The 72,089-nt window shown below is 46.6% G+C and overlaps 1 long non-coding RNA gene across 1 annotated transcript; it reads left to right on the top strand.

Annotated features, from left to right (window-relative positions):
- Positions 1-22,003: 22,003 nt before the first annotated feature.
- On the top strand, positions 22,004-65,477 carry LOC144824987 (uncharacterized). Its single transcript, XR_013609225.1, has 2 exons — positions 22,004-22,989; positions 64,556-65,477. It is a non-coding gene; the product is annotated as an uncharacterized LOC144824987 (long non-coding RNA).
- Positions 65,478-72,089: the final 6,612 nt, after the last annotated feature.

Here is a 72,089-nt window from a genome sequence, read left to right as displayed (position 1 = left end):
CCTGGAGTAGCCCTCACTAACTGGACCCCGTTGATGATCATCATACCGCCGAGGTTCCCACTTTGGTCCTGAAGAATGCCTAGCCAATAGCACCATATAGGCAGAAACATGTTGACCACATACAGTGAGACATAGCTGATTAATCTATCCAGCTCACTCAATGCTCACTCTGTTTTTAACCCATGTCTGGTTGGCCAACAAATAAACTTATTTTTGGACACAATCAAGAAATTTTTAACCCACCACATAATCACCTTCACTTGTCACTCTCACTAACCAGCTCCGCAGTAATTCTGGCATTGAAGCACACCAGGGAGGCACTCGGCCTTTCTGGTGGGGCCCGATGATGAAGCATGTCACCAACCAGGTTGGTGAGTGAGGGCTTTCTAAAGAATCAAGTGTGATTCTCCATGCTAGCTCTTCTCCTGAGAAGCCACACTCTTCTGTTGTTTGGATTGTCTGAATTGGGGGACCAAGAGTGCTCCTTAGATTCCCACTCTCTCTTGTTGTTGTTCAATACCATGGCAAGCCAGCCTCTCAATGCTGGGTTCAGTTTTGTTTAGATTGTAAGCAAAATATTGCCAATTTTATGCAGCAGCATGTTATTATCCACCTTTGTTTTGTTTTATTTGATCTTGCATATTCTTTTTGAGTTTATGTGTGTTTTTCAATGTGGCTGGATATGTTGGTGAATGCAAGAATGAGTTAGTGTGTGGATAAATGGATGCACAAGTGCAAGACTGAGTTCAAGAGTACATGTATGACGACCTATTTAGGGACTAAACACAATAGTGTCTCAAGAGGCACTTTTAGATATAAGCCAGAACTACTGACATTGCCAATGCTTGTTATTTGGTCCAAACCCATCTGGTTGTGAAAAGACTTCTTGGGGACATTCTGAAAGCTTCCCTGGGAATGCATTCCCCCCATTGCTTACCATTGACCTTGTGGATTGTAACTCACATTTCCTTGCTTTCTACATGTTGGCTGTCCAGCATGTCTTTGTCCCTCCTGTGGAGCATAGCCTGTTTATCACCTCACTGACTTGCTCCTTGTATTCTTCTATGAGTGCTCTCTTTCTGTAGGCAGGCATTTTTTAGTTTTTGTCTTGCCACATTTCCTGTGCATTCAAAGACAGAGATCAAATGTCAGACTGTCTTTGGAGGGAGCTTGGTGTTTAGTTTTCTTTCTCTGACATCAAAGTGAGAGGATTTATATGATAATATTGCTGGATACTAGGGGTGGGAAAGGAAAGGCATTTTTCTAGCACACAACACAATTTAAATCTTTAAGTGAACTGTGCAAATATTTCAGAATATATTAGAATTAGGAAAGCTAAATGAAGAATATTTTTTGTAATTTTGAAGTGAGGTGGAAACAAATATTTGAATAGAATCAAAACAAATCAATACACTAGCTGATGCCATTTCCACACATTTTCATGTGTGCATTGAATAGTTTTATTAGTAAAGCTGTATGTGCAAATGTCATAGTTATTCAATTGATAATGTTTGTTGTCTGTAATGGCACTGCTATACCACACCATGCTTACTCCACTTTACACCACTCCACTCTACTCCACTCCTCTCTTTGACCCACCACTCTACCCACTCCACTCTATGCCACTCCACTCTACAACACCTTATGACACTCCACTCCACTCGACTCTATCCCCCTCCACTCAACTCTACTGCACTCCACTCTACTCCATTCCACTCTATGCCACTTCACTCTTGGCCACTCTATTCCACTCTACCCCACTCCACTTTAGGACACGCCACTCTAATGACACTCCAAAAAACTTTATGCCACTCCACTTTACAACACTTCACTCTCTGACAGTCCACTCTAAAACAGTCCACTCTACGACACTCTATGCCACTCCAAGACACTCTACACTACTTCACACTGTGGCACTCCATGCCACTTTATTCAACTCTATGCCGCTCCACTCTATGACACTTTACCCCATTCTACACTGCGCCCCTCCATTCCAGCCCACTCAAAGGCACTCCACATTATGCCAATCTCCTTTACTTCATTCTACAACACTTTGATCCACTTTATGGTATGCCACTCTTCGCTACTCCACTCTACACCCCTCCACTCTATTGTACTCCAGTCTATGACACTTTACTCTATGTCACGCTACAACTCCACTCCACTGCATGACACTCCACTCTACGACACTCTATGACACTCCACTCTCCGCCACTTTACTCCACACCACAACACTCTCCGACACTTTACTCCACTGTATTCTATTCTATTCTGTGATCCTCCACTCAACTCGACACTGCACTTCACAACACTATATGCCACGCTATATCCCTCCACTCTACGACCCTCCACTCTACCACACTCTACTCTACAATACTCTACTCCATTCTATGGCACTCTACTCCAAAGCTGCGCCCCTCAACTCTATGACCCCCCTCCACTCTATGACTATCCAATTCAACTTATGACACTCCACTCCATGAAACTCCACTCCACTTCACTCCACCATACACCCCTCCACTCTACAACACTATACTCTAAGAAACTCTCCTCCATTCTCTGCTATTAATGACACTACTCCACGCTGCACCACTTCACTCTACAACTACATGCTAGGACACTCTACTTCACTCTAGTCCACTACTCCAATCTACACCACTCCAGTGTACATCACGCAATGCCACTCCACTCTACAACACTCTATGTCACTCCACTCTGTGACACACTACTCCACTCAATGCCCCTCCACTCTACGGCCCTCCACTCTATGACACTCCACTCACTACAATCCACCCCCCAACATTCCACTCTACTAAACTACACTCTATAACACTCCACTCTACAACACTCTACAGCACTCTATGCCTCTCCACTTTATGACACTCTACTCCACTCTGTGACTCTACTCCACTCCATGACCCTCCACTTTACTGTACTCTATGACACTCCACTGTACTCTACGACACTCCACTCTGTGCCACTTTACTCCATGCTATGCCACTCCACGACACACCACTCTATGCCACTTTACTCCACTGTACGTCCTTCCACCAACTTACCTTCCACTCAACTGTTCAATACTACACTCCACAACAGTATACGCCACTCTAAGCCCCTTCACTTTATGACCCTACATTCTACCACACCCTACTCTATAACACTCTACTCCACTCTATGCCACTCTATGACAATCTACTCCACTCTATGCCCCTTCACTCTACGACACTCCACTGCACAACACTCTATGCCATTCTATGCCACTCCACTCTACTCTACAAAACTCTCCTTCACTCTATACCACTCTACGACACTCAACTGCACTCTATGACACTACTCCACTCTACTCAATTCCCTCTTTGCCACACCACAACAATTTACTCCACTCTACACCACTACACTATACTCCACTCTATGCTATTCCACTCTACAACATTCTATGTCACTCCACTCTACTCTACTCTATGCCTCTTCACTCCATGCCCCTCCACTCTATGCCCCTCCCCCAATGACACTCCACTCTACAATATTACAATCTACTATAATACACTCTACGACACTCCATTCCACTACACTTTACACCACTCTATGCAACTCCACTCTTTGACACTCTACTCCACTCTACACCACTCCACTGTATGCCACTCTATGCCACTACATTCTACAACACTAAACTCTACTCTAAGCCCCTACACTCTACTTCCCTCCACTCTATGCCCCTCCACTCTACACCTCTACAGTCTATCAATCAATCAATCAATCAGGGAATTGTGAAGCACGCTACTCTCCCATGAGGGTCTCAAGGTGCTGGGGGGAGCAGCTCCGGTCAGTCGAAGAGCCAAGTCTTGAGGATCATCCTGAAGATGTGCAGAGTGGGTGCGTGTCTGATGTTGATCGGGAGGTCGTTCCAGGTCTTTGCTGCAACGTAGGAGAAAGCTCTTCCACCTGTTCTGTCTCTGCGGATGCGTGGGGTTTCGGCGAGGCCGGCGGATCGGAGGTTTCTCTTGGGTACGTGGAAGGCGAATCTCTTTTGGAAATATTGGAGTCCGATGTTGTTGAAGCATTTGTATGCATGGGTGAGTATCTTGAAAGTTACTCTCTTCTCAACGGGAAGTCAGTGGAGGTCTCACAGGTGTGAGGTGATGTGTTTGTGTCGGGGGGCGCTGAGGTCGAGTCTGGCTGCGGTTTTCTGTATGGTCTGGAGCTTGGGGAGCAGGGATTTGTTGATCCTGGTGCAGAAGGTGTTTCCGTAGTCTAATGTGCTGGTTATGAGTGCGTAGGTGATGGCCTTTCTTGATTCGGGGGATCCATTTGAAAGTCTTGTGAATGATGCAGAGCGTGTTTAAGCAGGTAGAGGCAACTGCATCGATCTGTCAGGTCATGGAGAGGGAGGAGTCGAGCATGATGCTGAGGTTCCGGGCATTGTCCATGGATGCGGGAGGGGTGTCGAGGGCAGTGGGCCACCAGGTGTTGTCCCATGCAGAAGGGGAGGGACCGAGGACTTCTGTCTTCTCCGAGTTGAGCTTCAGGCAGCTGCTGCTCTTCCAGGTTGCGACGTCCTTCATTCCTTCCTGGAAGCTGAGTCTAGAGGTGAGGGGGTCTTTCTCTATGACACTTTACTCCACTCTATGTCCCTTCATTCAGACATCAGCTGCTACCTGGCACTCACTGCTGCTGTTTAGCTACTACTCAACACCACTCCACTGGGTTCAAGCAAAGGACTGTGAGTCCAGGGAAAAAATGTCCATCCATTGGTGACTGCTCCCAAAATCAGCAGGTGACATTTTGCCCGCAGAGCCTGAGAGGCCACGTTCTTGTACAATCTATCCTAGCCCTCCCATTTCTGTGGGAGGAAAGGAAGGGCTCATTCCATCTCAATTCAGTGGTGCCAATCAGTGCCCGAAAGCATTTGGTTCCTGGAGCTGGACTCTGTGAAAAAACAAAAAAAATAGCAGGGGCTCTCAGCATGCTCAGGCCCCTTCCCTGGCAGGTTCTGGTCCAGGGAAAACGGGGTGGCGCTCATAGGAAGTCCCCGAGAACCCTCAGCTCTCTGGGGAGAAAATCTCCATAAGATGAGTGGACGCCACGGACACTTCACCACGTGAAAGGGGTACTAGTGAACTTGAATAGGAGCACAGAAGCAACAGGCAGCAAGTACTAGGCAGCAGGCACCATGCGGAGCATGGAGGCTGCTGGTGTTAGACCGGTGGAGTTAGTACGGGATTTCAGTGCCCATTCTGCCCTTGCCTGGCCAGCTGCGATCTTGCCCTGGCCGCATCCTGGCCATCCCCACGAGCTACGAACAACTGGAAAAACACAGCAACCACACACAAGCATCGCATCTCAAATAGATGTATAAACAAAACACAAAATCATAACCAAAGGCATCCCCTAATATCCAGTAGACTAGACTTGCTCTGGAAAAAAGGCCATAAAAGCACATGATTATAATCCAAGGAGTTTTCCAACACCCAGCACACTAGACCCACTCTGGAAAAAGCCTATTGAAGCCCATATAATTAGTATTCGGTAGTCTACAAGTGCTTTGAGGTGGTCAACATATGGTCTGGATGAAAAAGATCACTGCAACCGTTGGCACAGAGAAAGAAGAAGCTGCAAACCCTATCGGATGCAAAAAGCACCAAGTCAAAATCTGCCTATGAGATTCAGTCTCTAATCTCGCCAGTGGCCCGCATGTTTGAAAAATCAACAAAGGTGCTTTCATAAGTCGACTTCTTAAAGGACTCAGTTGGGGCTATTTTTCTGCATAAGGCGATATGGGAGCCCTTCCAACACCAATCTCTCTGACCACAAGCACAAACAGCTCCCTTCATGATGCAGTCCAAAACACTGAGCCTCATAAGACTGATGCAGGCATTGAAGGAATGCCCGAGAGCGACAAAGAGATGGGCTGAGACCTGATAATTGACTTGGAGTTTCTCTCATTCAGGTCCTTATCTCCTCAATCGCCCCCAGACTATTACTAAGAAATGGAGCCCCATTACCAATTGAGGTCAGGGAAATAATGGTCATGGGCCAGAACAGCCTGGAAAATCAACTACATTTGGACGTATAAGACGTACCGCACCATGGAGTATATGGGCCAATGAGACTATTGAGTCTGAGATCCATACTGGGCTCACCCCAACCCGACCCTGTCCCAGACATGGCCCACAGACAATGCATGGGTGAGTCACATCTGTAAAGCCTAACTCCACTAAGGAGAGATCAGTGGCTTGACAATATGAACCCACCAGAGGAGGGGTTAAACCAACACCGGGACATTCTGCACTCAGTCAATGATTCTAGTGTGACATCCTATGGCATAAGGATCACAGTACACTTGCGGACACAAACAGGGCAAGCTACAGAACATAAGAGCAAGGAAAAAATACCCCTCAGACTCTCCAGTACCAAGGGCCCATTGCTTCAACAGGGCCAGGGGATGGATGGGACATATTGTTCAAAACCTCACAGTTGATACTAGACGCCCTGTACTATAAGTCAAATAAAATGGACATGCATGTAGACTTGCTAAATACCCTGCCTGTATTTCTCTCCGGAATTGACCACAAGCTAGCTGACTTAAACAAACTGATACAAACTCATTTTTGGTCAAGATGGGCGACCGAGAAGGAGCTCTGTGAAGAGCTCCACGAGCTAGGGATCACATTGGCGTAAATACCCAACAAAACCCCTCCATCGAGCCACCATCCATTAGGAATTGAGGGAAGCAATATTGCGATCTTGCATGGTCGATGACAGGGTCCAGGACAATTAGCAGGGCGACACAACACAGACCGTGGCAAAAACCATGCAACAACAATAGAGGATCCCGGGAAGGTTTCTCGTGCTGAGAGCCTGCAGACGGCTGCCACTTCTGCTGTCCCTGTACAGTCAGTTGCCTCTCAGAGGATTGGAAAATTGAGCCTGGACTAACTGCACAGACTCACGGATACTGTCTCTCCTGATCTCCTGCGCATCTACGACTTGCCGGAGCGAGGAATGGAGACAGTGGGGCAACCATGTCGCTGTGAAGAGAGCCCACCACAGTTCACCGCCCACTTATGCTGTCAACCTCCCCCGGAAGGTGGAGCTCGACCAGACCCCAGTGCTGTGAACCTATCATGGTGACTCCCCCACAACTGTGAAGGGCTGTAGCACTACCAGGAAGGAGGGATGTCCTGTTTGGTGCATGCAGACAACAAACAGCCTGACTAGTGGGGACCAGGTACTCACACTCTGCCGGAGCCCTGCTTGCAGGTCGGGTGGTGGGCTGCGGGTAGCTGCAGGAACACAAGGCCGCTTCCTGGGACAAATGCTGCCTCCTCTGATCCCCTACCAACGTGCAGTGAGTTGGACCCGTACAGCCACATCCCTGTCTGCAGGATGACAAATGGCCCTCTTCTGATGCCTGGCCCAGCAGAAAGTGGAAAAGCAAGTTGTGAGCCCACCATGGCCCCCCTGCTCGCACAAATGGCACCTGTCTGCAGGCCAGCAATCAAACACGTACCTGCTGCAGGGACAGGAAGACGGTCTCCCCTCGAGTCAACCCCTCTCCAAGTGCGTGGCTTGGTGGACTCGGGGTCTGAGAAACTGGGTAACTGTGGCATCTATGTGTTTGGGAGGGCAAAAATGGTAACACCAACAAGAGGGAGCCAGCTGCCATTGCTCCCAGCTCTCAACCTGCCGTGGCTTGCTCAACTGATCTCTCATGCTGCCCGATTCAGGGCCGAACTGGCCATAGCGGGCACCGGCAATCCCCCGGTGCACCGCACGGGTGGGAGCCGCTTTTGGGCCCCTGGGGGCCGTTTTTGTTACAGAGCCGTGGTGGCAGCATAGCTGCAAAATCGGCCCTGTAACAAATCGGCCAAAAACCGGCCCCGGGAAAGAGCTCGGCGGCCCCCCCAACCCCCCGAGTGGGGATGGAGGGGGAGGGGGGCGGCCGAGCACTTTGCCGGGGATGGTTGTGGTTCCCAGTCCGGCCCTGGCCCGAATCCTTCAGGCACGGGAAGCCCTGTCCCTAAAGACTGCTGGTCAAGGGACTGCCATGTGTCTGGGATCACTATGTGTTTGGGAGCGCGAAAATGGGCAACAACAACAGGAGGTTAGCCTGCAATTGCCCCCTGCTCCCTACCTTGTGAAGCTCGTTCGACTGACCCCCAGTGCCGCCTGCATTTTGCAGACATGTGAAGCACATGCCCATACTGTCACCCTGCGCGTAGTTTGTGACCTCAAGTCTACACTGAGGGGAATATTCCCTAGCCCCTTTAGCCACAGGAACGTCACTTTTGTTGACGATCCCGTGGCGATAGGGCCAGTGCCCTATTCTCAAGGCAGCATTAACCCACTTAACGTGGCTTAAGTGGCTTGACGCTGCCTTGAGAATAGGGCCCCATTCACGCTAAACTTAGCGTGAAATGGGGCGTGCACAGGGTGTTGCGGTGGGCGTACCACTGCAACACCCATTGAATTTGACGCTGCCACCTATTATCAAGGCCGGCGATAATAGGTGGCAGCGTCGAACTTAAGACCAGACAAATCTGGCAAAACGAGGAGAAATGCTTAATTTCTCCTTGTTTTTGCTATTTCCACGTGTACTGCCTTGTGCAGCACACATGGAAATAGCAAAATGCCATGGTTTGTTTATGTACAGGAAGGTGTCTCTTCCTGTACATAAACAAACCTTGTAAAAAATGCCATTTTGTACCTTACATGTGTGCTGCATGAAGTAGCATACATGTAAGTTACTAAACGGCACTTTAGGCTTGTTTCTATGTGGATTCTCTGTGTTTATTTATATATGTGCAGGAAGTGACACCTTCCTGTACATAAACAAACCTACCTGCTCGCAGGTACCCTTGCACTCTGGTGCAAGGGTGCCGGCGTTGGTGTTAAGTCGTGAGACTTAGCGCCGTCGCAGGGGGAAACATCAAGCTGCACCACATTCTTGAGAATAGGGTGCAGCCTGGAGTTTCCGAAGTGGCGATGGGAGGCGTTAAGCCAAGGCGGCTAACGCCTCTCACCGCCACTTCATCGTGAATATGCCCCTGAGAATTTACACTGATAGTTCACACTGATAGTCTTTACTGTTATACTATGCCTATATGCTCTTATGATCATTGTACGCCAGCACTGATCTACACTGTTACTAATTTTCTATATTTTATTCTACACCTATATGCCTTTTTACTCATTCTGCATTAACACTGTTAGCTTATACTTACACTGTTACCTTAAGTCGACACCCCGTACCGTAACTACCTCAGAACTATATTGCCCACATTTCCTACTGTTCATCATATACTTCTTATTTAAACTGTTGCCTTGTATCTGTGCTTTCTGTGCTTACACCATGTAATTGCATTTACTCCATACGTAACTCATGCAACTGCTGCTGTTTATTGTATATTTTTTGAGTATACTGTTGCTATTGTATCTATGCTAATTGCATGTAACTGTATTTACCCCACAGCAATTTGTGTAACTGTTTCTTTGCCAGCTATGTAAAGTGCTTGTGCTTGCATCATGTAATTGGTTCTATTCCATATGTAACGCATGCAACTTTTACTGTTTATCATTTATCGTTTACTTCTTGTGTATACTGTTGCTATGTATCTGTGTTTACCCCGTGTAATGGTATTTACCCTCTATGTAACTCATGTGAACTGTTACTTTAACAACTATGTAAAACACGCTAATACCTTCGGGTTGAGTTCATGGTATACAAAACTCTATAAACAAAAAAAAATAAACCCGGGCCCAAAGCTATGCAGCAGCAATATATGCAGATTGTACTTACGCACCAGTGAGTACCCTAACAAAAGATCTAAAACTCAACCTTGATATCTCCAAAAGAGACCTAATTCCATCAGAGCAACCTACCTGGCAGTGTGACTCTTGTAAAGCAAACACAAGACCAACAGGAAAAACGGATAACAGTCCACTTACAATGCCAACGAAGAAGGAAGGCCAGCAACCCTGTCAAAAATAAGGTCAACCCAAGGGGGGGGGGGGTACACAGGATTCAATCATCTGCCTAGGTACTATCAGAGAACATCATGACAAAAAACAGGGTTAAAAGCAATGCAAGGCTTGAAACAAAACAAAAAGTAGTCCAGTAATCCTACCCTGTATAAGCACAAATCAATCTGTAGTACACAGAACTTTGTCCAATGAAGAACCTATACAATTGGGATGGCAAGCTAGTAAGAAATCACCACAAAAGTCTTACCCAGTATTTGATAAAAGTAGGAAAATACTACATTCCTCAGTACTACCCTGAGGACCACAATACTGCCATAGGCAAGAAAGTATCCTCAAACCAAGTACTGATAACACCTAGCCCAGCTCATACATCAACCTCTTTGGAAAACAATCTAACGGAGGAGGCCCTACTCTATCATAAGCCTATGATTCATAAATATAAAACTATAGGACCCTCAATAATCAGCCCAGAAAAGGCTCTCTCAAAGCTTCCCCCCCAAATAAGAAAAAACTGACCAGATGTCCACGAAAAATGATTTGCTGGTTTACCAGCATACCCAAGCTGCAGCTGGCGCCCTTAGCACAATGGATGATCTCCTCTTGGTCCACGACCAAAGTGCTAAGGATCACGCAAACCAAGGGTAAGTGTGTGTGGCACAAATATCCAGAAATGTAATGCACAGCCACCAAACAGTCTTCACCCAAGAATATCAGTCCAAGAGCAGACATGACATTTTAAGAAGCAGCAATATTTTAAAACTATTATATAGGCTGTGCCAACTCTCCAGAAGACGTCTTCGACAATTATTGAATCCATTAAATGTCTAGCCCCCATGGAAGTTTGTGAGAAAAATCCTAGGCAGTCTAACCAGTAGGCAAACAATTAATCTGACCCAATAGCAGAAGGAACATACAAAAAATAAATGTATAAAACAAACATACTTTTAATTGACATAGTAAAAATCATGTAGAGACCTGACTATATGATAGAATCTAACAATAATCAAAACATATACATATAATAATCAGATCATATACAATACATTAAAAAAAATGTAAAAAAAGGATTTTAACAATAAAATCAGAAGACACCCTAAATCATAAATGGTGTCTAAAGTGCAATGGCGAATAAGAACTCGACGCGCGTTTCGGCGGAAAACGCCTTCCTCAGGAGTCACAGTTGGTTATCTGGAAGTATATATAAAAAGCATATATAAGGTACATTTCTTATATATTGTAAACATACAAGTCAAAAATACATTCTCTAGTAAGACGTAAGTAACCAAAGCATAACATTGTCACAGTTGGTTACCTGGAAGTATATGTAAAAAGCATATATAAGGTACATTTCTTATATATTGTAAACATACAAGTTAAAAATACATTCTCTAGTAAGACGTAAGTAACCAAAGCATAACATTGTGCATCTCTAACAAGAATATCTTTTGCGCTATTCGGTTCAGACTTACTGATTTGTTGCCTATGTCACAAGATGGACATGTCTTTTCATTTGATTGTGTCGTACTCAACTGTCAAAAATTTCTCATGTACAGAGCAACATGCATCAAATGAGTAAAAGTTGCTCTGATAACAAAGATTATAGTTACCATAATACAATGAATTCTCCAGAATAAATACATATATTAGTGAGGACTTACATTAGGGTACTGATGACAAACAGATGATATCTTCATTCAAGATAAAAAACAACATCAGGCAATTGATGTTCCTGGGCAATAAAGACAAAAAATGTCATCATGTTTTTTACTAATAATGAACCAGAGAGTTTCATAGAGTCCAATGAGCACATGATGTCACATGAATGCACTAAAAGATGGAAGACTGTGCTAGGTATTGGAACAATTCAGGGAAAATATACCCTCTAAACGAAGGGGAAATGTAGTCCCAGGCAGAGACAAGAGTATAATAAACTGGGGATAATATTGGTAGATACGAGTTATATTAACTCATATTCACACATCGAGTTAACAAATTATAAGCAAATTACCTGTAAAAAACGAAAATGATGGTGCTAAGATGAAATCAGTCACTGGTCGTCAAAGGTAATGGAGCAGTTCTTTAAAAGGATACGATCTATCTGGGGGAAGGACAGGGCGAATGAAATGCCAGGAAAAACGGGGGGGATCACATATCTAAGTGCATTCAAAATTCCTTATTGGAGCATAACAAGATGTAATACTAATGTGTACTTCAAATGTAGAAGCTCCACATAAAAAGATATATTGCTGCGGGCTAAGACAGGAGCTATTATCATTTTAAACTTCCCGTATTGAGAACGATAACTGTTAGGCAAACATATACATATGTGTGTCTCAATCACATCATGATAAAATAGCCCCCATGGAAGGCAAGCCACCGGAGTTCACCCTTGTGACTTGCGTCTCAAACCTCATGGCCAGGAAAGTTTTCCTGGAGAAAGATCTTTTTCATGGCTGAAGAATTAGGTCCAGCATGCGCCACCCAGCCGCCTATCCGACCCGTTCGCTCACGAAAAGAAGCCTACCCCTGCACAAGTCTCAAAAAATGAAAAGGTAGTCTACTCCATCCTTAAAAATCCTATTGACAAATTAAAAAATAGCTAATCATCACCCTCAAATAATAGCAAGCATTCTCCAATAGATGCATGCAGATCCACACAACTAGACCGTGGCTGTTTATCAGAAGCCCTTAATGGAGGCAAGCAGTCCTAACATGTTGACATCCCAAAAAATAAGGCAAACCAGGCGCTCAAATCTATAAAACTATGCTCATAGAATATAAATGTTTTTCACAACAAAAGTCACAATAAGAACTTGATAAACCGCCTGAGGGATTTCAAAATTATACTGCTACAAGAAACATGGTTGGCACAGCCATTTTCCATTGATGGATTTGCAGGCAATTTTAGCCCAGTACACAAAACAAGTACGCAAAAGGGAGCCTGGCACTTGTGTGGAAGTCTCTCTTAAGATAGAAAACTAACTGGTAGAATCAGCTGACGAAAACATCCTAATGGTGAAGCTGACAGAGTAGCATGCAAAAATTGAGACACCCACCCTCTATTAATCAATCTAAATATTCACCCGGATCCAGGAAAGTCATGTCCTATAAATTATCAAACATCTTATTAGACAGTTTGCAAGACTCAATGTCACATGAAATTGTGCCAACAGGAGATTTTAATATGAACCTGATGTGGCATGTTGCCCGAGATGACCAAATGACACAGCAGGACCATCTCTGGCTTGTTCCCAAACAATCTGCAAGAACCACAAGCAATAGAAAAAGGGATTTAAAGGCGGAATCACTGGTAAAAATCTTGAATCCCTTGGGCTAAGAGTGTTACATGGCTGAAACCGACAATATACTTCACCAGGGTGGACTTATTATTCATCTGACTCACACTACACAATTGACTTTACAGCAGACACTCTCCCCTACTTTGCTTAATTACATCATTCCAGATTTAAAAAAACAGACGAAAGTGACAACGGACAACAAATCATAGAGCGTGATGTTAAATGCACCCTCCATCAATAGGCAAGCACTCTGCCTGGAGAAATGGATACAATAAATTACAAGAGATTGCGGTGTCTGGTGACACTATAGTGCCCACTGGGGAAGCTGCAGTAGCCCTTATTAGGTATTGCTTTACTAATGAACACCTAACGCCGATTACCAAATGGGCGCTGTTCACAAGCAATTTAATAAACAACTATTTGTCAAAAAAACACCAAAACACACACCAAGTTTTAAAGTGCTCACAAGATTTAACAAGCATTGGCATAGCCAATAGGTCTCGCCTTTGGGACCTTATAGCTATTTAGCCATGCAGCACATTAGCCTGGGTGCTGCAACACCTACTGTTACTTCACGTGCCACTGGTGAACGGTCACACACACGCAAGGATGGGCTTCCTTCTGTGCTAATTCATGAAAATTTGATAAAGTCTCTTCAAATTTCAAAAAAGTGTATTTATTTAACATGGAAGCTTTGACACCAATAGGCATAGCACCCTAGAGCAACCGTAAATCTGATAATTAGGGGCAAGTAAAGAAGTGAGAACCAGCCTGGGTCTCAAAGGATCAGGCACTGAACTACTAAGAGTAGCAATTGGCAGGAAAATCCAGTGGCACCTTCAACATCTCCTCAGAAGCGCCAAACCAGCTTAAAACTCACCAACAGAATACAGATACCCCCAGTTGCCCAACAACTTGATCAGAGAGTACCCATGCAACACCAACAACCCCATCCTTGCCATGATTGTTGCCTATTTATCTTACGCAACTAACACCAATTGACAAGGCCAATAAACCTGGCTTCTTGTAGGTGTAACGTTACTTGTTGTATTATATATCTGGATGCAATGGCAGAAACAGCAAATTCCAGTCAGAGGGCACACTATATTCAGCACAGATTTTTAGCTTAAGTGATTTAAGCTACGCCCTTAATTACATCGGTCACGCCCTTTGAGAGAGCCACCCCCCTCCTAGTTTTTTCATCCCACATAAAGCCCTGACAGGAGGCATGTTTCAAACATACAGAAGTCAAGTTTCAGAGTCCGTTTTGTAAAGTTGGGCTCGCTTTGCACTTCCGCACAGAAAGAATGTCCCTAGGGTGTTATATTTGACATTTTTCACTCTATTATTCTAGTAAACCGGCTGGGATTTTGTACAAGATGCTATAACGGGGTAAAGTTATTATTTAAAACGATTAATCGAACATGGGTATTATGAATGGGGTCTAAGGAAAGCAGATATATATGGCGCACGTTGTTCGTAGTGGACTCATAAGCTGCGGAATGCACCTTGTGACTTCCTACGGGTGCATGTGGGCTAATTAGAATAAAATGCACCAGAATGAAGTCAGAGAGCTCCACATATATTCAAAATATCCTTTATTGTGCTTGAAGTAAAAACATTGGACATCAGTCAACGCGTTTCGTTCCACAACTGGAACTTCGTCAGGGCTGAAAGAACATATAAATAAAACACTCTTACGCTTGCCTCTTTATGGGGTGGTTTGAGAGGGAGCATGCTTGGGGTAAAGGTGCCTACCCCTGGACCATTTACATTGTGTAGTGGGGGAGGTACATTGATGACATTTGTCTATGGTCCGGTTCTGAGGAACAACTAAATCAATACCATACTTTCTTGAATAATAATAATTACAATGTAAAATTGACAATGGTTTTTGACAGGGAACGTATTAATTTCCTTGACATACAATTCTACATCAAACAGGGTCAAATACAGAGTACTCTCTTTAGAAAAGAGACAGCGTGAAATTCGGTTTTGCACGTGACTAGTGCACATCCCAGCTCTGTCATAAACATCAATCATCCCCTTTGGGCAGATGACAAGAATTAGGCGAAACTGTAGCGAGGAGGAAACATTCAAAACACATTATTGTAGCTTCCAAAAACAGATTTACCTAAAGAAGATATACAAATAGAATACTGGATAAAGCTGAATCAAGAGTATACAAATTGGATCGGGATGTTACACTGAAGGACAAGCCAATGGTGGGTAAGACCAACAAAAACACCAGATTCATAACACAGTATACAACCCAGAGCAGCGCCATCTTTAACATCTTTCCTAAACATTGGCATCTACACACAGATATTCCGGGTCTCAGGGATGTCATTGAGGGCAGACCATCTATCACATATAGGAGGGGAGTGACTTTAAGAAACTCCCTCTGTCCCAGCTAGGTGGTAACACCTATGATGGCACAAACCTGGTCACCACCAAAACCAAAGCTTTTTTACAGCTGTGGGATGTGTAGTATATGTCCTAACAGTAAAAATAAGACTTTAACGTTTTGCTATAACAATTCCCAACGGTTTACAATAGGCCATTTTTTGAACTGCAATACCACACATGTGGTCTATGTCTTTGGCTGCAGGTGTGGAATTATCTATGTGGGCAGTACCATTCGCTGCGTTAAGGTGAGGACTCAAGAACACCGCCGGTCAATAAAAACAAGAGACAATAGATACCCCATTATGAATCATTACTACAGTGAACATCCAGATGATTCTGGTTTCATGATAGAGATCATGTACCTGTGGGAACTAGAGGAGGTAATAGGGAGCACCTATTTAGACAGATGGAGACCAGATGGATCTGTCACCTTAGGGCAACCCTCTTGGGGACAACACTGATGGGAAAATGCATTTTGGTCTGTGAAAAAAAAGATGAGTAAGAATGACAAGACAAGAACATTCCCATGTTGTGTTTTGTTATGTGGATGACATTTCTTTTATGTGGATGACATTTTAGATGAATGATCTGTAATGATTGTATTATGCTGGTTCCGCTCTCTCCTGTCGCACAATCATGTCTGTACCCTGTCTGCTCTGTTTATTCTCTATCTAGTTGAGCTATATAACTCACAGCCTTCACTCAGATATAGAATCTATGGTATTATAGGGCAGATAGGATTCATGCAAATTATGTTTTTTTTGCAGGAGTACCCTCCTGTCGCACCCTCACGTCTGTTCCCTGTCTGCTCTGTTCGTTTTCTGTCTAGTTGAGCTATATAACTCACAACTTTCACTTAGATATAGAATCTATGGTATTATAGGGCAGATAGGATTCATGCAATTAATGGGGGGTTTTGCAGGAGTGCTGCACTTTTATGACCTGTGCCAGATAAGGATCCATGCAAATTGGAGTCTTTCTGTATGATTATTGCATTATTATGAACAGTGTCTAAAATATTGAAATGCCAGTTCCATAAGGTAATCACCTGGTGAGAATGTTTGTCAGGTATACTGATAGGCAGTATTCAGTCTGGTATTTTATTGATAAATACATGCACATGCTTGGGGGCATTGTACTCGGTTAAAACAGGACATCTCTACATACATAGTCCTAACTTTTCATGTAAACACGAGTTGGAATATACCTTTCCAAGATGGCGCGTGTTTATATTTGGCTGTGACTGTTAAACATGTGACCCAAAACAACCTTTACCATAGGGTTGACAACCTGGGAAGTGCCAGCTCTGTTATTACAGGCTGTGTAACTGTATATTAATTTGTTGTTTTTGTTTTTGTTCCGGTGTATATGCACTTTGTCGCCAAAACCTCGTACCTAGTACAGATTTCTATAAATTGATGAGTTAGACGATATTTAACCAACCGTCATCGCACACTCACAACTTTTATGATTATCAAATCCAAGTTGGGAATATATTGTAATGTGGAAATGGGACCTCTATACGTCCTGAGATATATCTCGACCTAGCATTAAAGACGGAAGTACTACATTCAAGATGGCGCCGGCGTGTGGCTGCCCGTAATGGGCACATGCGCGATCCATTACATAGGCCAGCCCGTCTTTGATGAGGTTGAGCATGCGCACAAATGCATATCTCGTATTTAACACCGGCAGAATATGGCGCCAATCTTAGCAAGTCCACACGCGGTACCTACGTTTCTGGCACAGATAGTGACCGGGTTAGTGTACCTTGTGATGCCGGGGCGTTTTAGAAGCCAGTCTGCGATTTTGAGCGACCCTATTTTTAGATTAATAATGGTGTTGCATATCAGTGGGTTTTTTGGCCATACTCACACTGTATGTGCTTTGTTTATGTACTGCACTATGTTAATGTAAGGCAGCCTCATAGTGGTGTGGGCTACTTATTTAATGTGTTCTAACGAATACTGCCCCACTTGCTGTTACATTTGGGTAAGGAATACATACAGGCTAATAGGATACTAAATATATGTCATTTTTTGTACTAGGACAATTGGCTGCCACTTTGGCCACCTGCAATACAGGCCACAGAGAAATCGTATTCATTGCGTTATTGCGCTTGTTTGGATGTGGAGGTAAGATGACCTCAAATTAAATTAAAATTATAGTGGGTGATATGTGAAAATCCCCTTTGAATAATTGGCAATTTTACCTTGTATTTGTTTACATTCGGGTAGCATAAATATAGACACAAATGTTAGAAAGGATTGCGATATAGGTGCCATACTCTAAACCTCATGTTTTATTCTGTTTTAAGCAATACTTCTCCACTTACTTTTAGATCAAAGGGTAGATTTAGTTCTCACTGTGCCCAACTTTGGATTATATAATCAAGCTTCCCAGGACCGGTTTCTGGCATTACAGCCGTCTTCAGCCGGGCTTGCTTGACTCCAGTGGCAAAGTGAGCAAGGGACTCACGTCTGAGCATACCCTGCCAACTTAGGGCCAACAAAGAAAAACCAATGGTGGTGATGGACGGAGCGTTGACATTACAAACACTCACCCCCAGTCAACTGATCTGGGTTTAATCCATCACCGTTCTTCAGCTCACTCCGCCACCCCAGTTCAGACATGGCCATATGCAAATCAGTCTGACCCTGTGCCTCATGGGAACAGTCCAGCCCGAACTGCCAAGCCATGTCTTCCCTGGACCGGAATCAAGCTTCCCAGGACCGGTTTCTGGCATTACAGCCGTCTTCAGCCGGGCCCTTTTGTACCGCTTTGGCCGCCATAAGTGTGGCAGGGTATGCTCAGACTTGAGTCCCTTGCTCACTTTGCCACTGGATTCAAGCAAGCCGGGCTGAAGAAGGCTGTAATGCCAGAAACCGGTTCTCGGAAGCTTGTTTCCGGTCCAGGGAAGACATGGCTTGGCAGTTCGGGCTGGACTATTCCCATGAGGCACAGGGTCAGACTGATTTGCATATAGCCATGTCTGAACTGGGGTGGCAGAGTGGGCTAAAGAACGGTGATGGATTAAACCCAGATATTTTGACTGGGTGTGAGTGTTTGATTGGTTCAGATGCTCCGTCCATCACCACCCCCTTTTGTACCGCTTTGGCCGCCATACGTGTGGCAGGGTATGCTCAGACGTGAGTCCCTTGCTCACTTTGCCACTGGATTCAAGCAAGCCGGGCTGAAGAAGGCTGTAATGCCAGAAACCGGTTCTCGGAAGCTTGTTTGCGGTCCAGGAAAGACATGGCTTGCCAGTTCGGGCTGGACTGTTCCCATGAGGCACAGGGTCAGACTGATTTGCATATAGCCACGTCTGAACTGGAGTGGCAGGGTGGGCTAAAGAACGGTGATGGATTAAACCCAGATCTTTTGACTGGGGGTGAGTGTTTGATTGGTTCAGATGCTCCGTCCATCACCACCCCCTTTGTACCGCTTTGGCCACCATAAGTGTGGCAGGGTATGCTCAGACATGAGTCCCTTGCTCACTTTGCCACTGGATTCAAGCAAGCCGGGCTGAAGAAGGCTGTAATGCCAGAAACCGGTTCTCGGAAGCTTGTTTCCGGTCCAGGGAAGACATGGCTTGGCAGTTCGGGCTGGACTGTTCCCATGAGGCACAGGGTCAGACTGATTTGCATATAGCCATGTCTGAACTGGGGTGGCAGAGTGGGCTAAAGAACGGTGATGGATTAAACCCAGATCTTTTGACTGGGTGTGAGTGTTTGATTGGTTCAGATGCTCCGTCCATCACCACCCCCTTTAGTACCGATTATATGACTGAGTCATATGATACCATGGAAGCACTCCTTCCTGTTGAAACTTTGAGAGGAGTCTGCTAGTTTGCTTTCACCGGCGCTGATAATGCCAAGACGAGCCCTATCTTGCAGGAACTTTCACTTGGTGTGGTGTCGTATCCACCGTTGGGGAACCTGTGCAGGGGGGTGCAGCCGCTGCAGCGCGGTGACATGGGCACCACGCGCCACTCCCTGTGCACCGTGGTAAATGAGCAACCACACGTTTATGGCCTAGACAGGTGGCGATGGGCTCGCGCGAGTGCCGTGAGGTGTCCGACCGGTTTTACAACACCGGGGATCCCTGGGAGGGTGGCTGCACGTCAGAGGCCACAGTGCGGGTGTATGGGTGGTGAAAGCTAAAGAAAGGTGCCATGGATGTCAATGAAGGCGGGGGCACTTACTTTAACATGATAACCCTGTGTTTAGATCCTCCCCACTTCCCGACTCCTTGCAATGGATTGGATTTTTAAACAAGCAAAAGTGAAAGCACGGCACGTTGCGTGTAACCTGACCCACCAGGAATGCAGCTGTCACCCTGCGCGCCGCTGCTCGCTCCCGAGAGCAAAATGCTGTTGGAGTGACACATTCGAAAGGAGGTGTGACATGCACCCGCCTTTGGCCATTTGCGTGCTTTCATTATTGAAAGACACACGCAAAGGCCAATCCAATGTGTGGGAAGAGTCAGACTCACACAGAGAAGTTTAGAGTGCTTAAAAGAAGCCTCCCATAGTGCAGCGCATGTGTGCTGTGCTTGGCTCTACCTAAAAAGGAGTCAAATATCTGCAATGCAAAGACAGTTTTGGCCACTATTTACTCTAGGGTCGGCAGGGCAGGGGGATGGGTAGGGTTGTAAATGAAAAAAACCAACAACAAAAAACCACTTACCTTCAGGCCGGTCACCGGGCCGGCTGCCGCATCTTGGTCCACTCGCCGCCTCTCGCTCCTGGAAGCAGGAATAGGAAGCACCCAGACTCCTGACCCCCCTAGCCAACACAACGCTGCAATGCAACTCTGTAATTGGCCTGAGCGCCGTGAATCAGCGCTCAGGCAGGGAATGGGAGCCTGAGGCATGTTCTGCATCCAGGCTGTAATGCAGCCTTGGTGCAGAAAATGCAAAGTGTGCATGATGGTTTGGCCGGCCCGAGTGGAAAAGAAAGGAAAACAAAAGTGATAATAAGCTAGTTATTACTCTTTTAGTTTTCTTTAACTACTGCTCACAGAGCAGTGGGAGCAACACTCCTCCGCCGTAGCGGAGGAGCCACCACTGTGCAAAGACAAATCGTAGCAAAATCCTGAAAATGGCTCGAAGGCAGCAATGGAGCCCTCTGATACAAGCCAACCTGAAGTCTATAAATAAAACTTATTGGAAGATGGTTTGACAGGAAAAATTAACAGAAAGGCAATTTTGAGGGGCAAAATCCCTGTATCTCAGTAAGAAGAAAAACTCAAGGGATTTCTGGAGGATGGTGAGCAGCTTAAACAGGGCCCCAAATGCCGTAATTAACTCAAACTTAACAGAAACAAGATGGGTCAATTTTTTAACAAAACACGTCAATCAAGCCTCAGAGGAAATAACTTCCTTTAAGCATGAGACAAATAACACAAGTTCAATAATGATCATGCATCTAGATGGCAGAATGCTCAGCTTCTCTGAAGATCAGAAATGTAAATCCATTCAGAAGTGCAGACGTGATGGAGCCCCGGGCCCAAATGGAATACCCCAAGCATTGTATGATACCAATCTAACGTTGTGGGCAGGCAGTGTGATGGTGGTCTTCAACAGTGCTTTGCAGCTAGAAAGAATCTGCGACTCATGCAAAGGTTCCATAATTAATCCGACCTTCAAAGAGGTGACTGCCAACAGCCTAAAATGCCTCATCACACTGCTGGATGCAAATGCAAAGCACTTTGGAGGCCTTCTACTAACTGAATTTTCACTTTGGGCTGAAGAAAAAACATCATCCCACCTTATTAAACTGGGTTAACACAAGGTGGTGAACGGCAATTAACATCTTACCACTTTCTGTAATAATGGATACATTAAAGTTAAACAAGCAAGCAACCAATCTTTGCTTTGTGGACTTCAAGGTCGCATTTGACTGTGTGCAGTGTAATCTCTTCTGGCAGAAATTGGCATGCTGGGGCATTCATGAACACCTTTTAAAAGCAAAAGATGCTATGCAGGGGCACCTGGGCAAGAGTAAGAATATGAGATGGCTCTTATCTTTCCTGGAAAATAGACACTTCCCAGGGTTTAAAGCAAGGATGCGTATTGGCGCCATATTTATTAAACCTATTTTTAGCAGATCTGACCTTTGCCCTGGATGAGGTAAATGTTCATACCCAAAAGCTAGGAGACTTGCATATCTCTAATCTACTGTACGCAGATGATGTGATTCACTTCAGTCAGACTAAAGTCGATCCACAATGCCTCTTGACAGATTATCTAATTAATCATTAACCAAAGGCATGTCAATAAATCAAAAGAAAACCAAAGCCATGGAAGTTGGTAACAGGACACAGAAAAGGCATAAATGGTATCTACAGGGACAACAACTGGAATCGGGGAAAACCTCCAGATACCTCTGAGTGCTATTTGATGACAAAGACCCCTACCTCTAAGAGCAGGAGCTACAAAGGAAGGACACCACAATAATTCTGCCATTTCGAACGCTACAGAAATCCTTGGACAGTCCAAACTTTCTACCATTGCTTAATGTGAGAACAGTAAAATTAACTCTTGCGTTACGACGCAAAGATGCTATGACTTTAAACTGTACTATGAAAACATTCAGATCGCTTTTTCCGTCTTCCATCTAACGCTTCTCCGGCCCAGATAAGGCTTGAGTTTGACTTAGTAAATCAATCGATTGGCAGAAAAGGTGCATACATCAAAGTATGGAAAAGAGTAAAGTCCTCATCAGCCAACCAACAGAGCAAAGCCCTGTGGCACGAAGTTAAAAGAAACAACACTGTGCTTGCTCACCGGTATCTAGACTCAGCATTGACAACCTGGGCGTTCGACCATTATAGGAAACAACCCTTCCCCAAGGGTCATTGGAATAGACGATAAATGGTGTAACGAAAAAAATTAAACGGCTAATGATAAAGAGCACTTTCAGCCAGATCTCATGCCTGGATGGTCCTAAACAACTATAAAGCCCCCAAACCACAGCCCTACCATGAGGCAGAGAGGTCAAAACAACTAAAAGAGCACTTTATTAGATCCTGCTGATCCTTCTCCCAGGACGCCCCCATACAGTGCCCTACCTCCGGGAAGCAGAAATATCAAAATACAGACTGTACAAATCAGGGAAGGAAAATATTGCCCATCTAACTTGTGTTTGCCCTGGTCTTATGAATGAAAGGAGGGCATCGATCAGAGACCACTTTTTAACCAATGTGGGATTCGAACTTGCAGACAAGCCTTGATTACATACTTCAAGGCAACGGACATCATCTTGATTCTCACTAAACTAAACTAAATTTTTAAGGTAAGAGTTCAAGTTTCAAGTTTATTTTTATTAGCATTGTCACTTAAAACCATTGCTACAAAATGTATCAATAAAAAGTTTCATTTAAGTTACATTACAAGGATTTAAAAAAAGAGTTTGAATTAAACAGAAAATAGTCAATTTCAAGAGCAGTTTATAATTAAAAGTAATTTCATGAAAAACGTTTAGCTGCCGTGCATTTGGGTGGGGATGTTGCTCTGCCGAATGTAATGCTAGTGCTGGGACGTTTCTCTCGCAATTATAACATTTTCTTCCCCACCAGCCTCAGGAACTTCACCAGGCGACAGTTCAGCTGCGGGTCCTCTGAATCGAAACAGGGCAACAGAGCTTGTCTTCGAGTGCGAATACCTCTCCGGTTAAAAAATGGTCTTAAAAGTTGTTTTCGTTCAAGTGTCAGTTCTTTACAAGTGCAAAGTAAGTGTAGCATATCCTCCTGTGCTGTGCCACACAAGCGGCAGGTGGAGTTGAAATGGGCCTTCAGCCAGTGCAGAAAGTGCTTTGTGCATGGAAGAAGGCCAAGTTGATACGTTAAAAAAATGGATTTTAGTTGATTTAGCATACCCCAAGGCTAAGTATTTTTGAGCAGCAGGAGTGGAGTAGGTGCTCAGAGTCATCCAGCCGTGTGACCTTTCATATAAGGCTGCTTTATCCTCGATCCATGATAGATGTTTTACTGTTTTCCAAACTATTTTTGGGAAGAGGCAGTGATTTATGGTAATTTCACAAAGGCCGTTTAGCCCTAGGGTGGTCTGGCTTGTTTGTAAATATTTTGCAGCCAGCAATGATGTTTTGTGTTGTAGCTCTACCCAAGGCGCCAGTTAAGACTTCCTGGTCCAGATTTTCGTACCTTGTCCCAAAAGATGACGCATGATCCTTGTATTGCCAGGGTCTGCTTTTGAACACCAAACTCAAGCCTGATCTTCACAGGAGAGACATATTTTGGCAAACCGAAGATTATTCTGTGTGCTGTTGCAACCATCCTATCTTGTAGCTTGCAGTCCCTGCCCCTCTGTGCCTCACTCCCATAAGCTATTGTTGGTGAGAGTTTTGCCTGAATTACTTTGGCTAGTGGGAGGAGTGATGGGTCATTCAACTTGGAGTTGAGTGTTCTTAATGAAACTGCCAGGGCTGTTCCCTTCCTCCTGATTGATTCCTTTTGGGCAGTGAAGTGACCTCCTTTGTAGATGATCACGCCTAGGTATTTACATTCTAGTACAGAGTCTATGCGGGTGTGCCCCCAGAACCAGACCAATGATTTCTTTACGTTCTTTTTGATTGTCATGGTCTTAGTTTTCTCCAGATTGATGACCAGGCTGTTAGCTTCAGAATATTCAAATGTGGTAGTAAGGAGGTGCTGTAGACCCACATTTGTCTGGCTGATTATGACTAAGTTGTCTGCATAGAGTAAACACTGTAACGCTAGATTCCCTAACCTTGGGGTGTGTGAATTACTAGCATTTAGTAATGGGACAAGGTCTGCCAGGAACAGATTAAATAGGGTCGGTGCCAGCACACAGCCTTACTTAAGACCTTTCGTTGTTGGTAGGGCTGACCCGTCGCCCAATTTTATTTGAATCCAGGTGTCAGTGTGCAAGTTGATTAGCAGGTTAAGTAATGGCTGTGGAATGCCCCATTTGGACAATTTTGCCCATAATTTGTTTCAATTTACATGGTCAAAGGCAGCCCGGTAGTCAATGTAACATAGGTGCAATTCCATTTTGGTATTCTCTGCCTTGTCGATAAGCAGAGCCATGGTCGTGATATTTGTTACAGTTCCAACAGACTTAGAGAAGCCGGTCTGATTAAGAGGTATAATCGAGTTATCTTCGGCCCATTGCTGGAGTTCGTCCAGGAGGATTCCTGCAAACATTTTTGCCTCATTATCCAAAAGAGCAATTAAACTGTAATTCTTTGGCAGGGCTTTATCTTCTGATTTGTAGATTGGCAAGATTATCGATGTCCTTCAGGACAGGGTAGTAGGCCTGTCTGCCTTATTTTGGTAAAGAGAGGGCTAATTGCTTTTGACCAATAGTCTGCGTCTTGTTTGTATAGCACTGGCGGGATTCCATTGGGGCCCGGTGATCCTTCTCTCTTCCCTTCCCTATTTGTCGTTTAATTGCTTGAAGAGGGTCACTTGGTGGTGTAGATCCAAGCAGTGTGCCTTCGCCCCTTCCAGTACCATTGCTCTTCCATCATCGGATTGGTGCACAAGTGTGGTTTTTCTCAAGGATGCGGCCAACCTACTTCTTATCAGCAGTGTGGTCTTGTCTTGATGGAAGTGATTTCCAAGTTAGTCTACCCAATCCTTTTCTGATATGTTGGATGATAGTCCCTCATGCGCAGGGCAAATGAATCGGTTTATTGTCTCTCAAAATCTTGGGCTATTGCTCTGTTTAATATCGGCGTGCAGCTTCGCCCATTCCGCGTCCTCTGAGGATCTCTTAGCCACTCATGTTGCTTGCTTTAGTTGGGTTTTCTGAAGCCATAGTGTGACTAAGTTCATGAGGTCAGTTGGGTTTCGTCGGAGGTGCCGCAGCGTATGATTGATTGTTTTTATGGATCCTATCTTGATTTTTTGCAGTTTTGTCAAATTTGTTGTGCTACTATAGCTCGACTGTGCTCTTGGTTTGATTGGGGCTGCAAAGGGCTCCGCCATTGAAGTTGTGAAGTTCACCCATTTCTCTTTTTCAATGTCCCCTTCCCGTGCTTCAATACATTTATTGCAGTTTGCAGGAAGCTCCCTTGCGATGCTTCGGCAAATTTTATTTTCCTATGATTAATTGTGAAGCTTGTTCCTTGTAGACCATTCGATTTTGAGAATTTAGGTATGTTTCTGTGGAGTGTCAGTTCCTTGGACCGGTGGTCGCTGTCCGTTTTGTCGCCCATGCTAAACGTGGCAAATTCATTGATTATCATTAGGGATACAGAGGTATAATCTAATGTCGAGTTTTTGGTTGATGAGTAATGAGTGACTGCAGGTGGATTGTCACCGGTACTCATACTGTTTACTGCTCTAAAATTGAGGTGCTCGAAATCCTCTATAAGGCACTGGCTGGCTTTTGCTGGCAGTTCTGATAAACTCTTCCCCTGTAGCGGGATTTTCCATAATCGGTTATGTATATACACTTCCTCCGCTATCGACGAGCCAATTAGGTGTAAGCTTAAGTCCCCTGTAAGTATCATGTCTGGTGTGCTGACCTCACTTATACATAGCTCTAGGAAGTCAATCAGTTGTTTTGCAGGCTTGATTTTCCTGTTCGGGTGTATGTAAGCGTTTATTGTTGCAATATCCTTGTGTCCGTTCCGTGGTAGCCCTCTCGGGCAGATATTTTTACTGCAATCTTTTCTGGTGCTGTCGGGCCAACTAAACGGGTAGAGGCTGTGCTCATGTTGTTCACATAAATTGCAAAGCCTCCCTGGAGGTGTCCATATCTTGCTCCTTTGACTGCTGGTTCGAAAAAGCATAGATATCCTTGAAAGTCTTCTGCAGTGCGATGATGTGAAATGACCTTTAATATTTGATAAAGTCCAAATCGGTCATCTTGCTGGACAGCCCATGATCATATCCATAGTGGGTTGATTTCTCCTGTTAATGGTTGTTGATGGCTGGTTTGTCAATTATTACTTGCTTGGTTGTTGATTGACCTAATGGACCACCTTAGGTCTTCAAGTCGAGTTACTTGGTGTGTTGGTTCTGGGCATATTCTGTGTTTTTCCTGTGGATGACTGTTTGTAAGAGGCGAGCACCCTCTTCCCCCTTTTAATAGAGATCTTCTGGTGTTTTTCCGAGCTGTCAGTGCTTTATCTGAGTGCACCGGGACCAGCGGAGCTGGATAACCAGGTGCACTAGTGGGGGTGATCTTTATCCCCCAGCTTTTGAAAGTTGAGCTTTCCAGGAGAATTTTTTGTATAATATTTGTCTGCCTCTATGTGGTCAATGTATCCTCTCCCCCTTGAGGGTCATTGCGATTAATTAATTCTACTGAGTCCAAGTCTGTAGTAGTTACATCTACCAATGTTGGTATATGCGACATTAGGCGGAGGATGTTCCCTGGATTTAGTATGTCATGTGGTCCTCTTGATCAATATTCTGGGGTAAACTTGAAGGTATTCTCGTACTCGTTGTGGTTACCTTCTAGGCTGGCTGCTCCCTAGTTGACAATAAACCGAATATCGTTGCTTCCTGGTTTATCCGGAGGTGGTGGTCCTTCAACCCTGCACTGGACATTCTGGGTTTTGTTTAAGGCCGATCCAGTGCTGGAGAGGTGCTCCTTGTTTTCTGCGGGAGTGACACAAAATCTTGGCCAGGCTGGCTTTGAATAGAATTTCTGGTTGCTCGTCCCTTATTGAAGTTGGTCAGGCATTGAAGTTCCATTTCTGGCTGGAGTTTGGGCTGGCTAGTAGAAATGATCAAGCAAGCCTGGGAAGTCTTAGCCTCTTGATAAACTGACAATGCTGTTGTTGGGGTAGGTGAGTGGCAGTGTGATGTATTAGCTTCTGTCTTTATTCTGCCCGAAGTTAAGCCATGTGTTTCTGTCTCCTTTCTGAGATTGTTGTGGTTGAATGGGTATTTATCTTCATCTCCAGCCTGCATTGATTGCCCTGTTGCCCCTGGGATAGTGGGCTCTTCGTTGGATTTGGGGGCTTCCCCCTTCCCAGCAAGTGTGCGGTTTGTGCTCCATGCGCCCATTACCACTGGAGTTGATTGGTTTGTGGGTACAGACATCCGTGATTAGAGATAGGTTTTTAGTTCTGTCCCTTCCTCCTTTGGGCACGTCGTTGTTTTGCATTTAAATTGTCATTTGATTTTGTTCCTTAACCATCTGGATCTGTCTCAGGTTCCTGAGCGTGGCCGGTTGCCGGTGCCTGTACTATTGCTTTACTGCATCCGTCACTTTTGACTTCGCCTCTTGTTATTGATTTGAAAGGGTGGGGTTTCTGTTCTGATTTCTCCGCACCGTATGTACTCATACTGGTTTGTGCCTTTGCAAGGGAAGGCTCCTTTGAGCAGGGATTGATGGGTGTCCGAGCAGTGTATTTTATTTGTGCACACAGGTTGCTCAGCATTGAGGAGAGGGATGCTACTTTGTCAACCAGAGGCCCACACCCACAGCTTAATTCCCTGTCTTGAGTATTACCCTGTGTGTTCAGGAGGAACGTGTTTAGAGTTCCTAATGTCCCTTCAATTGCTACTACAAACACAGCCAATGTGTTTAATAGGGTGAGCTGAGTGTCCATTTTATCATACAGGTACTGGAGGGCTTCCACCAGGAGTTGCACCATTTTGAGTAAACTTGGCCAAGCACTTTCAGGATTTAATTTTTTCTGATACTTAGGGGTTTATAGTGATGTAGGGCGGATCGCCACCGCCCGTATGGTGGTGGCGATCCACCCTACATCATCCCCTGCCCGCTTCCCATTTCCCCCGCTATATAATGATGGCGGGGGGACCGCAGCGGACGGCAAGACCGTCCGCCGCTTTTACGCCCGGTCGACGGGTCGACTGGGCGGAAAAGGGTTGCATATGGTGCCGGTGTCTGCTAGACACCGCCAGCCATATTAGGATCCCAGTGGGAAGCAGCCTTTCCGTGGTGGCAAGGCATGCAGATTCCTGGGTTGGGGGCCTGTTGCGGGCTCCCTGGATGTTGGCGGGTGGGGGGGCACAATCCTGCATTTGCATGGACGACGTGGCAGGCACTGCGGCCACGTTGTTCATGCAAATGCACACAGTGCAGCCACAGCATTGTGGTGGGCGGTGCTGTGTGCACCGCCTGCCACAATGTTGTGGATGGGGGATGCCACCGCCACAGTGGCGGTGGCATCCTAATGGCCGGTGCGGGACCGCTGCACCATTGGCGGCCAGTGCCAGCACCACTAGGGTGGCGGGCAGACAGAAGTCCGTCCGCCATCCTAATAGGCCTCTTAGTTGGGCTTTCAAGATCAATCCTTGCTGCTAGGTCCTCCATCCCCTGGTTCCCTTCGATCTCCAAATGCTTCAAAGCATTGGGTTTTTGAGGATCCGTTTGGGGCTCCGCTGGTGGCTGTTGTGTGTAGGTAGCCAGCAGTTCCTCCCATTCCCTTGCATCAATGTATGAGTGCTGCTCACAGTTTCCATACTCATATCCTGGTACAGGTTCTGATCCAGGCGATGTTGAAATGGGTGGTTGACCAAGCTCAGCGCAGGATTCTTCTGATGCGGAAGTCGGTTTGGGCTTTGTTTCATTGAAGGAGTTGGGTGGGGTGTCTAGATCTGTAATGGACAGGTCTTTATCTGTGATGCAGTTATTTCTCGTTATTCTATTGCAAGCCCCTGCCTCCAACAGCTCTGTCCTCTTTGGTCTTTGTTCACTGGATGCTGTTATTTCTGCTGTAGTTAGCTTAGCAGGACAAAGGGAGACTTGTGGCGGCGGATTGCTTGACTTTGTGTATCTGATGTTGAAAGGACCGCAGTTAGGTAATTTGACGTCAGGCCCAGGTTTTATCTCTGGGTTGGGTGGTATGCTTGATCCATGCACCATGCCTTTGAAGCTGCATCCATAACGTAGAGTTTGGAGTGGCATAAGCGGTGTGCGTAGGCCCTGGGCTGTTATTGTGCTTTAAAGGAGGGCATCCCCCCGTTCTTCAGAAACTGAAATTTGGTATAGATCTTACGCTGTGACAATGGAGGGCAGCTGTAGAAGGTTCTCCCCTCTTGTTGTTTGCTCCAAGGATGGGGTCCTTCCCAGATATGTTGTCGCATGGTGTGTTTTCAGGGTGGGGTCAGCCATGTTGCCCTGTGGTGACAGGGATATTATTTTGCTTTTGTTTTAGTCTTTGGCAGAGGACAGCCTCTCACCTTACCTGATCTCATTTCCTTTTGGGCGGGTTTCCCTTGTCGCCTTAATGCTCCTAATTTTGCTGTTGGCTCCTCTGACCCCCCCCCTCTCTCTGTGCTGCCCTACCCTATCCTATCCAGTACCTAGTCGCAGATCACAGATTGCACGCTCCGGTAAAAGTATAAGTGACTGGTGTAGCTGGAGCTGCCAGCCAGACGGGGGCAAGCTGGGGCAGGCTTTGATGATGAAATCGTCCTCCCCGCTGCTTCTTCGGGCCCCCGGGCTATCTATTGTCTACCTTTAACACTCCAAGAGTGTTATCTCAGTGCGGGGAAAGTCCTGGTCCTAGGAGCCCCTATGTCCCTGTATGTCAGGATCCGTCTTCCGTTTTCCTCAAGATTTCGCCGATGCTATAAGGGTTCCACCTCTCGACGGCCCCAGAGTCTGAAGTAATTTACATAGACTACCAGGATAGTCCAGAGAGGGAAGGAAAGGAAGGGGACAGCAGGGAGGGAGACCTGAAATGAGAACAATATGGTATTCAAGACAACAATACAGTATAACCCTGCTCAATACGTTCTGTTTTCTTCTCCCCCTTTCCTACACCACCTAGAATCCCTCACTCCTACCTGTAAAGGAAAATACGATTGTTCCAATATATGGAGAGAGCATGGGTGGAACCCGGACTTTGGCTGACTAAGATAGAGAAACAAGGAGAGTGGGTTTGAGTAAAGCATACATCACTACTAATGCTATCCTATGTTCTCTGAGCTCTCACAAAGATCGTCGTCATGCGTAACCAAACCCACTGACAGTAACCCCTTAGCTTCACTCTCCTATATAAACAGGATAGATAAAAGTTGTGTAGAAAAACAAACAGGCACAACAGACGGTTAATACTCCTTAACTACGTCTGACTTCCACGGTGGTTGCAATGCCAGGTTATAATCCCACTCAGATCCGTGGGTACCACAATGAGGAATTCAACACACAACACACCCTGGAAGGTTCGGGGGGAATTGACAATGTCAATGGCATCTAAACAGCAGTCCCACCAAGACACGTCTCTTTACACACCAGGAAAAGCCTAATACAGGCCACAGTTCAGGATTCTAACTCTCCCCGCATCGGGACGGCGGAATGCTCGACCCGGCCAACGGGGAGAGACAATTACCCAAGATAGGCTTACGCGCCTTAAGTTTTCCAACAGATTACCAGGACTCTTAACCACAGAGTTCGGGACTGGTGCTTTACTCGCAGTTTAGCGCGGGAAACATTGCCTAAAACCAGCATCCAAATCCAAAGCGGGACGCATATCCAAAGACCATGAAAACAAGAACAGTCTTACTGGTTCCATACGTGCTCCACAAAGTGCTCACGGACTCAGAATAATCGGTAGCGTTTGTTTCCACAGGTGAGCTTTTGTTTCCGGGTATTGAGTGAGCGCGGCGCCTGATGACGTCACACGCCGCCCAAGCATGCCGGGAACTGTAGTTTCTCTGGCCGTTCAGAGGCTCCGTAATGCGCTGAGCAGGCAGCGCCTTTCCGGATCCTCTTCCTGAAACAGCTCACAGGAAGCAAATCGTGACAGTACATCCCCCTTCACGAGGGGCGCTGACCAGCAGCAGGCCGGTCAGGGTACAACCGGTGGAACTTAGCCACCAAACAAGGAGCGTGCACCGCCCTGGCAGGCTCCCATGAGTCCTCCTCAGGACCATAGCCCTTCCACGCCAACAGATATTGCAGCCTCCCCCTCACAATCCTGGAATCCAGCACCTCCCTCACCTCGTACTCGCGGTCCTGTTGGACCCATACAGGCAGGGGGCTCTCCTCACCGGGCAAAGAGAGGGTTTCAGGAGGGATACATGAAAAACCGGGTGAATTCGGAAATGCGCGGGTAAGCGCACCTTAACAGCCACAGGATTGATGTGTTTCACTACACGATAAGGACCTATGAACCTGGGGTTGAACACACTGTATTTCCGAAACGTAATGTTCTTCGTAGACACCCATACACGGTCACCCTTCTTGTACACAGGACATGGCCTACGGTGTTTGTCGGCCTGTTCTTTATACCTGGCTTTGGCATGTACCAGATTGCTCCGTGTAGCAAGGAGGATCTTGCGGACACGTAACAGCCTCTCCTTAACTTCAGGTAAATTGACATTGGAACCAGGGAGTAACAATGGAGTAAATCTGGGGTGATGCCCGTAAGAACAAAAAAAAGGAGTATGTAGCGTGGAAGCGTGTTGTGTGCTGTTATAAGCGATTTCCGCCACCCAAAGCCAGTCCACCCATGACCCAGTGTTGTCCTGAATGTAGCAACGCAGATACTGTTTAAGTGTTTGATTCAGCCTCTCCGTCTGCCCGTCAGTCTGGGGGCGGAAGCTAGTGGAAAGGGAAGATGATATTTTTAATTCAGAACACCAGGTCTTCCAAAAATGAGCCGTGAACTGAGCCTCTCTGTCTGAGACTATAACTCTAAGCAGACCGTGTAAACGCACTATGTGTACCAATAAGAGGTGTGCCAGTTGCCCTGCCGTGGGGACCTGTTTGTAAGCAATGAAGTGACCCATTTTTGTAAGGTAGTCCACTACTACTACTATGGCTGTTTTCCCTTGGTCTTTCGGAAGACCTACAATGAAGTCAATGGAAAACCTTTCCCACGGGTTTTCAGGGGTAGGTAGGGGTTGCAACAGCCCTTGTGGTTGCTGGTGGTCGGACTTCATCCGTGCGCAGGTGGCACACTCCCTTACCCATTGTATTATATCCGGACAGATAGAAGGCCACCAGAACTGTTTTAACGTCTTCTCCAGTGTCTTAGCATATCCCGTGTGGCCAGCACTAGGCGCCTCGTGACACCAGAAAAAAACGGTTTTCTGTAAAACCTTGGTAGGTACCAAGACCTGTGGCCCTCTCATCGGTATCCCTTGCCTCATTTTCCATTCCCTATGGTGTCGAAGCCAGGTTCCCCACACGCATGTTTGTGCTCCTGCTCTCACTCCCATCACGAAGTCTCCGGTTTGAGTGGTACACACAACTTTGGCGGGTTCAATGATTGCACGATCCGGAGTTACGGTGTGCATAACAGGGTTTTCCTGACGAGTCAGTGCACCTGCTTTCTTGTTGTTGACCCCCGGACGGTAGGTAACGATGAACTGGTATTCCTCAAAAAACAACATCCCGCGCAGCTGTCTTGGGGTGAGATGCCGGGCTGCTCTCATGAACTGCAAGTTGCGGTGATCAGTAAAAACTGTCACTGAGTGTTTTGATCCCAGAAGCCAATGTCTCCACTCCAAGAAAGCGTCCCTGATGACTAAAAGTTCTTTTTCGGCGATGGTATAATTAGCTTCTGCTGTACTCAGCTTCCTGGACATAAAGGCAATCGGATCTAAGTGACCGGTTTGTTCGTTCCTTTGGGATAGAACAGCACCCAAAGCGACTTCAGACGTGTCGGCTTCCACAAGGAAAGGGAGATCTGGATTGGCATGCGTGAGTACAGGAGCCGTAGAAAAGGCGCTTTTCAGGCGGTCGAATGCGGTTTGTGCCGCCGTGTCCCAGCGAAACGGAACGTTCTTCCGAGTGAGTCGGGTAAATGGTGTTACCATGGCAGAGAACCCCTGGATGAAACCCCTGTAGAAGTTGGCGAAACCCAACAGACTTTGGATATCTTTCACGGTATATGGTTGAGGCCAATCCTTTACTGCCTTTACTTTTCTTTCGGCCATCACTTGACCGGACGGCGTGAGCATTACGCCCAAGAATTCTACCGTAGAGGCGTTGAACTCACATTTGGTGATTTTGCAATAAAGGTGGTTGTCATGCAGGGATTGTAGTACTCGACTCACGTGTATGACATGTTCTTCTGTGGTGGCGGAATAGATCAAAATGTCATCTATATAGACCACTACGTAGAGGTCCAGATGTTCCCGTAACACTTCGTTCAGAAAGAACTGAAATGCGGCCGAGGCGTTACAGAGCCCGAAGGGCATGACAAGGTATTCAAAGAGCCCATACCGCGTTTTGAAGGCCATCTTCCACTCGTCACCCTGTCTTATCCGCACCAGGTGGTAGGCCCCCCTCAGATCGAGCTTAGTGTAAATCTTGGCCGCTCAGACTTGCTCCAGCAATACCGGAACCAATGGCAGGGGATACTGGTTCTTCACAGTTATGGTGTTGAGAGCGCGATAGTCTATGCAACAGCGTTTCTCGCCATTAGCCTTCGGAACGAAGAACAGTGGAGACGCTGCGGGGGATCTTGAAGGCCGATTATTCTGTCAGGCTCCGTCTTCCGTTTTCCTCAGGATTGTGCCGATGCTATAAGGGTTCCACCTCTCGACGGCCCCAGAGTCTGAAGTAATTTACACAGACTACCAGGATAGTCCAGAGAGGGAAGGAAAGGAAGGGGACAGCAGGGAGGGAGACCTGAAATGAGAACAATATGGTATTCAAGACAACAATACAGTATAACCCTGCTCAATACGTTCTGTTTTCTTCTCCCCCCTTTCCTGCACCACTTAGAATCCCTCACTCCCACCTGCAAAGGAAAATACGATTGTTCCAATATATGGAGAGAGCATGGGTGAACCAGGGCTTTGGCTGACTAAGATAGAGAAACAAGAAGAGTGGATTTGAGTAAAGCATACAACACTACTAATGCTATCATATGTTCTCTGAGCTCTCACATACCTAAAACTGATTGTCGTCATGCGTAACCAAACCCACTGACAGTAACCCCTTAGCTTCACTCTCCTATATAAACAGGATAGATAAAAGTTGTGTGGAAAAACAAACAGTCACAACAGACGGTTAATACTCCTTAACTACATCTGACTTCCACGGTGGTTGCAATGCCAGGTTATAATCCCACTCAGATCCGTGGGTACCACAATGAGGAATTCAACACACAACACACCCTGGAAGGTTCGGGGGGAATTGACGATGTCAATGGCGTCCAAACAGCAGTCCCACCATGACACGTCTCTTTACACACCAGGAAAAGCCTAATACAGGCCACAGTCAGGATTCTAACTCTCCACGCATCGGGGCGGCGGAATGCTCGACCCGGCCAACGGGGAGAGACAATTACCCAAGATAGGCTTACGCGCCTTAAGTTTTCCAACAGATTACCAAGACTCTTAACCACAGAGTTCGGGACTGGTGCTTTACTCGCAGTTTAGCGCGGGAAACAATGCCTAAAACCAGCGTCCAAATCCAAAGCGGGACACATATCCAAAGACCATGAAAACAAGAACAGTCTTACCGGTTCCATATGTGCTCCACAATGTGCTCACGGACTCAGAATAATCGGCAGCGTATGTTTCCACAGGTGAGCTTTTGTTTCCGGGTATTGCGTGAGCGCGGCACGTGATGACGTCACACGCCGCCCAAGCATGCCGGGAACTGTAGTTTCTCTGGCCGTTCAGAGGCTCCGTAATGCACTGAGCAGGCAGCGCCTTTCCGGATCCTCTTCCTGAAACAGCTCACAGGAAGCAAATCGTGACACTGTATCCCTGTATCTCAGTTAGCTTCAGATACCTCAAAGGGAATCAAAGCTTGATCAGACAAGGTGAGACTAGATAGTAGCTCTGCTAGTGGGTTTCAGAAGTACTGTAGAGCTTGTGTCGCAGGGAGCGTTGTACCAACCGCAGTGAAGTTTGATAGTAATTTAATGGTGCACCAGTTTGTGAAAAGTTTCCGAAAGAGGTAGCACCTCTTATAGAACTTGGTGTACAGATGGTAGACTCGGGGGGTTTGATGCTGTTGTAGACCACTATAGGGCGCTTGTGTTCTTGTGCTTTTTATTTGCCCTTGTTGGGACTTCTAGGGGACCTCTAGGGAAGTATGCTGGAAGCGAGATTGACATTTCTAAGAAACTGATTACTAGTGGCCAGGAGTGGCGCAGCTGTTGGTGGAGGTTAGTGGAGGCAGTGGTGGGTAGGCTTGCGGCAACAGTGGTGGGAGGGGAGAAGGAAAAGGCGAGATGTTGTTAGATGGAGTGGGGGAGGCTCAAGATGAAGCAAACTGCCTCCCCCATGCTATCCACCTGCAAGCCTTATGTACTGCCACCACTACCTCCTGTTGCTACAGCCCCTCTGTGCCCTGGCGCAGTGAGGCTGGGGGTGAGTCAAGCAAGGCAAGACGAGCAGGGCACACTGGTGATCTGCAGGCTACACCCAACCTAGTTGGGCTGCCTCCCCAGGCTCACCAGGCTCGCATTCTGCAGCCGCACCTAACGCCGGCTGCGCTCGCTGCTCTCAGCTCTCAGCTCACTGCCGTGAACTCTGCGCTCTGTATGCCGTTGTTCCTGAGGCACGTCCAAAGCGAGTTGGTGAGTTTGAGGGTTCGTGGGTGCTGGGGCAGGCTATGTGTTGCACCGCGGCCTCCCAAAGCGCCACCGCTGCCCACCTTTTGTTTGAGGTGCATACTCCGCTGGTCTCCGCTTGTTCATGTTTTTTAATATCAGTCCATCAGACCCTTTCAATTGTTTAATGTTTTATGAAATTTGCTGTGGCAGTTGCAAAAATATCCTAATGTATGCTATGGTTTTTATTAACTATGCACAATAAAAATGTACTTACAGAAACTATGCCCCTCCACTCTACAACATTCCACTCTACTAAAGTCCACTCCAGTCCACTCCACTCTACAACACTCTATGCCACTCCACTCTATTGCACTCTGCTCCACCCCATGACACTCCACTCTACTCAACTCCATGCCACTCCACTCTACATCACTTAACTCCATGCCACTCCACAACATATCACTCTATGACACTTTACTACACTATACGCTCTTCCACTCAACTCTCCGACGCTGCACTCCATGACACTATACACCACTCTAAGCCCCTCGACTCTATGGGCCCGATGTAGGAGCCCTAATACCGGTCGGAAACGGCCGAATTACGGTTTTCTTATGTAGGGGGCTACAGAAGTACAGATTCGGTAATTTTACTGATTCTGTACATTTACCGATTCGGTAAAATACAGAATCGGTAAATGTACAGAAACGGTAAATAGAGATGTTGGTGCCACAGGCCTTCAAGAGTCGGTATTTTACCACCCAATCCAATTGGGTGGTAAAATACCGAATCCAGGTGTGAATGCACATCTGTGCATGCACACCTGTGCCATGTGACACACAGACATGCCCTTAGGGCATGTCTGTGTGCCACATGGCACACAAGCCTGTAATTGGGGTGCTAGAGGGTGTCAAAGTGACACCCCCTGCACCCTTGCAAGAATAGGTAATTACCGAATTCGTAAATACCGATTCGGTATTCCACATTGATTCCTATGGGCTTCAAGGCCCATAGGAATCAATGGGGGATACCGATTCGGTATTTACAGAATCGGTAAATACCGAATCTTACAGATTCGGTATTTACCGAATCAGAATTACCTACATTTCCCCCCCTCTAATTTACCTCTTCTTAAATACCGAATCGGTATGATTCGGTATTTTAGAAGTGGTAAATTAGATTTACCTACATCGGGCCCTATGACCCTACACTACCATTCTACACCACTCTGCTCCACGAAACTCTCCTCCACCCTGTGGGACTTTATAACACTCTACTCCACTCTATATCACTCCCCTCTACAACATTCTACTCCACTCTACACAGTTTCCTCTATGCCACTCCACATCACTTTACTTCACTCTGCACCACTCGACTGTATGATACTCCACTTTATGACATTCCACTCTACAGCATTCTACAACGGTCTATGCCACTCCACTTTAAGGCAGTCTACTCTACTCTACTCCACTACACCACTCTACATCACTCCACTGTACATCAGTCTATGTCACTCCACTCTACCACACTCTATGTCACTCTACTCTATGACGACTCCACTCTGTGCCTCACCACTCCCCTTCCCTTGACTCTATGCCACTCAATTCTATGACACCCTACTCTACACCACTCCACTGTATGACACTCTACACCACTCCACTCTACAGCACTCTATGCCCCGCCATGTTACAACACTCTACTCAACTGTAAGTCCCTTCATTCTACTTTCCTCCACTCTAGACATGCCACACCCCTCCACTCTACACCACTCCACAGAGGGCACTGTATTGGAGTGGAGTGTCGTAGAGTGGAGGGGTGTAGAGTGGAAGGGCATGGAGTAGAGGGGTATAGAATGAAGTAGAGTGTCATAGAGTTGAGTGACATAGAGTGTTGTAGTATGAAGTGGCATAGAGAATACTCCACTCTATGCCACTCTACACCATTCCATGTCACACTCTCTACAACACTTTACTCCACTGTACGCCCGCCACTCTATGACCCTCCATTCTACGACCCTCCACTCCACTCTACAACACTCTACTCCATAACACTCTACTCCACTTTACCCCCTCCACTCATCAATTCTGCACTCTACCATACTCAACTCAATGCCACTTTCCTCCTCACAACATCACTCTACAATACTTTACTCCACTGAATGCCCCTTCACTCTACACCCCTCCACTCTATGCCCCACCACTGTATGACCCTCCAGTCTACGACTCTCAACTCCACTCTGCAATAGTCCATTCCACACACTCTACTGCCATCTGTTCTACAACACCCTAGTCTATGAAACTCTCCCCCACTCTATGCCACTCTACAACACTCTACTCCACTCTCCGCAATTCCCTCTATGTCACTCCATACCACTGTACTCCACTCAATGTCACTCCACTCTACTCTACTCTATGACACTTTACTCTATGACACTCCCCTTCATGAAACACCACTTCGCAATGCTCTATGTCACACCAATCTACAACACTCTACTCCACTCTATACTCTATTCCACTTTACGCCACTCCACTTAATGCCACTCTATACCACTCCACTCTACGCCACTCTATGCCGCTCCTCTCAACACGCCTCCACTCTATGCCACTTTACTCCACTCAATGACACTTCACTCTGCCCCACGCCACCCTACGCCAATCCACTCCAAGGACCTCCACTACATGACACTCTGCTTCTCTCTATGCCACTCCACTTTAAGACACTGTACACCACTCTATGCCACTCCACAACCCTCTACACCACTCAACACAACTCCTGTTATGCCACTCCACTCTACGACACAGTACTCCACTCTGCTCAACTCTCTTCCACTACTCTACACCTCTCCACTGTACAACATTCTATGCCACTCAACTGTACAACCCTGCGCTTTATGACCCTCAACTCCACCCTATGACACTCCATTATACTCTATGCCACTCTACATCCCTCTACTCTAGGAACCTACGTTCTACCCCATTCTACTCTATGACTCTCTACTCCACTCTTTGCTACTCTACTTCACTGTACGCCCCTTCACTCTACAACCCTCCACTCTACGGCCCTCCACCACACTCTATGCCACTCTACGCCTCTCCACTCTTAATCACTTGACTCTATGAAACTTTCCTCCACTCTAAGCCACTCAACAACACTCTGCTCCACTGTACACCACTCACTCTACTCCACTCTACTCAATTCTCTCTAAAGCACCACATGCCATTTTACTCCACTGTATGCCACTCCACTCCACTCTGTGACACTGCTCTCCACAACATTCCACTACAAGTTATGCCATTCCACTCCACTCTACTCCACTCTACAACACTCCAGGTTGCCTCCTCACTCTATGCCACACCACTCTACAACACTCTATGCCACTCAACTATATGACACTCTGCTCCACTCTATGCTCCTCCAATCTACGCCCCTACACTCTATGTCCCTACACTCCATGGAACCCCATTCCGCTCTACAACACTCTACACAACTCTATGCCACTCCACTCTGAGACACTCTACTCCACTCCACTCTACAATATTTCAATCCACTCTATGCCCCTCAACTCTATTTCTCTCCACTCTATACCCCTCGACTCTACACTGTTCCATTCCACTCTAGGACACTTTGTCCACTCCACACCACTCCATGCAATGCCACTCTCTCTGCCACTTCACTCTACTCTATGACACTTTACTCCACTGTACACTATGCCACTCCATGACAGTTCACTGGCCGCCACTCCACTCTATGCTAATCCACTCCACATCTCTCCAATCTATGACACTCCACTCTACAAAACTCTATGCCCCTCCACTCTAAGACACTGTACTCCACTCTATGCCACTCCACACCTCTCTACTACACTCTACACAGCTCCCTCTATCTCCCTTTACTCCACTCTACTCTTCAACACACTACTCCACGACTCTACTCAAGGCCACTTCACTGTATGTCACGCTATGCCACTTGACTGAATGACACTCTATGCCACTTCATTCTACGACTCTACTCCACTCTACATCACTCCACCCCACTCTACGATATTATCCTCCACTCTATGCTCCTCCCCTCTACACCCTTCCACTACACCAATGTACTCTACTCCACTCAACTCAACTCCATCCTACTCTACTCCACTCTATGCCACTCTACGCCACTCTACTCCACTCTATGACCCCACTCTACACCTCACTACTGTATGCCACTCTAGTCCACTCTACTCTATACTACTATACTTTACTTTACTCCACTCCACTCCTTTCTACTCCACTCCACTCCACTCCGCTCCGCTCCACTCCACTCCACGAAACTTCACAACACTTCAATCTACAACACTCTATTCCACTCTTCACCACTGCACTCTATGACACACCTCTCCACTCTACTCTCTTCTGCACTACTAACTTTTAGACACACTGAACAGCAACCCCGCACAACATGGCTAAAACACATTGGCAAACCTATTGGGGATGCCAATGCTTTTCTTTTCATAACGCGTTCCCCCTATCGAAAATTGTCATGTTGTGTAAACAGGCAGTGACGTCTATTTATTTTTACATGTATTTATTTGCTAGCTTCGACATTTGACAGGCCACACAGGACAACTGAGCACTTTGCAGTTTACAAAATACTAATCCACTGTGGCCCGCCTGCTATGTTTACTGTTCACAAAGCTTGTTTTAAAACTGTACACAGACGTTGAAAAAACTCTGTTTAGTGGTGAAATGGGGTTGCGCCTGATAGCCCTTCTCTTTGCAAAGCCATAAAGGAGAAGTGGAGAAAACCCCTGTCGGCTCTGCACCTCGGGGTAATCCACTGCGCTCCTGGTCACTTTTTATGTTACAGAATCCATTGTCTTTAATGATGCAATTCTTTGGAAGGGCCACAGAGGTCCTGTCTCTCAAGGAGTTGTAAATGACAAACGATAAAAATACACTGGCAGGGTACGCTGAAACAGCCCTTGTACAAGCAATCACGGTAAGAAGGCCAGTCAGGGGAACAATTCATTGTGAAGACGCCGAGGAGGCAACCAGCAATTAAGAATCCAGAACCCAACCCCAGAAGTGATGAATCAGCTTTGCATCCATTCGAGGCCAATAAAAGATAGGTTAAGGGGTGACCTTGAATTCCTCAGCAGGGGTGGGGGGATACACATGCCCGATTTTAAGAGCAAAATACCAAATTTCAAAATTTAAATCATTCCAGTGCATCCAAATGAAGGCTTCTAGTGGGAGCCTCATTTGCATGCTCAATGGCCCTCATCGCAATGGGCTCCAGGGCGCATTCGACGACAGGACAAGTGTGAGGTGGTTCAAAACGCCTTTTTTAAAATATCTTGTCTGTGCGAAAAGACATTGCTGCACTTGGTTACATTACCATACACAAGAACTCCAAACAGGACACTTATACCTCCAACATTCTTTCCCACTGCCCTTTCGCTAAGAGTACTACTGAATTGCCTGACGCCCTCGAGCCGCTGTATAACATGCCACACCTATAGACTCTATCTCTTGACAGGAGTATCACCCAGGTATGCTGTCCTCAACCTACAGGTCAGTCCTTCCATACCCTTAATATCCCACCTTCACTTTTGCGATGTATCCGCTGTTTTTTCTATCTCCTTGATCACTTCCTCTACTTACAGGTCCACCTACAAATCTTGACCTACTGGTCTTATAGAACCCACCAGCTCGGTGGCCATCTTGTCCCGTGGCCAGACTGTCAACGCATGCAAAAGTCCACCTCTCCAATAGGGTTCCAAAGTGAAACACCCGAAACTACCAATAAACATGTTTAACCCCTGTCTAGACGTAACTCTCCATGGACTCGGTACATCAGTAGGTTTCTGGAGAACTGAGGCTTATTTACCCTTGGGCTAGCTGTCTTCGAATGTTGCACTCACTTTCTATTTCCCCTCCCTATCAAAAAGAGCCCAAAAAAACACATACCCAAAAATGTCAGTTCACAAGAAACAGAAAATACTGAAGGCAGAGCCTGGGCAACACATTCAGTGAATGGAACCAGTGGAGGCTTCTCCGCTAAGCCGGAGGAGCATCGCCGCACTGCTCTGTGAGCAGTAGTTAAAGAAAACTAAAATGATAATAACTAGCTTATTATTAGTTTAGTTTTCCTTTCCTGGTGTGTGGCGGGGCAGGGCTGGACTGCCAGAGCAGGGCAGAAGGTGCGCAATGACGCTTTGCATTTTCTGCACCCAGGCTGCATTACAGACCAATCTCAGCGCTGCATTGGAGAGTTGTGATTGGCTAGCGGAGTTAGTAGCCTGGTTGCTCCCTGTTCCTGCTTCCAGGAGCGAGAGGCGGCGAGTGGACCAAGAGGCGGCGGCCGGCCAGGTTGCCGGCCTGAAAGCAAGTGTTTTTTGTTGTTGTTTTTTTCATTGACAACCCCCCCTTCCCCGCCTCACCACCCTCAGTTAATAGCGGCCACCACTGGGAAAAAGGTTAGCCGCTGTTGAGTAACAGACACTGTTGCCTAACCTAGACAAGATGCTGAACTTATTTGGCCTTGTGACAGCCACTGACGACACCAACGGCCACATGCATCATTGTTGCCGTTTGCGATTTCTTAATTGCAAAAATTAAGGAATCGCAATTAAGAAATCGCAAAAGGCTACGCATCAAGAAATCACATTTTTTTTGCGATTTCTTAAAATTCCTTAATTGCGATTCACAATTTGCGAATCGCAATTAAGGAATCCCTTCCCATTGATTCCTATGGGCCTAGAGGCCCATAGGATTGAATGGGAAGTCATTCTCAATTTGCGATTAGCAATTTGCGAATCGCAAATTGAGAATGCAATTTCAAGGCTGCAGGGGGGGTCCAAAGGACCCCCCCCCTGTACCCCTGAAATATAACTTTAAGTGCATTTTTCACACACACATGCCCCAAGGGCATGTGTGTGTGTAAAATGAAACTTTCAAAAATGCACTTTTGTGCATTTTTGAAAGTTTTCGCAAATTACCATGAAGGTCAACTTCATGGTAATTTACCTCTCCCTAATTGCGAATTCGCAAATGTAAAATGTTCATGCATTGCATTTAAGAAATCTAAAATTGCGATTTCTTAAATGCAATCGCAATTTTTGAAATCGCAACATGATTGCGATTTCTAAAATTGCGAAAAACATGATGCATCCCAATTTTGTCAATTGCATTCGCAAACGGCCGAAAATTGCGATTTGCACAGTTTGCAAATGCAATTGACAATGATGCATGTGCCCGCAGGTACCCAATTTCCCCCTACTCAGACAAAGTCGGCCAGGGAAGTCAGGAGCCTGGGTGCTTCCTGTTCCTGCTTCCAGGAGCAAGAGGCGACAAGCAGACCGAGAGGCAGTGGCCGGCCAGGTGGCCGTCCTGAAGGTACGTTTTTTTGTTGTTGTTTTTGAGTGAAAGTGAAAAAGGCTTTATTTCGATAAGTAAATATCTTAAAAGCAATACATTACAAAATGCAATTTCAAGAATTAAGAAAGAGACTTACAGTTATGATTTCATAAAACAGTCAGATAAAAATGGAATAAATAGTTAAAATAGTATTAAATTGAGATGGATAGCCTTTTTGTTCGAATCATCCAAGCCCATTTTAGGAATTTGGAGACAGCGCAAACAATAAAAGGGGAGGTATCAGTTAATAAAATGCGTAGGGCCACCGAATGTTGTCTAGTGCCAAGGAGCCTGCATAGAGGTACCAGCCATCGCTTCCTTGGGGCACGGTAGTCGGGACATTCAAAAAGGAAGTGTGCCACTGTCTCAACCCTTGTAGGACACACCGCACAGAAAGCTGAGGGCTGAGCCATTGGGGATCTCCACCTAGACACCAAGTCAGCCAGAGGTAAAGTGCCCACTCTGAATTTAAAATAGAGGGCCCTATCCAGGGGAATGGAGATTAAGTCCAGGTAGGGCTTAAATGCTACAACGTCTTTAATTCGTAGAAATTCAGCGGTTGAATTGCAGTGGCGGGGGTAGCAAATGAGTTTGTTGGTTACCCAGTCCCAATATATCTTTTTCAGGGTGGCTTTTGGAGGGGCAGAGCGGGTAACCCAGCAGTCTTCCAAACCCAACTCCACCAGGAGGCTCTTGATGTCTCTTAACCATTTTATACGATGCCATCCTTCCATTGCAATTACTTCAGACAGGCCAGCTGCATAGGAGGCTAGCTCCGGTACCCTCCATAAACGGGCCCACAGGAGCAGAGGCCGCAATCGTGCCTGGTCCGTAATCGATTTGCAGCCCGTGTCGAGAAGCACTGGGACAGTAGGTGTGCTTGTTGGAAGTAGCAAAAGATCTTTCAAAAAATTTTTTCTGCTTTCCCCAGTGCTTCTAAGTTTGTGGAGCCCCACAACTCCGCCCCATACAAAGCCACTGGAACCCCTCTGGCTTTGTAAATGTCTATTGCTGGGGAGATGCAATGTTTAGAGGAAGAACGGTGTTCCCTGAGTATGGCACCCGCCACCCTTTTGTGGTTAAGTAACATCTTATTAATGTGTGGGGTCCAACTCATAGAGTTACTAAGGCGAATCCCCAAGTAATCAAACTCGAGGACCCTTTCGAGTGCGACAGAGTTTAGAACCGGGGGTGGACCAGGGTTTTTTGGGGGGTTCATGGATAGAAATTTAGTCTTGTCCACATTAATTATGAGGCCCCTGAGGGAGCAGAACTCCTGGAAACGAGTGAGGAGCTTTTGGAGACCCTGCGGTGTTTTGGCGATGAGCAAGGTGTCGTCGGCAAAGAGCAAAGTTGGTATCCGGGTGCCCGCCAGGGACGGGGCGTCTGCGGGTTCCTTGAGCAGATATTCAACCACACCATTCACATATAATGAGAATAGTGTGGGGGCCAGCACACAGCCCTGGTGGACACCCCTTTGCACTGGGATTCTGTTGGTTTTCTCCCCATCCTTGCCCCACCGCACCTGTGCATAGTTATCTGAATGGAGTTTGACAAGAAGCGACAGGATGTAGGCGGGTAGTCCCAGCCCCTGCAGGACCCTCCAAAGCTCCTCCCTTGGTACCAGGTCAAAGGCAGTCTTCAGGTCAATAAAGGCCAAATAAAGACTGCCCTTGCCCAGCACCACCACCTTCCAGTACAGGAGGGTCAGCCTAAAAGCTTGTTCTATCGTACCCGTACCTGTACGAAAGCCCGCCTGGAAGTCTGACAATATCTTGTGTTCCTCAACCCATTGGAGGATCCTCCCCAGGATTGCCTTCCCTGCCACCTTTTGAGAAGAGTCGATCAGGCTGATTGGCCTGTAGTTGGCGGGGCTGTCCCGACATCCCTTTTTGTAAATCGGGACAACCTCCGCCCCCTTCCAGGAATCAGGTACTGATACACCCCTCATAATTGCGTTTAGTAAAGTGGCAACCAGTTTGCCCCATACCTTGGGATTGTCACGGAGCAAATCACCGGGTATCCCATCAGGCCCTGCAGCTTTTAGTGGGACCACGGACTTGATTACTGCTTCTACCTCCCTCTCGGTGAAGTCATCCGTATCACTAACCATTAGATCGTTCACCTGGGAAAAGGAGTCGCTAAGAGCCCCTACAGGGTGAGAGTAAAGAGCCTCAAAATGAGTATACCAGAGCTGGGCGGGGATGTTGCAAGTTACAAGCGACCCATCTGGCCTATTCTTGTTCTTAATCAGACTCCAGAAGCTCCTTGCGTCCTTTCCCTTACTTGCGGTCAAGAGATCTTCCCAAAACTTTACCTCCCATTCGTTTTTAGCCGCCTTTACGGTCAGGGAATATTCTTTCCTGGCTGATCTAACAGCAGTTGGGGACTTAGATTTAACTGCCTCAATCAGGGCCGTTTTCTTGTGCCTGCATTTTGTTGTATACCAGCCCTGTTTTGTCCAGGGGTCTTTCCTGTTGGACGTACTCCGGGCACCACTGGGAAAAACAAAGAGTTTGCCCAGTGCACCAATTAGGGCACAAAAGACCTGTGTGGCCTCCTTTGGTGCACTAGGCAATAGGCTCAGTTTGCTCTGAGCCTCGACCAGCAGGACCCCTATAGTAGAAAGTTTCTCGTTGGACAGGGCGATCTTGGGCCATTTTAACCGTCTCTCACAGTTAGATACCGTAAATCTCGGGGTATTAGGTGCCGGCAATGATCGTTTGGACCTATCCATATCCCTAAGCCACCCTGGGGTCAGATCGAGTGACAGGAGATTATGGTCACTATCAATACTTTCAATGATCCTCATGTCGCGCAGGGTACTCCATAGACATACATCGAGAAGAATATAATCTATTCTCGATGTATGATTGGGCCTATTGTATGTGTGTGCGCCCTGCACATCCGATTTGGACCTCCCGTTTACCGCCCTTAGGTCAAATTCCAAATTTAGTGCGTTGATCTGTAAAGCCGCTTGCGTCCATTTCTTAATGGGGGGTAGGGCCAGGGCCGGGATCGCCCTTTTCGCGTCCTCCTCCTCCACGCCCAGCACATCGTCAAGACCAAGGGGCTCGAACGTGCAATTAAAGTCACCCATCACCATGGTGCTCGAGTTCCTTGGCCGTTTTCTTAACAGGTCTTCCAGGAGTGCTATGGTGGCCGATTGCACTCCCCCCCTTGTGCCTCTGGCATAGACGTTGTAAATGTCTAGCTGGTTGCGACCCCGGGAATCCTTCAGCATGATGTTGAGTATGTCAGGGGAGTTTGTAAAGTGTTCCTCCACCCTACAGTCCAAGGAGACTGCAACCCAGATGAGGAGACCCCCTGAAGGGCGCCCCCTCCCTGCCAGGGGCTTGACCGCGGGAATAAAATGTGATGAGTAGCCCACCTTGTGACGGGACTCCAAGGCCCATGTCTCTTGGAATATGCAGATGGAGTAACCCTCCATGAGGGCACTCCATTCTGGCAACTCCAACTTCCTATCAATACCCGTGATGTTCCAGCTGAAAATCCTAAGGACTGGATCCGTCACAGCTGGAGCAGCGCCGGGAGTTGGTTCGTTCTCGCCCGCCACAGGTTCCTGTATCACTAGGGTACTAACCCCTTCTTGCTCGGCTCGAGCCTGGCTTCTCTCATGCGTAGGTGTGGGGATTTTGCTGCACAGAAAGGGAGTGACAGGGGCAGCAAGCAAACTGCTCAGATCGAGGTCTCCCGCAGCAATGTCATCTCCCACCAACTTCACAGGATTTGGTTCGGTTCAGTATCAACAGAAGTTTGATAGGGAAGTCGAAGTAGTTAGTGTTGTTGTTCTGCCCCAAGCCAAAATCTCGACCAGTCATGAGTGGGGTTATTCTTGGGTAGAAGAATGTTAGGTCCACTATACTGATTCCCTGCCCACCAAGATTAGGATTTGAGTCGCAGATGGATTGTGCTACTCTACTGTCTCTAAAGTTAACCAACACGCATTCACCTTCCACTTTCTTGTGCCCAAAACCCACCCAGTTCACCCTTCTTGCTCCTATGATATGGCCATCAAGGCCCCTAGCTAGGGGTTTGTTAGATTCGAGCCAGTGCATAGTTTTGTTTGTTAGTGCATGGGGGGATTCGTTGGTGCCAGCCTTTAATGTGGGTACGTTAATCAGGACGGCAACATATGGGTGGCAATCTGGTGGCAAATTGACTGGAGGAGGTTTTGGAGCAGTTTTAGACCGAACAGCTTTATGAGCAACCTTGGGAGTTGGGATTTGCGGTCGCATTGGAGCATTGCTAGTGTGTGAGGTAGTAACAGTGTGAGCATTCAGGATATTTTTGCTTTTGCCCACCTCTGTAGGGGTTCCCTTAGTTGATACTTGATTATTCCTCCTCGGCAGCTCTGCCCCGCCCGATGCTTTTAGCTGCTTCAGGGTACTTGGAGCAGCTTGCGCTGCTTGGCCAGTGCTACCCACAGGAGAAGAAGCCCTCCGTGGTTCTGCAAGAGCAATATCGACCGGCTGCGATGTTGTTACATTGGTCGTGGGTGCTATATCAGGAAGGGCGAGCTGGGACACCTGGGTGGAACTATTGAGGGGGCTCCCTCCCTGCCCCTCCTCCCCTGTCTTAAAGTGTAGTTTAATCAATGCTTTCAGCGAGAAAAAGCTGTCCAGGGTCGATTGTTCGAGCCTGTCTAGCCTTTCTCCCATCCCTGCCACTTTATCAACAATCGGGACCAAAAGAGATTTCAGCAGCCCCTCCATCTGGACAAAAGTAACCGGGGCACAGAGAGGTGAAGACTGAGGGACTGAGGAGGGAGTGGCACTGGCATTAACAGCAATGGGGCCTGCCCCCTTAAATACAAAAGGGGCATTAGTTTGATGCTTGGAGAATGAGCCCTTCAGACCCCTTTTCCGCAGATTCCTGTACCATTTCATGGAGCTCTTTTTAAACGGCTGACAGTCCTTTTCCTTTTTGTTTTCCCTGTGGTCAGAATCTTAGGGTCCGGCATTGGTTTGTCCGAGGATCCAGGGTCTCTTGCTGAAACTGAAGGAGCAACAGCGCTTGTTTTTATTGAGAGCAGTGCCTCGGAACCAGCAACCTCGGGGTGGGGAGTAGACGATGCAGCCAAATTTTCCAATCTATCTATGCTAGCCCTTAATGAAACAAGTCGAGGTTCCTCGTGTATGTGAGGAGGGGTTAGCAGTTGGGCGGAGGAGCTCATGGGGGATTCAGCTCGAGCTATGGAGCCCAGGGATGATCTCTTCGACTGGTTTAAGTCCATTGAAAGCCGCCGCTCCGTCATGACTATCTCCTTCTCAATGACGGCAGCAACCCGGGTTATAAATTTGTCCATAGTGCCTATTGCACCAGTTGAGCACCCTCCACTTCCTCCCCTTAAATTCTTCCCTGAGCGGGTTGTCATTAGTCCAGGAAAAAGGGGAAGGGCATATACTCACACTAAAGTTAGTGAATTCACCAGTGCTATCCGGGTAGCAAATCACAGGGGGATGGCCCAGCCCAGCCTTTGACAGCCCCTGACTGCCACAGACTGCCCGCCCTTTGCCCGGGCTTCGCTCGGCGTCCCGCGAGGCGGGTCTCACGCTGCACTTATGCGCCTCCTGGCGCCGTCCTTTTCCGGTCGTGCGTGCGTGTCGCTGGGGCTTCTGGGGGTTGGAGTCCCCTAGCCCGCTCTCCGCTCAGCTGCCGTGCTCCGAAGTCGCAGGGGAGCGAGGCGGCGAGAGGCAGGCAAAAAGGGGTGGACTGCTGGCAGGTGGATCCGCTGGTGGACGCTGCTACGACCCCCACAAGGTAGCTTTGGCGCTGGGTCTGTTGTTTTTATTATTTACAACTCTCCACATCCTGCCGCCCTGCCACCCCTGGCAAATAGCGACCACCACTGAAAAGGTTAGCCGCTGTCGAGTAACAGACACTGTTGCCTAACCTTGACAAGACGCTGAACTTATTTGGCCTTGTGACAGCCACTGACAGCACACCAAGTACCCAATTTCTCCCTACTCAGACAAAGTTGCCTTCTACCCAAACATTCCTTCTCCCTAACAGCTCATCCTGACTCACAGTATTTTTGGACCAGCATTTATTTTTCATTAACAGATTTTGGTGACCCAGATCAAGAGACAGAAAAGGAGAAAAAGGGAGAAAGAAGGGGAAAGGGCAAAATATGAAAATGGCAGCAAATGGAGAAAGCAAGGAGGAAAACAAACTAGCCAGTGTGACAGCAAGTGTAGGGAGGTGGAAGAAAGGGGCATGAGGTGGAATAAATGTGTAAGCAAGCTTTCGCGTTCAGCAAACCCAGCAGTGGCAGCATACTTTTAAGAAAAACTTTGGACCCCTGTACTCATTATTATTATTTCTTATTATTACTATTATTATCATTATCCCATACTGTTATGGTACCAATAAACAATCCAGTTTGTGGTGTGCCTATAGGACACTGTATAGTGTAGAGTACCTGAGAACATAAATTAGGGATGAAAGCGGAAATAAAAGGATGGAAATGTTGATACTGTTAGAATAAGCTGAGCAGCGAAATAAAGCTCACTTTTAAGAGCTTCCTGAACAAATCTTGAAAGCCTTGAAAAAAGCAAGACACTTTATATTATATTTTAACTCTACTAGTGTGTATAAACTTGAGCCCAATACAGCGCTTTTGCGGTCAGAAAGCCTACAATTTGTAAAATCACTGGGTTTGCAAATGCAAAATGGCTTTTTTAATGTACTAAACCTATTTTCTGATTTACAGAATGCATTTAGAAACCCATAACAAACGTGTTTGGAAGGCGGGTGTTTAGGGCATCCATTCCAAATAGCGTTTCAATAAGGTATGTATCGTTTTAAAGCAGCGCGTTGCCTAGGTAAAATCCCAGACCACCTCTTTCCTTTTTAAATGCATCCCCATTTCCTTTAAGGAGAACGGGCTGCATTTAAAAAAAAAAAAAGTTGGTTATATTTAAAATGCGATCATGGATATGGTGGTGTGCTGGCCCCCAGCAAGCCATTATCCCGTGATGGCATCCAATGCCAGTGGGTGGCAATTTATGATGACTTCATTAATATTGATGAGGTAAGTCAGATTGCAATACACTACGATTGGAATTTTGTGCACTGACCTATTACAACATAGGTTTGTTTGCAAAATTCCTTTTCATTTGTAAAAGTCGGTGCACAATTTGCAACCACTTTTTGCGCATGGAACTTCCACACATCAGAGCAGAGAGCCCTTGCTTCCTTGACAAGTACAATGGCGAGTGGAGAAAGAAATGGTCGGGCTCAGTTAGTTACCTGACTACCACTGGGGGAGGGAGGGTACGTGTTCCTCGCTCTTCAACCAGTGGTAATGTTTCATTCTTAGACTCTGTATCTGAATGCTATTCAGTGGGGTGTTTGCTCTCTGGCTCCAGGCCAGTTCTTCAAAAACCAGCTCGGCGACAGTTGTACATGCAACTTTTGAGAGCGTCTTTTCTCGCCCTTCTCAAAATCTGTTTGCTGGGCCCTGAGGGGAAGAACTTATAGCACCAGGACTTTCCTGTTATGTGGCGTCAGAAAAACGTAAACTGGTTTTAAGCTAGATTAAGTGGTTGCGTAATAAGAAATTGACAAAATAGCTGCCTAAAAATACATTCTATCTTTCACATTTGACATATTAGCCTACTCTGTGTGTCTTTTATGTGGAAGTTCATGTCGGGGGCACCACCCCCCACTTACAACAGCGCCCCCGTTTCCTTCTTCCCTCTCCCACATCTCACCGCCTCCCGCACTTTTTTTGCACTCCCGTTCCAAATGTGACTCATATTGCGCTCCCGGACGTCTGGAGGATTCGGGAGTTCTCATGCCGTGCTTCGGAAAAGTGGCCCATTCTGAGGTATTCACCTGAAGGTGGTTGTAGTCAGGACCGGACTCCGGAACCAAAACAAGCCTTGGCAAAAGTGCTCCAACCAGCACCGCCCCTTCATGCTCTCTTGCATCCATTATCTCCCTCTCTTCTTCTCCGATTAGTTAACTTTCCTCCCCCTTCCCTCTCTTTTTCTCTATTTTGAAGTTTCCCCGACCTGCTGCAATTAACCTTAAAGCTGGGGAAGTGGCAGAAGAGCCAGGGTGGCCCTGTCCTTTCAAAACCTGCCTTCAAGGCCTCCAGCCCATTGAGGAAATGCCCAGTGGAATAAATGGCCTGTCCGGCCCTGGTTCCTGCATGGCCTTCTCAGAGCCCACCGAATGTGGGCATCAGCCAGTAGGAAGGGAATTAGCAGGGCATCCAAAACAGACAAGGTGGACTTGTTAGTGAAAATATATGAGAAGCTAAAAAGCCCAACCACACACTTATTGAAGGGAAATCCCAGGCCGGCTGCTCTGCCACACAGATAAAGGCGCAAGGAATTTTTGTTGTCACTCCATTCATCAATAGGACGCTGACAGCAGGCCGCAGGCACAACAGACCGACTCGCTCATACGGCCTTCATTCCATGTTTCGGGTTTTCAACACCCGGTTTTTCCGGGTGTGGGAGACCAGATCCGACTTTACTGTGAAGTAATTCCACACAGTAAAATCGCAACAGGTTTTGGCTGCAGCAACAACGAAGCTTCCTTTCGGGTCCTGCTTCTGAGAAGAAATAGCACAAAAGGCCCCCAACTGCCATAAAAACCTTTCCTTTCCCTCCCCTACTCCCAACACCTCCTTCTCTCAATCCACTCCCACCAAGAGGTTCAACTATACGTTTAGAACCTGCTCAGAGCAGATGGACAATGTGAGCATTAAACCCCTCAGAATTGGGAATTATGTGTGGTTTTACACGCAAAGTCGGTCTGCATGGTATTCCCCATTTTATGGGGTTTAACTAGTAATTGCACCGTACTAGGGAAGATTTGCCGCACAGTAATGGTAAAATCACCTGCGATTTTATTATGCCCCCAGTTTTGTACAACTCAGAGTAAGGGCTTTGGTGTGTAATAGGCCTCTTTAATGAGAACAGGTCACACATCAAAATACTATAACCTGGCATATTGTCTCACAACTAGTACACCATGCCTCACTAATACAAACACTATTACTAACTCTGCCGCCACCCTTAAGCCTCCCCATCCCCCCATGTCATTCAACTGTCCAAATGCCTTATGGTCCCCTTAGCATGACTGCCAATACCAGTCCTTTACTTAGTACTTTCCTCAGCCTAAACTTTGAGCACCTCACGGATTAGTGCAGCCTTCACCCTCTTTCCAAGTGTTGATTCAAGCATTCAGAGTTTAGCAAACCATTATATCACCGGCTCAATTTGCCCTCATCAGCGCCCCTAAGCACCATTCTCGGTACTGGCTAATGCGAGATCTGTTACGTAACCAAGTCTACACGTACTCCCTGTCCCAACCAAAGAATGGTGACAGACATGCAAAAATGGCCAACCCACACACTGCCCATAATCCATCTCAAGTCGAAGTCGAGGGAGAGTGGGCAAGGACAAAGACACAGAGGGGAATGCAAGAAAGAGGAAGCAGTCTCCTGTGCACCCACCCAAAATGCCTGTAACCCCGCCTCTGCCCCCCCGCCCCCCCGTCAATCAGCCCTATTGCTGTCCTGCCGACCTGCACCTACTGCCGTTTGCTACTGGGAAGAAAAGGAGCTAAGCCCATTTCCGCCAGGTATCCCCAACGGGCGCCCGGGTCAAGCATTACAGACCCATAGTGTGTGAAAAGCTACTTTAGTGAGTGCAGGTCACATTAGTGGCAGCTGGCAGGGAACGGGGGTGGCAGGGCAGTGAGGACACAATATAAAAAAGAAAAACACCTACCTCCTCACAGCCGCCGTCCGCTGTCTGTCCTCCGTCGTTGCATCGACCTGGAAGGACAGGCTCCCCATAGCCAAGCACAATGCTGCAATACAGAGTTGTGATTAGCCTAAGCACATTGGTTCGGTGTTCAGCTGGGTACAGGAAGCCTATGCATATTAGCTAGTTCAGGCGCTCGGCGCTTAACTCATTTTGGGCGCCATCTTGGGTAGGGGTAGGATCGCGGTCTAGATGATCGACGATCCCACCCTCCTCACGCCCCCTACAGTGGATATAAACTTCAAAGTCCCCCGTCCGCGCAGCGGGCGGGCGCAGCGGGCGCGCCGAAGGCGGGCCCGTCTGCGCCCGTCCGCGACCGGACGGGACCAGGGGCCATACCCCCTGTGCAAAGCAGACCAGAATGTAGTAGACCGATGAGGTATGATTTTACCACACTAAAAAACGTAATGCCTCCGATTACTTACACCTGTCGGCACTCCATTCTCCCTGACTCTCACTCTGGGATCTGCTCTCATTGTACATTCTCATTGACCAGCCATCAAGATAAGTCCCCCTCTGGCAAATACTACAAAATGTTCCTTTTAAACTGCCGGTCATTGACCAAACATGCCACGCAAATGACTCTCTTGCTGGAGGAAAACGAGCCAGATGTAGTATTCTTGACGGAGACGTGGTTAAAAGACGCCTCTGACTCAGATATTACTTCCATCCTGCAAACAGGGTACACTTTGCAGAGATTAGATAGACCAGAAGGTAGAGGAGGCGGCCTAGGCATCCTTCATAAAAACCACTACCGCTGTAGAACTTCATCGGCTGATATCTCTAACTGTGAAAGTATGCTATTTACTCTTGAATTCTCACCTATAGATTCATTTTCTGGCGTACTTATCTACCGTCCCCCCAATCAAATAGGAGACTTCATTGAATCACTCCAATCCAAAATAGCCAACTTGGTGGTTAGTAAATCCTATTTCTCTACACTAGGAGATATAAACATCCACCTAGAGGACCCTAACAACGCCACGGCCAAGGCACTTTTGGATGGTATGGCAGCTCTCCAGATTATACAGAAAGGCTTTGAGCCCACGCATGAAAAGGGACATCTCCTCGATGGTGTTTTCAGTAACGACAACAGACTGGAAGTAGGGACCCCATTACCTCTTACCTGGACTGACCACTATTTAATACCCATTCAGTGGACTCCAGTGACGCCATTGCAGCCCCTTCCTCGCATCACCCTAATTGGCAGAGAGTGGTCCAAAGTCTCCCCAGACCAATGGGCTAACCAGCTTTCGGCTGCCCCCCCCCCCCCCCAAAAGGCGACAGACCCAGCACTGCAATATGAGAATTATATCACATGGCTGTGTTCAGCCTTGGACGCTATTGCACCTAATAAGGCCCTTAAAGAAAAAACTAAATCCAAGGACTCCCCCTGGTACACCCCTCATCTTAAAGAACTAAAAAGGGCGTGCAGAAAATTTGAAAGAAATTGGAGGATCTCTTGTAGTAAGGTAGATAAAACTACACATCTCGAAGCCATCAAAAAGTATAAGTTAGAAATTAGACGAACCAAAACTTTATACTTCGAGGAAATTTTTTTAACTGCCTCCAACTCCTCTAGAGAAATCTTTCAAGTAGTAAAATCCCTGATTGATATCCCCCTGGTTCCCGCTGACCCTAGTAAAGCTCAGGCTCGATGTGAGAGTCAAGCTGAGTACTTTTTCAGGAAAATAGAAAAAATTGCCTCCGCCTTTCAATCACCTAATTTATCCCAGGACATGGGAACCAGTCCATCTAACGTCACAACTCCAAAATTAGATGAGTTTCCATTGCTGGATGAGAACTCACTTGTGGCTATCATGACGAAAATAAAATCAGGATCTCCTATAGACCCTGCCCCTCCCTGTCAGATAGTAAAAATTGAGAATACAGTCAAACCTGTTATCCTCAACATACTAAACACTTACATTTCCACTAGCTCAGTACCCACTGCATGGAAATGTGCACAGGTTAAGGCTTTGCTGAAAAAACCCACACTGGACCCGGAAAACATGGCCAACTACCGGCCTATTTCCCTCCTTCCGTGGATCAGCAAACTTCTAGAAAAACATGTCAACTCGACTATTACTCAATTTTTAGAGAATAACTTTCTCCTTCATGATTCCCAAGCTGGCTTTCGTCCAAAATTGGGAACCGAGGCAGCCCTCCTGGCGGTAACTGAGCTGGCCAGGAAGCAAATGGATCAAGGCGGCACCACAGCAATTATGTTGCTTGACCTTAGTGCCGCCTTCGATACCGTCAACATCAGCATTCTCCTTCATCGCCTCAACAAGATGGGAATCTCGGGGAAGGCCATGCTCTGGCTCCAGTCATTCCTGGAGAATCGCTCCTTTAGGGTAGTTGAGGGTACTACCTATTCAAAATTTTGGCCCCTGGATCAAGGTGTACCTCAGGGCTCTTCATTGAGCCCTACTCTTTTTAACATTTATATGCAGCCGTTAGCTGATATAGTGCACTCTTTCGGTCTGGATATAATAACCTACGCCGATGATACGCAATTAGTCGTATCTATGAATCAGGCAGACTCTTCCCCTTCCAATCTAAGTAACTGCCTGGTAGCAGTGGCTCAGTGGATGGCAACCTCGCATTTAAAATTAAATGGCGAGAAAACTGAGCTCATGGTGTTAGGTAACTCAACCATTCCCACTCCTTTGTTAGACTGGCCACCATGCATGGGCCCTACGCCTCAACCAAAATGCCATATAAAGAGCTTAGGCATTTGGCTGGACTCCAACCTCAGCTTCATGCAGCAAGCTACCACTCTTTCTTCCACATGCTTTGGGCTAATGCGTATGCTGAGAAAAGTGTTGCCTCTTCTCCCTTTTGAAGCCCGCAGAATAATGGTTCAAGCCATCATTTTGTCCCGCCTAGATTACGGGAACTCCTTATACTTAGGTGCCCCCGCTTTTACAATCAAAAAGCTACAGGTGACTCAAAATGCTGCAGCTCGCCTCCTGTTAGGCCTCAATAAACGAGACTCAGCCACCATTGCCTTAAGGAAGCTGCACTGGCTTCCGGTTAAGGCCAGAGTGCTGTTTAAATCTCTCTGCTTTATGCACAAAGCCATGTGGAAGAATGCCCCAACTATGATCTGTTCCCTGGCAAAACCCTACCTTCCTCACAGGCCCCTAAGATCCAGTACTGCCTTCCTGGCCACTGTCAACAAAATCAGACGGACCAGATGGGGCGGACGTTCCTTCTCCTGGAACGCCGCAAAAGAATGGAACTCCCTGCCCTCCTCCCTTCGAAGTGAACCTAACCTTTTAAAATTCCGGAAGGATTTGAAAACCCACCTGTTCAGTTAACCTCTCTTTCCTTTTAGTATGACGGTACTTAGCGCTACGAGGCCTCCGGGTTGTTTGCGCTCTATAAAACCCGATTAATAATAATAATAATAATTACTGCCCGGTGGAGAACATGCAAAGTGCGCATGACTGTTTGGAGGGCCCAAGACGTGGTCCCAGAGACCACTTCCTGCCCTTAAAAAATGAAACTGAAAAGTTTCATTTTTATGTTTTTTAAATGCACCCCGTTTTCCTTTAAGGAAAACGGGCTGCATTAAAAAAAATTAAAATCAGCTTTATTAAAAAGCAGTCCCAGACATGGTGGTCTGCTTAGCCCAGCAGGACACCATCCCTGGGAGGGCTGTCATTCCCAATGGGCTTGCAAATTGTGAGAGGCTCATTAATATTGATAAGCCTCGCAATTTGCGACCCCATTGGGAATCGCAAACAGTGTGAAATACACATCGGAAATTGCGCCTCGCAAATTGCGATGTGCAATTTTCTTGGTCGTACATCTGGCCCTCAGTGAGCACAAACTACTCCTCCTTCCTGTGCTACTAGCCCTGCTCCGCTCTAACCCATCCCTTTGCTCCAAAAAAGAAATTGATAATATCAATGTTATTGCCATTTAATTTTTCTTTTTTCATGCACTGAGAGCAGTGGGGCGATGCTCCTCCGCCTTAGTGGAGGAGCGGCCCCTGGGTCACATGCCAAATACGTTAACACAAGCACCATCACTAACTCCCCCTCACTTTTAAAGCTCCCCATTTACTAACCCCGCCTCCCACATCATTCAAATGTCCAAATGCCTAAGGTCCTCCTATTGTCAATTTCAATCCCTATCCTTTCCAAAGTACCTTGCTATTACTAAAATGTAAGAGACTCATAGCGTAGTACTGCCCCACACTAACTCCCTGCAAACCTAGATTACATATCAAGGAGCCTAGTCAACTCTTTAAGCACCCCACATGCCCCCAGTGGTGTTACCAAGAAAGACCCCCACACAGGTGTTTTCCTGTCCCGCCCCCTCTCTACTTCCCCCTTTAACCAAACAAAAAACTATGCATTTCCATTCACTCTTCAAACAATCTTGCCACCTTCTCCTAAAAGTTCAAGAATTGCAACTTATTACAACCCCGCCAATTCACCCCATTATTTCCAAACATCTCTTACCCTTCATACCTAATATCATTATGCAGTAGTGAACCTTGCAACCTACACAAAAACTGCATTTCCCTAATAATGTTCCAACACAACCAGTCTATGGTGGCCTCTGATCTCACAGACCCCTACATCGCAATCTAGGCATTAGCTCTGTGCAAAATTCCTTAGTCCCTGCCCTTGTCTTATCAGCCCTCGCAAGTTTTTTTTCCAGTGGCGGCCGGCAGGACTCGCAGGTGGTGTGGATGAGGAGGCCGGGGGAGGGAGGTTTGGCAAGGGGGGGGGGGATGGAAAAAATTGGTGCCCTTACCTTGCCAACGGGTCCTGCATCCCTGCTCCTTGCTCCTGCTCTACTCGTGAAACAGGAAGCCATAAAGAACAGCCAGACTCCCCTGACCAGTCACAATGCTGCAATGCAGCATTGTGATTTGTTTTGAGCGTCCTGGTTCGACACTCAACCACGGAATGGGGGCCTGGGGTTGTTCTCCACATAGGCTGTATTGCAGCCTGCATGGAGAATGGGGAAAGTGCACATGGCTGGTTTGGGTGGCCCGAGAGGGCCGACTAAATAGTCATTGGGCATTTAGGAGTGGGCAAACCGCTCCTCCCATGCCCTGCTCTGAGAGCAGAGCAGCATCACCCACCCGCAAAGGAAACATAAAGTGATAATAGCTCAAAGTTATTATCATTTTATATTTCCTTTCCTTTACGCTGCTCAAAAGCAGTAGGGCGTTGCTCCTCCACCATAGTGGAGGAGCCGTAGTTTTAAAGAAGCATCTCTCCTGGCAGCTGAAATGTAGCGGATTGTTCTCGCCCAAATGCACAACTAACGAATCTGAACAACCCCTTCCTTTTTGCAGTTGTGTCAATGTGGGCAACAACTGACCTCAACCCATCTCCCTTTTACCTAATCAATTAATTCTCACTCTCTCCACTCTCAATCTATCTAAATTCATAGCAATCACTTCCACACATCATGGGCTACTAATGTAGGAAACCCACACCATCCTTCTGCCATCCCTCAGACCCATGGCACGATCTGTGTAGCAAACCAAAGAAAGGGCATGTTATAACCAATACCAGCATATTCCCTCAACTTTCCACTTACAACCCTGATGCACTTAATTGCAGTACATACCAAAACACACACACACACTCTGATCTCTACCTTGCAACACCACTTACCTCATACTCAAAAAGAAACCACCTGCCTCTGTCAACACCCCTGTCCTAAATGAATGGGTTCAGAACTCCAACAATGCCATACTCCCCAAACCTTTCATGAATACCCTCAATAGTTGAGAACTGTTCACTTGCTCCTCATTCTCATGCACAAAAACTGTACCCTCCCTCTCACCTCTCAACTATAAAAATTGCTTGGACCAATAATGACAATTCCATGACGCTTGTTTTCCTTAGTACCACTTTTTTCCATAGGAATGAATGGGGAGGTATTCCTTATTTGCGATTAGCAATTTGCTAATCGCAAATAAGGATGCGATGTCAAGGGTGCCAGGGGTGTCCAAAGGACACCCTGTAGCACCCCTGAAAAGCAAATGTAGCCAGATGTTGTGCACACACATGTCCAAAGGACATGTGTGTGTGTAAAATACCACTCAGAAAAATGCACTAAAGTGCATTTTTCTGAGTTTTCGCTATTTACCACGAAGTCTGACTTCGTGGTAAATAGCGGCCAGAAATTGAAAATGGTTGATGAATTGCATTTAAGGAATCTCAAATAGAGATTCCTTAAATGCAATTCCTCGCAAATATGCGATTTCGCAATTAGCGATTTTTGCATTTGGGATGATGAATCCCAAATGCAAAAATTGCACTCGCAAAGGGCCAGATTCTCAGAATCTGGCCCTTTGCGAGCCGTTTTCGGCTTGATGAATCTAGCTGTTAGTCTAATAATGCTCAGCTCACCTATTTGCACATCACTTAACAACACGCCCATTTGCCTTCATTTTTCGCTAGCAATTTTAACACGTGAAACACACCAAACACATGCACTCCATACTAAAGCTAAAAGCAACCATTTCCTACTGTTGAACCCCCTTTTGGTAGTCCACGGGCCAAACAGAGGTTATTGTGCCCTGATGTCCTGGGGCCCAACTAACTATGGATTCTAAGCAACTGGGCCACCTACCCCTTCAGCACTTGACTTTCAGGAATAACGTGGTCAGAGGTGTTAAGGCTTTCTCTGGGCAGAAGGTAGATACAGGGGTTGAATACAGGCTCACAACTCAAAATACACGCAACATCACCAATACATTTTAATCAAACCACATAGTCACTTTGACCCGTTAACCGTGGCGCAAAATATGCCGTGGTGCGGGTGTCCTATTGCACGAGCGGGGCCCGCGTCGGCCAACAGACGTGTGCAGCACTACAGAGGTAGTGCCCGCGGTGCCCGTGGCCAACGCTCGCAGCGAACGGGTTGATGGAAAAAGAGAAGATCATTTTTTTACTGCTAACAACAAAAAGGTAAATTTGATATTCATACATAACTACACAGTCCACCTCAGGTCGGGGCTTTAGTGTTTCATAGGCAGTTCCATGTCCCAACTTCCTCCTCGCTTCAAGCAGTAATGGTTAGTCCCCATTCACTATAGGCAACATCCAGGGCAAAACCCCAATAGTAATCCGAGTCTCAAGAGTTCACTCTGTCTCTATATTAAAGTCATCAGTGTTCCAGCACCACAGCACTAACTAGTAAGCAAGTTCCTGGCCCGAAATAAGTCTTATTCATACCTGTAGGACTGGAGCGACCAGAATTCCTGAGCATCCACCTTCCACAGGTGCTGGAGCGGCAGCAGCTGATTTGGGACTGTTGGCCGCACATGGACCAAACAGGTTACATTTAGCAGATGTAGAGTTCCTCACATGTCGTCATGCCACCACAGCGAACAAAGGTTCTTTGTGGCTCCTCCGTGCAGGGTAAGTCTCAGGTCCAGCACATGGTGGGGTAATGCAAAGACCCCGGTGCGAATCCTTTGTGCCGGTGCAGGTACGTTGGGGCTGCCACGGAGACCTCACTTCTCAGGCAACAACTCCAACCAGGCCAGACATATTGCTGGTGCCACTGACCCCCTCTAGCATCGTAGCTTCACTCTACAAAGGCTCGTGCCCGATCGTCACAGAGAAGTCCTCAGTTGTAGCACCTCCCGACATACTTGGTTGCGGCTCACCTCTGCACAAGGGCTACGGCCCTCACAGCACAGCAATCTTCTCACAGTGGCCCCTCCTGGCATATGGGGTCACCAGCTCCTAACTATGCAGGGCTCCAGCCCAATCATCATAGCGATGCACACAGCTCACTTCACAGTGGTCCTACTCTGGAATAAGCCAGACGCCAACTTAGGGGTCAATTAGGATGGCGGCCGGAAAAGCATTGCGACCGCCGTGGTAGCAGAAATGAACCCTCCGCATGTACCGCAAGAAAAGGGCGGTCAAACTAGGATTAGCCACCAGTTGGACCAGTGGAATGACCACACGTGAAATTACGATACAATGGCGGTGCCAGCGGAACGATCAGTTGTTTCCGGCTACCGCGATCGCAAGAAAAAATGAATGGGAGAGCTGGTGGAAGGGCTGTTGCATTCCGACTGCCGCGGTCATGCCGGAAGAGAAATGGCGTTCGAAAGCAACCACACAACAAGGCTACAAAGTGTGGCTATAAATCTGGCTTAGCCTGAAACAACACCTAACACGCCCCAATGACACATTCCCATGGCAAGTAAAAAAATACAAATCCCAGGTCAACCCACACAACACACCTGACATGACTACTCCATTTTGACCCACCCACATAGCTGAATATAAAACCAGCCCCTTCCCTGCCCAGAATCCTTTGCCCAACTCCACAACTGATGAACCCAACCCCACAGCAAAATGGAGAGACAAATCAGCACACTTCACACCATCACAAACACATACACATAATCATCACCACCTTCACACCTGCACTTTTCCCCATTTGCATATAACACACCATGTCACAGAAGAAGATTCCCAAATTCACTGACAATGAGTTGTCAGTGATGGTATATGAGTTAATCAGTGTAGAACCACATTTGTTTGGAAGAATGGTCCAACAGACACCAGTAGCCACAAAAAATCAAATGTGGGCAAGGATAGTCAATAAAGTCAATGCAGTAGGGACCATCCCGTGGACCCTGAAGGACATCAGGAGAAGGTGGTATCACCTCAAGACCAGGGTGAAAGAGCATGCCAATAAGAACCATGAGCTGGCTCAGAGGACTGGCGGTGGCCCTCCCATTCCACCACTAACATTCACTGAATTGGAGGAGAAGGTGCTTGCCACACTGCATCCAGAGAGTCTCTCAGGAATACTCAGGGGAGTGGAGGCTGGTAAGTACTAACAAATGTCTCACATTACACTGCTATGTGCTGTCTTGCACAACTAGAAAGCTACTCTTCCTAGACCTAAATGCACTTACATACAACACGCTCTTCCCAACACATGTCTCACAGATCTAGCATTCTCTTCCTCTGATTCACCCCAAAGCTAGCTAGCAATATTTCCATGGGGGCATGTGTACAGGCAGCCAGCACTGCAACTCCCACCAGGCACCCTTGTCTCACAGCTGAGCAAGATGAAGCACTCCCCATACCCACAACCATGTGGCAGCCTTTCCACTGCTCACCTACACCTAACAGGTAGGTAGCCATCTTAACAGGGAGTGGTGTTTGTGGTTGAGAAGCCAGCACTACAACTCTCACCGGGCCCCTTTGTCCCATAGCTGAGCAGGATGGAACACTCCCCCCACCCAGAACAATGTGGCAGCCATTGCATTGCTCTCCTCAAACTTACAGGTAGGTAGCCATCTTAACAGGGAAGGGTGTTTGTGGTTAGGAAGCCAGCACTCCAACTCCCACCAGGCCGCCTTGTCCCACAGTTGAGCAAGATGGTACACTCCTCCCACCCACAACCATGTGGCAGGCATTGCATTGCTCTCCTCCAACTAAAAGGCAGGTAGCCTTCTCCTGCTCTCTTGTCTCACCTCTGAGCAGGATGAAATACTCCCCCACTCAAGAGCCATGTGTAACCTATTCCTTTCTCTGTTCCACTTCACAGGGAAGTAGCCTTCTCAACAGGGAGGGGGGTTGTGGATAGTCAGCCAGCACTACAACTTCCACCAGGCCCACTTGTCCCACAGCTGAGCAGGATGGAACACACCCCACACCCAGAACAATGTGGCAGACATTCCATTGCTCACCTTCACCTAACAGGAAGGTAGCCATCTTAACAAGGAGGGCTATTTGTGGTTGGGAAGCCAGCACTCCAACTCCCAACAGGCCCCCTTGTCACACAGCTCAGCATGATGGTACACTCCTCCCACCCACAACCATGTGGCAGGCATTGCATTGCTCTCCCACTAACAGGTAGGTAGCCTTCTCCTGCTCTCTTGTCTCACCCCTGAGCAGGATGGAATACTCACCCCACCCAAGAGCCATGTAGAACCTATTCCCTTCCTCTGCTCCACTTCACAGGTAGGTAGCCATCTCAATAGGGTGGGGGTGTTTGTGGAATGGAAGCCAGCACTACAACTCCCACCAGGCACCCTTGTCCCACGGCTGAGCCGGATGGTACACTCCTCCCACCCACAACCATGTGGCAGCTATTGCATTGCTCTCTTCAAACTTACAGGTAGGTAGCCATCTTAACAGGGAGGGGTGTTTGTCGTTGGGAAGGCAGCATTCCAACTCCCACCATGCCCCCTTGTCCCACAGCTTAGCAGGATGGTACCCTCCTCCCACCCACAACCATGTGGCAGCCATTGCATTGCCCTTATCCAACTAACAGGTAGGTAGCCTTCTCCTGCTCTCTGGTCTCACCCCTGAGCAGGATGGAACACTCCCCCCTCCCGAGAGCCACCCAAGAGCCATGTGTGACATATTCCCATCCTCTGCTCCACTTCACAGGTCGGTATCTATCTCAATAGGGAGGGGTATTTGTGGGTGGGAAGACAGCACTACAACTACCACCAGGCACCCTTGTCCCACAGCTCAGCAGGATGTAGCACCCCCCCCAACCATGTGGCAGCTATTCCCCTCCACTGTGTCACCGAACAGGTAGGTAGACAGTGCATGCACCCTGCCATCCTTCTCAAAATGCATGGAGCCATATGAGCACACCAGCCCTCACATGTCATCCAACTTGGCATAGATCCAAAATCCACATCCAGTGTGCAACTAAGCATATCTAACTGTCACGTAAATTAAACTTTGAACCACCAAGTCACATGTGGAAGAAATTCAGGGACCAAGTATGCACAGCACAGAATGTAATGTGTAAGTGCCATGGTGTCAGAGCATCAAGGCCATATGAACACAAAACATGCATGGTCAATCTGTCAAACAAACAAAAGTACATGATATGAAAAAGGTATGTATAACATTACAATAGCTAGTTCTTGCTTAGTTGAAACTGATTCCATGCAGACAAACCAAAATGACACATCACACAAAGTTGATGTGCCGCAAGTCTTTAGATAACATTTCCTTGTAATCATACAATCTGTATGTGGCACATGGTTTCTCTTTACATGTCACACCATGGACAAGTAATGTATGTACCTCAACATCATGTCATGATGCTCAGTATCTTGCAGCCATACTAAGTGATTTCAATTTAAAATGTGTGGTGTATCATATGTAACATTCAAACGTCTAACTCCAAGCTTGTGGAGCGCACTACAATGAACATTTTACCATTGTTCAACAGGAGATCCACAAGCAACTACTGCAGAAGACATCACCAACCTGCAGAGCCAGTCTCCCACCGCCGAACATGAACTCCCTACCTTTCTCCAATGAGGAGCAATGACCTGGCTCATCCGGACTGCCAGGGCGCACCACGTATCAGGTCCTCATTGTCCCCCCCACTACCACCACCACCACAGCAACAACAACAGCGCTGACCCCTGCTGCAATGACCTGTGTGGCCTCATCCACCAACATCACCACTGCTGCCTGCAACACTCTCCCTGCCTCAGTAGTTACCAACACCACCACACAATCAGAAGAGGGCAGGGAGAGTTTACAAATGCGTTGAGTGGCAACGCCACAGGTCCGGGTCAGCAGGGCAGGTGGGAGGGCAACTAGGGACAGATGGTCCAGGTTGTGGAAGAAGTGTGTGCTGCTGAGGTCCATGGACATGCTTATGGGCCAACTTGTGGACCTCATGGGCCAGCTTGTGGGTTTTCTGAGGGACTGACATGTGGCCCAAATGACAGCTAAACCCCCCTCCGGTGGTCCGCATGCTGATACTCCAACCACCTCAGCTGTGGCCACAGATAGGGGTGAGCTGCAACAAAATGACTCCTCAGATACCGCTGAGCCCATAGCAGAGGTTCCCCTGCCAAACGCACAAGGGGCTGTCCGAGAAACCCTAGGGGAGGTTCAGGTGGCAATGCACCATCCAAAAGCTAGTCGCCGGGCCAACCATGATGGCACCTGTGTTCCCATTGACATTGAATTTGTTGACAATCCATACATTGGACTGTGTGACTACATCAATGTGGTGACTACTCCATTTGTCTCATTTACCATCACTGAAAACTCATAATTTCACTTTGTACAATTTCTTAAATAATGACCCCTCTCTGTCACAAATACTTATTGTAAATAAACACTCTACACACCTATGTCTTTGTGTCAGCTCCATGTTTATCACAGTATGTACAATGTGACGAGGCATTTAGAGGGTGAAGGGACCTAGAAAGACACAAGAGAATGAGATTTTCTTGCCAGGTGATGTCATTACAGCTAGAACACACCACTAGTCATCAGGGCACTCAAACCAGCACACATAACAATGAGCAACAACATCAACATAGACATGAGGTGCTTGTATATAAATACCCTGTGCCACACAGATCAGCCATTAGCACAGAGTAAACAACAGCCAGCAGTCAAAAAGTTCTTCTATGCCTTGCCACTACCATCAAAGACAACAGACAATGTCACTGTTGTACAATGTCACTCACACTCAAGGGAAGTAGCTGTCGATGAGCTGTCGACGCAGGTCAGCACCTTCCGCTTCTCCACTATCGTTGTCACCGGGCATGTGTGGGTTTGCAGGGGGGGCATCTGCTGCTTATCATCGTGCAGGAGCAGGGGGATCTCCTTGTGTAAGGCCAGGTTGTGGAGCATGCAGCATGGAACTAGGATCTGACATACCTTTTTGGGGAGAGTAGAGCACTGCACCTCCACTCTTGTCCAGACACCGGAATCTAGCGGCCTTCACTCGGGGTCCTTGGATTCCTCAGTGGGCTCAACAACCAAGGCCGGTTGGGATATGCAGAGTCACCTAGGTGTGAGATACACAGAGCAATTTACTAATATAAACAGTAGCTGAGAACAGCGTGTCACACTCACCAACAAGCCACTCACGCTCCGAATGCAGATTTGCAATCTATTGTAGGATGATACTGTTACGCAGTATGTAGGAGTCATGTGCAGAACTGGGGAATTTGGCACAGACATGGGAGATAATCATATCCGCTTGGCATACCACTTGCACATTAATAGAATGGAAATGTTTCCTGTTCCGGTAGATGTGCTTAGTGCCTGTGGTGGAACTAGGCCAACATGTGTGCAGTCAATGGCGCCAACAACATTAGGTATGTGTCCAAGATCATAGAGATCACCCTTCACACCTACCAATTCATGTCTCCTTGGGAAATGGATGTAGTCACCCTTGAATGTCATCATTACGGACAGGACATCACGTAGCACCATGCTGAACATAGCTTGAGACATCCCACCGGCGATGACCACCTTGTATTGAAACAAACCTGTTGCAAAGAAATGCAGAGCCGCCATCACCTTAACTGTTGGCGTCAAAGCAGTCGGATAGGTTCTGTGAGGCCTCAGATGGGGCTCCAAATGACCACATAGATCTTGAAGGGTAAGGCGATCCAGACAGAATTTCCTTATGATGTCCTCATCCTCCATGTTCGCCAGCACTGGGAATGGACGATGCACATTTGGTCGCTCTCCTACATAATATGAAAGGGGACACATGCCAATTTTAATTCCCCTATGAGATGTATCACACATCTTACATCTTGACTGATGCAGTGCCAACAATGACTGGACAACATCTTCAAGCACAAGTCACATGCAGAGACACCTTGATCTCATATAGTCGTACATGTGGTCAGTATGTACATAGTGACTACCTCCAAAACAGATTCTGACTATGTGAATGGTAAATGGTACACTCATACATCTTGTGTCACCAGTCCTGGGTGTTGGAGACACAGCACATGTTGGAAACAGCAACACTGCTGACCTTTACATAGCTGCTGTACCTGCCACACCTTCTTGTGTAAGTCACACAGATCACAACCTTTCTGCACAATGAGCACAGTGTGTGTAAGCTAATCAACTATCAATATGAACACAGCAATGTACACAGTGAAATAGGCACATTATGTGGTCAGGCCATCATTACTGTGTGTTGATTAGTCATCTTACACATTGACATGAGACTCCATTAAACACCAAATCTGTGTACATGCACACAAATATAGGTGCAATGTGAGTAAGTACATGCCAAAGCATTTAATCATGAGCATTGACATGGCATGTGTAGGCATCAGTGAGTTGAATGTCACACTAGCATTCAAGTTTGCAAACAGGTGCTGTGATACATTGTGAAGGTCTAGTGTTGAATGATGAAAATTGGCTATTGCCATTGCTAGAGCATAATGTGTCCATAGGTGCGGTATGCGCACTCCACCACAGTGGGCCCGGTCATTGGTTACAATTGAAAGATGCCAAATCGCGATAGCGACCACCTGGACTATGCAGTGTGCCACCGCCAGCGCCAATGCCATTGCAGCCAATGGGAACCACGATTGCGGTAGTGAATTACATATTTGAAACCAGTGGTAGGCGTGCTCTGCTACCGCGGGCCCGCTTATTGGTTACAATTGAAAGATGCAGGATTGCGGTAGCAACCGCCTGGCCCCCGCGGTGTGACACCGCCTGTGCCAATGCCATTGCAGCTAATGGGAACCGCGATCACAGTTGTGAATTAGAAATTTCAAACTCAGGGTAGGCGTGCACCGCCACCACAGTCCAGTTTATAGGTTACAATTGAAAAATGACAACCAGGAACACCAATTGCAGCAGCTGAGTACCACTGAAACAAACCCTGGGGCCTATATATGTCTGTGAGAGAGCCACACAATTCCATTGCATTCAGACACTGCTGCCTGCCATTCTTCACAACCAACTGCTGCTGTTCCTGTCTACTTGAGCCAGTGATGGCGAGAATTGGAACATCACGGCCCGTCCCTTCACCACAGAGGAGCTAGAGGTCCTGGTGGACGAGGTCCTTTCACAGTATGGGGGGCTATATGGTGCACCAGATGTACTAGTAAGTGTTTCAGAGTTAAAGTTTGAGAGTGCTCAGAGTGTTTACATGATGTTGCTCTGCAGTAGTATGCGCCTGTGAGTGCAAGTTAATGTGCATGCATCCTCATTTTTCATATACAATGCTCCATACATGGCCTAGTAAAAACTGCACTTGAGTATTTGGGGAGGATGGCAACATGTATATTTCTACAGCCCTTCTTCTGCAAAAAGAAACAAACGTTGGTCTGAGACTGGGTAATGTAAATGTGTGATACACTGTCTAGCATGCTGACTTCATGTCAATGAGGTGTGTAGCCTTATTTCCACAGATCCATAGCTGCATTGAAGGATGGGCGGGACATGAAGTGTTTTTGCAGCCATACAGTTACACTGCTGGTTTGGACAGTCGAAGTCTGAACAAACATTGCCTGTGCTATGTGATGTCATAGTCCATGAGGACTTAACATGCTCATTTGTGACACTACAAATATATTTTGTCCAGAGGGTACTGAAGAATGTGTGTACATTTTTCATATTGACCCTATGGAAATGTGTGCATTATGCACAAGAGTAAAATTCCTGACTGTAACACTCTTGGTGGTAATTCACCTATGCCACATCAGATAAATGTAATTTGGAGATGTCATCCTTCCATTATGTCATTATGTGTTGTGTCTCACATGTGTAGGCACTGTTTCCCCTCTCATATTGTACATACATGTGAATGTTCTGATGGCCCACGTTTAACCTCAGTGTGAGTCCCACTGGCCTGCACAGAAACTGCCCAATTTTACAAGGACCCACCAGTAAATGGACTGAGTGAAACATATGTGTTGTCCGCCACCCTATTTCTCAATGAGCTATCTTAGGCCTGAGGATTGCACAAGACAGGACTACACCTTGTGAGAAGCGTGTGAGAATGTGAGATCATGGCCCTAAATGTGACCTCCATGACACAGGTAGCCATTCACTGGCCAAGGACATTGAGGGGTGTGTAGTGCTGGACACAGTGAGTCTGCCCAGACACATAATTTCATTTTTTTTAAATTGTGTTTATTCAAGCAACTCCAATTTATACATATAGAAAAATAACAATACATATCAAGGAATAAATATATAAATATATAAATACATTCATGATTAATAGAAAAAGGTCCCAGTCCTAGGAAAACATCATCAAGAATCATGAGTAACCATATTATTGCATGTACGACTTTCTCACAGCCTTCTTACATCCCTTGTCCCGGCCGCAATTGGTGACCAGATCTTATTACCGCGCAGTCTAGAGTGTCTCCCTCTGGTAGAGTAGATGGCTTTTTCTTGATTATACACCCCCAAAAACTTAGCTAACCACATTTGAAAGCTTGGAGGATCAGCATCCTTCCAGTGTGCTGCCAATATTATTCTATATACCGCTGTCCCCACAAAAAGACATGATTTCTTCTCCGATCTTAGCCCCAGAGTACTATCATAACCAAGAATGAAAAGTGCAGGTGATTCGGCCACCCTGTGCCCAAATACCTCCTCCCAAAATCCTGACCGCATGCTTTTAAGTGATGTTAATTTAACACAATCATAAAACATACGTGGCAGAGTGGCCAGCCCTGACCCACACCTGGGGCAAGAATCATCTATTTTTTTTCCCCATGCAAACAACTTATCAGGGGTAAAGTATAAACTAAAAATGGTCTTATAAAGCTGGGCTTTCAAGTTAGACGATAGAAGTAGTTGTGATGTTAAAAATAAGCTCATGTCAATATTGGGATTAGTCAGTTTGCAAGCCCAAGATGATTCTGTATGATCCAGGTCGTCTGGGAGTTTCTCAAGGAGTAGGCCATATATTGTTCCAATTCTGGTTGAGTTCTTAAGTATAATATCTAAGAATGGGATCTTTTCAAGTGAAATCATAGGAGTCTTTAAGCTTAGAATAGTATTGTCCTGAATACATTTAAAATATTCATTATTATAAATTTCAAAAGTTCTCGGTAAATTCAAAAACCTATTATTCGCTTCTCCTCCCAGGAAATCCCATACCGTTCTTACCCCCACGCTTTCCCATTTTTTAGCCATGTCATTGTTAGCCTGTAAGGGTAGCAGAGAGAAATGCCAAAGAGGGGTATACCTGTTGAATTTCGGAATTGCCATGCATCTAGAGACCTTCCTCCAAACTTTCCAAGCACTAGTGACTTGTTTTAATAATAACTTGGTTCTATTTGCCTCAGCAAAAGCCCTTGAGCTTTCTTTCCAATTGATAATTCGTATATAGAAGGTATTTCTGTAACCTGTGTGTTTTTGTTAACCGCCCGGGTATCAAAAAGAGGTATCATTTGATGAAGCTGAGCAGCCCAGTGATATAGCATTATATTAGGAATTGCTAAGCCACCCCTATTTTGTGGTAAGGATAGATATTTCAGAGACCTCCCAATCTTCCCATATTGCCAGACAAAATTAGACATTTGTGACTCAAGTGTTTTTATAATGTTATCCTCTCAAATTAATGGGACAGCTCGAAACAAATATAATACCCTAGGGAGTACATTCATTTTAAAAAAAATTACCTCTGCCAATATTTGACAGATGTAGGCCGTTAACTCTTACAAGATCTTTCCTGATATTCTTAATTAGTGGTTCATAATTCAAGTTGTTAATATTTTCAATCTTTGGGCTTAGGCATACCCCAAGGTAGGTGGCCTTTTCTGTTTTCCTGGGATCATCAAAATCAATATTATCAGTACATAAAATGATCGTCTTATCTTTGTTGAGGGAATATCCGGAATATTGACCAAATAGCTGGATGATTATCTCTATTTCTAGAATAGCCTCAGCGGGGTTTGGTATTAATACTGCCACATTATCAGCGGAAGCTAATATTTTGGTTTCATACGCCCCAACAATAACCGGTTTTATTTTCTGGGTCTGTAGCAATTTAATAATCAGAGGATTGATGTACAAGGCAAACAATATCGGGGAACAGGGACATCCCTGTCTCGCTCCTCTCAATATATTAATAGCACGAGATTCTATACCCATTAATTGAAGCCTAGCTCTTGGTGTTGGTACATGGCTCTGATCGATTTAATAAGCCCAGGCCCAAAGTTGTTTAATTCTAGCATGCCCCAAACAAACTCCCAAGACACCCAATCAAAAGCTTTCTCGGCATCAAGGAGGATCATTGACATTCGGCCCCCTGTCCCAGACAGGATATCAAACAGTGAGATGACTCTACGGGTATGATCCATTGTACCCTTATCAGGGACAAAACCATGTTGCCAGGGGGAGACCAGATGTTCAATGACCCCCCCGAGCCGATTGGCCAGGACTTTTGCATTAATCTTGGAGTCGGAGTTAATCAGGGAGATAGGTTGGTATGATGATGGATTCTCTACAGGTTTGCCCTTTTTTGAAAAAATTATTATATTCATCTCCTTCCAAGAGCCTGGAGGGTTGCCACTCAGCTGTATACCGATATACAGATCCAATAAATAAGGTATTATTTGTGCTCCTAGTATTTTATAAAGTTCTAGGGGGGATTTTATTGGGGCCAGCAGCTTTCCCAGAGGCCAAGCTAGAAAGGGCGAATTGCAGCTTTCTAATACTAATCTCTTTATCAAGGTCCTCTCTGGTTGTAGTATCTAGAACCTTACTCCATCCAGTATCTAGTGTAAATTCCCTTAAACATTTCATAATTTCACCTGAATCAGCTAGGATATCATTTTGATATAGCTTTTGATAGTATTGTTGAAATATTTCAGCAATATCCCCTGGATTTGTGTATTCCTGGCCATCTATTTTAATAGAGGTTATCGTATTGTATGAGATCTTCTGTCGAGTGCGTAAAGCCAACTGCTTACCCACCCTCTCTCCATTTCCATAGATACTGCTTTGGTGCG

This window comes from Lissotriton helveticus, chromosome 3_1 (genome assembly GCF_964261635.1).
Source record: "Lissotriton helveticus chromosome 3_1, aLisHel1.1, whole genome shotgun sequence".
Lineage (NCBI taxonomy): Eukaryota > Metazoa > Chordata > Amphibia > Caudata > Salamandridae > Lissotriton > Lissotriton helveticus.
The sequence above is the reverse complement of the archived record's forward strand: the minus strand, read 5'-3'. Positions and strand labels throughout refer to the sequence as shown.